This window comes from Lissotriton helveticus, chromosome 4_1, assembly GCF_964261635.1.
Source record: "Lissotriton helveticus chromosome 4_1, aLisHel1.1, whole genome shotgun sequence".
Lineage (NCBI taxonomy): Eukaryota > Metazoa > Chordata > Amphibia > Caudata > Salamandridae > Lissotriton > Lissotriton helveticus.
This window is the reverse complement of record NC_136063.1, coordinates 1,347,770,905-1,347,842,993: the sequence shown is the minus strand read 5'-3', so window position 1 is coordinate 1,347,842,993 and position 72,089 is coordinate 1,347,770,905.

Below are 72,089 nucleotides of genomic sequence, written 5' to 3'. Positions count from 1 at the left end.
GCTGCTGCGGCGGTAGCCCTCAGACAACTTGGTAGGGCTTTAGCCACAGGGTCTAGAGTTGCCGAAAAATACGCGCATGGGCGCTGTCTGTCCCCAAAATGTTGTGTTAAAACTGATAATGCACAACCTTCCTTCTCATGGACATATAATGTAAAAGGCTTACTGTAGTTGGGGTTTCCCAACACAGGAGCCGAACACAATGCATCACGCAACTCGTGGAAACTCGTCTGGCAATCTTCAGACCAAGGCATAGGATTTGGCGTGTCTTTGCAGAGTAGTGCCAGCAAGGGTTTAGCTAGTAGTGAGAAGTTCGGTATCCATTGCCTACAGTACGATGTTATGCCCAAGAAAGCTCGAACATCTCTTTGTGTTCTTGGGGTACTCAGTTCTGCAATTGCCTGTATTCTTTCTGGTGTCAGTCTCCTTCCCTCCTTCGACAAGATGTGACCTAGGTAGGTTACTTCTTGTCGGCAAAATTGTAGTTTGGAGAGAGAGACTTTGTGCTTTATATCACATAAGTGATGCAATAATGATAACGTAGCTTTCTTGCAAATCTCTTCAGTGTCTCCAGCGATCAGCAGATCGTCTACGTACTGAATCAGAGTTGAACCATTCGGTAGAACAATCGTGTCTAGTTGTGTTTTCAGGGCCTGACTGAATATTGAAGGGCTTTCGCAGTAGCCTTGAGGAGCGCACTTGAAGCGGAAGCTTCGTCCTCCTAAATTAAATCCGAAAATATCTCTACTCTCCTCAGCAATCGGGATGCTGAAGAAAGCGTTCTTCAGGTCGATCACCGAAAACCAATTTGCTGAAGCTGGAACCATCGTCAATAAAGCAGTAATGTCGGGGACAACTGGAAACTGTGGGATAACTATCTTGTTCACTTCTCTGAGGTCGATCACGAACCTGTACACAGGTGGCTGTGAAGGATCGGTACGCTTTAAAACCGGTAAGACTGGACTGGTACAAACATTTCCTGTTGTTTCTTCGATGACGTCTTTATCAATCAGGTCATAAACAATCGTCAATAACGCCCTTTCACATTCGCTGGATATTTTATATTGGGCAATACGTGGCAACCTAACGTTGGCTTTCAACGTTATGACATACGGTGCTATCTCCAAACGACCTACATCATTAGAACCATTAGCCCAGAGTACATCAGGAAGACACGACAATTCAGTTGCAATATTTTCTTTTGACACATACATTGGAGAAACGACTTTCTTACCTAAAGTAAGCTGTACTCCCAAGGGAGAACAGTACAAAGTCGCATACAACCTCTTTAGTAAATCCAAACCTAACAAATTTTCACCGCAACCTGTTGTAAGAATGAGGGGTGCTTCTAATTCGCATGGGCCAACAGAAAGGGACATGGGACTAGAGATCGGGTTTCTAACAGGGGCGCCAGAGAAACCTACTGAGACATTCATTTCGCCAGACAAAGGTGCGCCAGGAAGTTTCGAGTGCATGATAGAACTTTTTGTAGCACCAGTATCCAGCAGAAATGGCTCTGACACTCCTGAGGCAATCACCTCGACATAAGGTCCATTCTGATCTACTGGAACTGAAACAACTCCCTCTCTTTGTCCATAGCTGTCCTAGCAATCATTACCCTCATTTTCGTGTTCTGTGTAATAGTCGTCAGCATAGTACTGAGCTGACCTAGATGATGCATTATTCTGCTGGTCAAAGCAGTTCATCGAATTCTGAGGCGGAAAAGAAGTGGTATTCTGGGTGACATTTCCACGGTCCCTACCTCTAGGGGCCTGTTGAACACCTCTTCCCCTTACACCTGAAGCACCGCTCAGACGTCGCGCAAGAGCCGGACAATTACTTTTAAAGTGACCCTCTTCCTTGCAATACGCACATTGATTCGGGCCATACGCAATACGCTGATGGGAAAACTCGTTTCCTTGCGCGTTTTTCGAATACTGCTGTTGTTGTTGATAATTGGGCTGACTAGCCGTACGAGGCGGATAAGCTTGCTGGAGAAGAACTTTAGTTTTTAAATCTTTTGTCTTTTTGTCGACTTTGTCTAGATCGTCTTTGCGCCTATTTTCATAGTACTGGGCTGTAGCTAAAATTTGAGCTGACGTAGAGACAGCCCAAGCACTCTCTGAATCTTTCAGTTTTGTACACAGTTCAGGAATTAAATTATGTACGAATTTGTCTACAAACAATCTTTGACCACCCTCGGTAGCCATATCCTGACCACTATGATCGGTGAAAGTCTCCTCAAATCTTGTGAAAAAGTCAGACACATTCTCATCTTTCTTCTGCTTGCACGCAGATAGCTTGTCCCAGTTTACGCGTACCTCGGGCATTATCGTTTTCATGTACGCGATAATTCTACCAGGAAGTTCAGCTATTAACGGCTCAGGTTTAGAACCACCAATTTGTCTAGCATCTATGGCGGCAATGTTCGCCCATGAGTCACCTAGTTCTTGGTCATGGTTCGTATGACAGATTTTGCTCCATAAAGGATGTGGAACAACGTTCCCGAACAACATGTCTATATCCACTAAATTCATTATACATGAGCTTGCAGTTTGCGATAACTCCTTATAATACCCAGTCGGGTTTTTACGAGGATCAGGCACTGTTTGTTTGAGTGCTAAGACTTCAGAACGTTTCCAGGGGACATGTACCCATACACGCTGGAAATTAGGCAGAATTGGCGGTACTACATTCGCGTCGCCTTCCCTCCAAACCGGAGGAACCTCTCTCATGGGGTACTGTCTCGCTCTTTTCCCGCCTGGTGCATCGTCTTCGTGACATGATCTAGAGACGTTTCCCTTACTCCTATAAGAGAGCAATAACTCTATTGCTTTCTCAACATCTGCACCTACAATCATACCTTCATAGAACTTAAAGCGTGTACGCCATAGTTCGTTCATTGTGTATGTGGGATCATTTGTCTTCACATCTTCGCCCAGATATACACACATTTCTTCGAATACGTATCTCTGAGTGGGTGCATTCCATTGACAGAAAACTTCCATAACAGACTGAACATCATATCTAACAGTATCCGTAATCCATTTACGGGCTAGTTCATTCAGCACTTTTCTTTCCTCGTAATCAGGCAGTTGACTATGCAACTGTCTATGTTCTGTTTTAGGGGTCGTTTTAGGCGACCCGAAGAAAGGTGAAAGCAGACCAGTGACGGTACCTGTCACTCTTTGTCTAATAGAAGGAGAACCTTGCGGAGGAGCAAGTGCATCGGAAAAAACAGGCTGAGGCAAAGAAGAAATGGAGGCCATGCCGAAGAAGTTGAAACAGTGACAGACGTAGTATCATAGGGAACAGTTGGAGCTGTAGGCAAAGTGGTAGAAGTAGATGGAGTATGTAGCAAAGATGGCGGCCTTTGAGAAGGCTGCGCCGGAGAAGTAGAAACCAGCTGAAGAGGAGCTGGTGTTCGTGCAAGAGCTGTGTTACGTGCGCCGGGGCGCGGTATAGTAAAATGCTTTGGTGGTGCGGTAGCGTCTAACGCATACGGTGGAGGTGAGCTTAATAAGTGGGACATTAATGGATCTTTCTCGGATCTCTCCTCTTGATCTTGTCCCTTATTTGGTAACATCGGGTAGCATTTATCTACTGCTAGTTTCTTGCTCCTAAGCAATTGTTCGCTTTCTTGCTCTTCCTCGTTATCCCTGTATGCAACGGCAGCTTGCACCATTGACATACCTCTTTTATTCCTTTTTGCTAATTTTATTTCTTTCTGTTTGGCTTCTTTGCGCCATAAGCGGAAAGAGTCAAACATCGCCGGCCGGGCTTTTCTCTTAAGTAATTTGACCGCTAAGTTATCTAATATTTCTGAGTCGAAACTACCATATTGGGGCCATTTTAAAACACCATCCTTGCGGGTGTATTTTATCCACACTTCATTATATGTGGTAGGACCTACTCCGTGCTTTACATAGAGCTCGTATGTTGGAGTTCCAATCGGAGGAACCGGACAGGAATCCTCTAATCGGGAGTCCTTACTACAACCAAGACAAAACAAGTTTCCAAGTCTGCTAAAACCAGGCATCTTTGCTCACTAGTCTAGCTTCAAACTTCAAAGGATTATCTGTTACGATATTTCTCGTGAATACACAAGTCCTTCGGCTTTGGGGCTTGCAAGTACCAAATCAAAGCGTATCTCAAGGATACCAAAAACTAAGGACAAACTAAGGACTGGGAGACGCTCCACTTATACTTAACTGAAGTATTTGAAGATCGGTGACGTCGCTAGAAGACTCGTCTATCGTTTCGCTCTACCAAGGATCACTGGGTCCAAAACAAGGCGATAGTCAGGGCAGCAGTCCTTCGTAGCCGTCGGGATGCGGGGAACCTCGCAGCAAAGACCTTCGGAACCACGTCGACATACAGGGGTCGCTGAAGTGGCTGGCCGTCCTCCGGAATTTTCACACGAAGCTCCTCACGAACATCTGGCTTGGACCGTCGCCGCTTGATACCGCCCCGAGTTGGGCGCCAACTGAGGTTCCGGGTTTTTAGGAACCCGGTGGTGCCAGGGGATAACACCCGAAGACCTCTGAGTTCTCCCTTGTTCCGGACCACAGAAACACTGAGTCTTCTAGTCGCAGTCAGAGATCAAGTTTTATTGGCAGCTACCAAGTAACAGGTGTCCTAGAAGCACGACAAGCACGGGTCATGTGTTCTCAGGAGACTGTTCGTTTTTACAGAACCAGCCTTCTCCTTATATACAAAAATAATAGCTGCAAGCAAGAATTCTTGAGTTTATGATATGGCTATACACATATTTCTACAATAATACAAAAGAGCGAAGTCATGTAGGCAAGCCCGTATTTTAGATGTCCAATTCGTGATAGATTACCTAGCCAGGCCCGGAACTCCCATCAGATATCGGTGAAACCCCAATAAAAGAAGGCACCTCCTAGTCATAAAACTGGCCATAAACAGGGCGCGTGTACAGGTGTGTATGTGTGTAGAAAACATGATCTGTAAGGGGTGAATGGTTTGTGGTATGTTGTGCATTGATGCTATCGTGTTTGGCCACTGGGCGAGGAGCTGCCCAAACAGGTTTGGCTGGAGGCAAGGGAGTCAGTTGGGACAGGTCAGGGGGAAGTCAGGGAAGGTGGACGTGTCCTTTTAGATCAAGCTCGACCTTTAATTGACTTATCATGAGGGCAAGACACAAGATGGATACCGTTTACAAAATGGAGTCTGAGGGGTCGGGACGGAAACTACGATTCGGGGGTGTTAGCATGTCTCGATCATGATGCAAATGCATAGGAATGATGTCCTAATCATTATCGGTTCGTCGATACCAAATTCGTCATGGTACGTTGATGTTTCGGGATACGGGTATCGGACCTCGATACCGGGACAACAGTAGGGTCCAGAATTTCAGAACCACACATGGCAGACAAACAAACATTGGACTTTCTTGACATCACCATCTATGCACGAACAATGCCCTCCAGACGAAAACCTATTTTAAACCAACTACAAAAAACAGTCTACTCTCATACGAGAGTTTCCATCCCCGTCCCTTAAGGGAAAATCTTCCCCACAGCCAATTCCTTAGATTGCGCAGAAATGGTAGCAAAACACAGGAATATAAGAAACAAGCGGCTGAACTTTGTGAAAAACTTAAGGATCGGAATTACCCACAAAGAGTGATCAACAAGTGCAGGAAGAGAGCGAGAAATCAGAATAGGGACAGCCTTTTGGAAACAGTACAAAAACCTCCTGAACCGGACCTCATGACATGCGTCACTACTTACAATACTGCTTCAAACAACATCAAGAAAATAATCAATAAAAACTGGAGAATTTTAACTTCTGCAAATATAAATTGGCCAAAGCCTTGACTTACGAATAAGAGAACTCGCAACCTTAAAGACATTTTGGTCCACACAAGACCGCCACCCACAAAACAGAGATCAGAAGTTCCCCGCCTGTGGGACCATCCCCCAGTAACCAGACACTTCCCTTGTGGCTCTTGTTCTGTATGTCCATTGACCAAACCAGTTAAAGAAGTACAATTACTTACAGACTTCAAGTGGACAATAAGAAGCCACACCAATTGCAACACGAGTCATGTGATTTACATGATAACCTGTCCTTGTGGGAAGCGCTATATAGGGATGACATGCAGAAAAGTAAAACAACGAATCGCAGCAATGTGAAGTGTAAAAAAAGCACCACAAAAATGTCCAGACACTATATAGAAGCAGGTCATGGAACAGGAGATCTGAACTGGATCATACTCAAAACCATAAGCAATAAGAATCAGAATGCTGAAAGAAACCTTTTCGAAAAAGAACAAAGATGGGTACATAGACTTAAAACTGATTCGGAGGGATTGAATGACAATATCCCTTGGCTGAGCTTGAATAATTAGATGCCAAAAAACCTGTTATGTATAGCCACCTTCTTTCTATCCAAACCTCCTCCTCCTGTACCTTTGGACTTTTTGAATCAACTGATTTTTTGAACCAACTGGTTAAGAACCTTCATAAAAGGAAGATATGATTGACTAAAATAGACAAGTTTCCCTGTCATCTTATTTTTGATTTTTGTCTTCCGTTTGACTAGCCAAAAATACACCAGGTGGGCTTCCATCCCTCTTGAAGTTTACTGTTAACCATGCTCAGGCAAACGGCTTGACTAAAACATTACGTTTTTACAATAACTTTGATTAGATCGAACTTTTATTTTTATTTTTATTTTTATTCTGTCATTGATGTACCATGTACAAAAAAACGGAGGACAATAAAACAAAAGATATCCCTGAGGTATTTCTTCGCTGTTTATTATACATCGAGAGCACAAAATAAAAAGGGACCCGGAAACAACTTTCTTTTACCTGGGTCCCGCTAAGAAGAGTCAGCACAAGTCGTGTTTTGGAGTCCTCAGGTAGCAGAAGGATATGTCGACCTAACGCTGCTACAAAACTGTAATGTATATCTGTGCCCTTTCTAAAAATCCTTATGAATTATTTTAGCAGATCTCCCCGACTCTCAATGGGGACCCGTTGAGGCACAATTTGCAACATGAAAATGTATGTGCACAATTGCGCGGTTTTGAACGTCTTGGGCACATAGTTAGGAACCACTCTCGATCACGGCCCCATACCTATCGTTTAAAAAGAACCCATCCAGATTCTATGTAGGATCGGATCGAGAATGAGTGTGAAAAATGTATATGTTTGGCATCGATAACAACTGAGTGATGTTATAACGAAACAACGTACGATAGTTTCCCACGATTGTTTCCTAATGATTAAATTAAGGTGGATAGCTGAATACCAAGGCTGTGATATCCCCTAAACATTACCAAATGCAGATATGTGAGTACATCATAAACATGAGAAATGGGTGTCACTTGCTGAATAATACAGTGCAAGGGCTATTTACATATATGCGTTCTCAAAACGAAGCATTTAGAAGATAACAAAATGAGTAGAGAAATTTTGCCAGAAGTTTACGATGAATCTAACACATAAGTATAGTATCATAGAATGAGTGAGGCACTCCTACCATGGAGGTGCGTGTTATTGAGAAGTATTGCCATTTTCTAGTTGCTTTACAGTTTGTTTTAAATCAAAAACAGAAAATCTCTGTTTACAAATCCTAAATAATTCCCCACTACCCTTCCCTTGGTGTTGTTTGTCATTTCTTTCTACAGGCACATTGACCTTGATAAGACGGATTAATACATCCATCTTTTGCACATTCTTCATATGAACGGCCAATACTGTTCATATACCACCACACTCACAGAGACGCCCTAGGTCTCTACACCCTTCACTTGGTCCTGAAGAAAGCCCACCTGACCCTACCTGGCAATTGAGGGCTGAAACATGTCGACCTATTTTTCCAACAATTAAAGTGTGTGAGATTCCTAACCGCTCTCTTATACACACTAAACAATTTTTTAACTGAACATACTCGAATCCAGACTCATTAAAGAAACACATCTGGCTGTACGAGTTTTTTTAATAAGGACATACTCCACATATTCCTGATCACTACTGTTTTAACTAAGGGTAAACCTCCGGCTGGAGGATGCATAACTACTAACCCTGTGATTATGCGAACACGTGTTAAAGCAGCGGAGAACCAAGATATACCGCTCTTACGCAAGACCCAACATATGTGTGAGGGTTTTTAATTTGGGACGAATTGGTACGTGACCTGCATACCCTAGTAATGCAGGACAAGTGATCCTTCCCCTTTTGATTGAGGGAGTCTCCCCAGTGCCATGGACACTGGCCCTGTTGCTCTGCTGTTTCGGAGTCTCCCCTGTGCAGCCTCTCATGTACTTGCTGTGCCACCTGCCCTTGACACTGGCCCTGTTGCTCTGCTGTGTTGTACTCTCACCTGTGCCATGGACACTGGCCCTGTTGCTCTGCTGTGCTGGAGTCCTCCCTGTGCCATGGACACTGGCCCTGTTGCTCTGCTGTGTTGTACTCTCACCTGTGCTGTGCCATGGATACTGGCCCTGTTGCTCTGCTGTGTTGGAGTCTCCCCTGTGCCATGGACACTGGCCCTGTTGCTCTGCTGTGTTGAAGTCTCCCCTGTCCAGCCTCTCATGTACTTGCTGTGCCATCTGCCCTGGACACTGGCCCTGTTGCTCTGCTGTGTTGGACTTCTCCTGTGCCATGGACACTGGCCCTGTTCCTCTGCTGTGTTGGAGTCTCCCCTGTGCAGCCTCTCATGGACTTGCTGTACAACCTGCCCTGGACACTGGCCCTGTTGCTCTGCTGTGTTGGAGTCTCCCCTGTACCATGCCCACTGGCCCTGTTGCTCTGCTGTTTTGTACTCTCACCTGTGCCATGGTCCCTGGCCCTGTTGCTCTGCTGTGTTGGAGTCTCCCCTGTGCAGCCTCTCATGTACTTGCTGTGCCACCTGCCCTGGACACTGGCCCTGTTGCTCTGCTGTGTTGTACTCTCACCTGTGCCATGGACACTGGCCCTGTTGCTCTGCTGTGTTGGAGTCTCCTTTGTGCAGCCTCTCATGTACTTGCTGTGCCACCTGCCCTGGGCACTGGCCCTGTTGCTCTGCTGTGTTGGACTCTCCCCGGTGCCATGCCCACTGGCCTTCCTGTTTGTAGTTTTCCTGGGCAGATTATCTTGCATTTGATCAGCATTGTGTGCCTTGCTCTTGTGTACTGTTGTTCTACTGTCACATCTGTGCAATATGTGAATAAAGACATTCTTCTGTTGTGTGTTTTGTCAGTGTCCTTGCTGATTAAAGTTATTTTGGTGTGTGCATTTGGTTGTCTGTGCCCCATACTTTATGTGTCACTTGAACATTGCCATCCTCTTTGGCTGCATCACATTTTTATACAGGGGGGACAGGGTCTTCAGTACATTCAGGCACTGATACTTGTGTTATCTGTGTTGGCTCTTTAACCTGTCATGTAGTTCTCTTTTTGTGGTTTGCTATTGTTGGCTACGTTGTTGCCATGTCAGGTTGGGGTACACTGCCAGCACAGGGTGTGATGCTGTGCACAGGTTTGCATGCAGGCTGGGCAATGTCATGATATATGCGTGTTATTCCTTTATGTGTGCCCAGCTGTGTATGTGTATGATCATCTTGTGTTGTCCCTTAGTCCTGGTCCCATGGTCTACATGAGATGTGTGCTCTTGGGTGGTGAGGAGGTGTGCAGTGTGAAGGGTGTGACTTTGTAGCGGGTGTGGATGTGTGTGTGTGCCCCAGGTTTGTGATAGACACACATGTGTCACCCAGGAGTTGTGTGCCTGTTGTTTGGATTGTCCTGCCCTGTGTAAATGATTGTATGCACTTGTGTGAGTTGACTGTTGTGCACTGTGCAGTGTCTTGGTGTGTCCATGCAGTTCTGTGTAAAACCTCCTTGTTGTTTTGGTCACTTATGAGTGTACAAAGTGTGTGACTTACACATTAGTGTTGTGTTTGTTTGATCATCTATGTGTGTTGTGTGTGTTTGTGTAGACTGTGTGGCCCTGCTGCTCCTCACTGGCATTGTGTTTGACTTTTTCATGCAAAGCAGGCACATGGTGCCTTTTCTCCTCCTGTATGGCATGGTGTGTGGTGTAATGCCATCCCCTATGTGTGCCACTTGTGCCTAGCCATTGTGGGTCTGGACTCCCTCTATTTGTGTATGGTACACCCCTTACATGTCTGCTACAAACATGCAAGTCGGTTGACTTTGATGTCTGATGTCCCCTTTGTTTACAAGGGTATGTGCCTCCAAATCACTTCATTTGTGAGACTGTGCCTTGTGGTGCAGTTCTTGGGCCAAGAGTGATGTACCACTCTGGACATGGCCCCATTGGTTTATGTGTGATGTTCTAGTGCTATTCATCAGTGTGGATTGCCCTTGTGCACTTGCACTGTGTGTGCTGCCCAGTGCTCTGGTGTAGCTGGTTGTGCTCTTGTATCCCAGAGTGGTGCATCCTGTTGTTGTTGTGTTGAATGTCTGTGTGTTGGCTGTGGTGTTGCTTCACTTCCTGGGTGTGCTGTTGCTTTTGTGCTGTGCTGATTTGTGGTGTGTGTGTTGAGGTTGTGTCAGTCATGTATGTGTGTAGCTGTTGTGATTGTTGTGCACACAATGCTTGTTGTGCATACAGTGCTGTGGGTATGTGGGCTTGGCATTGCCTGATGTGCATCCCCTGATGTCCTGTGGTGTTTGTTGATTTGTGCTTTAATGTGCATGTGTGGTTTGTTTGATGTGGCAGTGTAGTTCTGTGCAGGTGCAATTCTTGTGTGATTTGTGGTATGTTGTGTGTGTGTGTTTTGTTCGTGAGTGATGATGTTGTGCAGTCATGTTGTGTTTGTACTCCCATTGCCTATCCACAGTTTGGCTGGCAGCGTATGTCTGCTTCTGTTGGGGTTGTGTGTGTGTGTTCCTGTGGTGTTTGTGTGTAGTTTTGGGTAGTCATCTGTTCAGACTACCCTATGTGGGTGTTCTGTTTGTGACTACACCCAGGGTGTGTGTTTGTTTGTGTGTGTATGTGCTGGGAAGTATTGACAGCCTTGAGTGTGTGTAGCACTGGTGTTGTGTGTTCCTTGGCAGCCACTCCTGCAGTGGCTGCCTCCCTGGCTGTCTGTTGTGTGGTGCAGGGTGTATATTGTGCGTGCTTGTTCCTATGCTTGTTGCTGTGCATGGGGGTGCACAGTATGGGCACCTGGCCTGTGACTTGCTTGTGTGTGTTGATGTGTGGTTGGGGGTGGTGTGTCCCTGTGGTCTCTGTGCCCTGCCCATGTCTTGTTGTGGCCCTGCATTCTGCATTGTGCGCATGTGTTGACCGCTGCGGTGACGTAAACAGGAGCTGGACGTTGCTGCTAGTTCGCGGTCGATGTGTGTCCTGGATGCAGAGGGGTGACTTGTTGGCAGGTGGATGATGTAGGGGTGCCCTTGTGGATGTGTTGTGACCCCCAGCAGGGTATGTGGTGGAATTGGACCCTGTGTCAATCCGTGTGTTGTGTGTTGAATTGTGTATTTGCGTACCTGCGGCGGCATCCGCGGTGGCCCATTTGATGGTAGTGCAGTAGCAGGTACATGACCGGATGCATATGTAGGACTGGGTCCATGGGGTTCATGACCGGGTGGAGAGGACCGGGTCTCTGCTATGGCGCTCCGCTGTCGAGTTTCCGCCGTGTCTGGTTGGGCGGTGTCTCCACTGCGGTGCGTCTGCCTGTTTGGGCCAATCTAATTTGTGGAGCGGGGCGGACGTCATTCCACACGGCGGTGAGTCTCCATTGGCTCCCACCACCGTGGTGTCGGGCGCACTTTGATGGCGGTGCGTGTCGCTCTGCGACGTACATGAAATTACCTATGTTTTGCTATACTAATATGGCGGACGTGAGTACCGCTGGTCGCAGGCGGAAAAGGGGATTTTTCCGCCCCACCAGCACTGCGGTGGTGCCATCACCCGACATCCTAATGAACCCCCAAGTATCATGGTGTGAAGGGCTGAGTGCCCCTTGGTTTTCACAGTGTCACCACCACCCTATGGATTGCATATCCGTTCTTTCAAAGTTTAAAAATCTGTTCTATTCATTGTTCAATGGTATCAATATAACTTCACATTAATTTGTAGTGTACATTTTGAGTTCAGCCTACACCTTACTGGTATCGTTCATAATACATCAAGGATAGTTAGCAAAGCGATTCAGTGTCCTTTACGACCCATAGTACTGTATTTTGAATGTATTGCGGAATTACAGATCTTTACAGTTCATGTTGTTTTCAAAGATGAACATGCATCTCCTCATCCCAGGGGTCTTCAACCTTTTGTGTAGTCAGAGCTACTTCTGGCCTGTGAAAATCGTCGTGAGCTACTGAAACCGAAGCAACTCGTGCATTTTTCTGAGAGACCCCCACGCCCAGTTTCATTAACTTTAAGCCTAATTTCATCAGAGCACATACTGTGGTTTGAACCTAATACCCAAGACAGGCCTGACTTAAGAGTTCCCTAGAACACCAAAAGGAATGACTTTGGATTTGTGACGCTTCAAGACATTTCAATTAACAGGTCTAAAATTAAGGTCCAAAATTAAGACCTCGTTTTTTGTGCCCTTCTGCCCTCTGTTCCACTCGTTTTTTGTGCCTTTCTGCCCTCTGTTCCACTCGTTTTGTGTGCCTTTCTGCCCTCTGCTCCACTCGTTTTTGCTTCATTTTTTGTGCCCTTCTGCCCTCTGTTCCACTCGTTTTTGTGCCCTTCTGCCCTCTTTTATCCACTCGTTTTTTGTGCCTTTCTGCCCTCTGTTACACCAGCGCTCTCTGACGCCTTGTCAGCCATCCCTCCCACGGGATCCCTAATTCCACCATTGAGCTTACCTGCGGTGGAAGGCACGTCTCCTGGCATTGGAAGGCGCGTCTCCTGGCTGCTTCTGGCGGTGAAAGTCACGTCTCCTACTGCTCCACGCTGGCACCCGTCGCACAATGGCAGACAGTGCGATGTCAGCGCGTTTTCAGTACACAATGACGTCACAAGAGTCAGACTCTCACGAGAGGAGTCTGCAGCTCCAGGAGAGGAGCGTCATCCTCTTTGCCCGCCCCCACCCCAGCTAAGCTCCAATCCGAGCGGCTGGTTTGGGTGAGGGCAGGCAAATGGAGCCTGGAAGGCTAATATCCCAAAATACCACCAAATACTACTGAAGGGCTACACGAGCTACTCCTGGGGTCTCCGCGAGCTACCGGTAGCTCGCGATCGACCGGTTGGAGACCCCGGCCTCATCCTCATTAAGTCCTCGGGGGTATTTTGTTTTGAACCTCATTATCAGTTTTGACTCTAACCGTCGCAATTTCAAGTTTGATTGCCACCTCGCCCATTCAGGGGGATCGTTGCCAGGCCCGAATATTTGATGTCTAACCATGTTTTTCCAAAGTGTAGATTCATATGTTTAGCTATGGCGTATGTTTGGTCGCTATTCTGTATGGCTCGAGTATGTTCTAGGATCTGCTTTTTTGATTGGCTAATAGTGCTTCCTATGTATTGTTTTCCGCAGAAGCACTTTAGTATATATACTGCATAGGTTGATTCACAGGTTATAGTCTCTCTGATTTCAAAGTTTTTGCCTGAGGGATCTTTTAGGTTTTTGATGTTTTTACCTATTCTACATGCTTTGCATGTCATGCATTTTGTAAATCCTTTTGATTTTGCTTCAAGCCATGTCTCTGGTTTATTGATTTCAAAATGTCTTTTCACCAGATGATCCGATAAATTTGGTGCTCTTCTGTAGGAGACTATTGGACGGTCCCCTATCTTGTTTCCTATATCAAGATCTTTTTTCAGTACATTCCAGTACTTTTCTAGAGTCTTCTGAATTTTATGACTCTCTTTGGTGTAGGTGATCATTGGTCGTGGCTGATCATTGTCTGATTGGGTTGTTTTGCCTGCTTCACATTGGTCTTGATTACCGTTTTCACTCGTTTTATCTCTTCCTTCATTTCTTTTACTGGTTATCAATGTTTCCGCCCTTGTCTTTGTTCTGGCTTTGATTTCTCCTCTTTTGACATCCGCATGTTTATATCCCCATTGCATGAACCTTTTTTTTTGTATCCAGGAATTTGCCTTCCATTTCTTGGTCTTCGGAGCGGTTTCTCTTCATCCACAACAGTTCTCCATATGGAATGCTCTTTTTTAGCGTTTGTGGATGGAAGCTCAGTCCACGTAAAATGCTTTTGGTAGCTGTCTTTTTTCTATGCACAGTTGTATGCATGCGGTTATCTTTGATGTAAACCTTTGTATCTAGAAACTCTACTTCCCTAGAGCTCATAGTGTAAGTGAATCTTAGGCCACATCATTTTCATTGAGGATTTCCGTAAAGGTTTGAAATTCACTCTCTGTCCCCTTACATAGTATGAATAAATCATCGATGAAACGTAGCCAAAGGGCTACGTTCATCATGTGATGGTCGTTTTCTTCTCTCCAAGCTATGTTCCTCTCCAACCACCCCATCATGAGATTCGCATAGCTTGGAAAGAAGGAAACTCCCATTGCGGTAGCGCAGCATTGGGCATAGATTTTCTTATTGAAGAGAAAAATGTTGTTATAAAGACACATGGTTATCATCTCAATGATAATTTTTGAATGTTCCAGTTCATTGATTGGTCTTTGGTTCAAAAAGTACTGTATCGCTTGTAATCCTTTCTCATGATCGATAGAGGTGTATAGCGACACCACATCAATTGTAGCCAAAAAATATGTTGGTTGCCAAGGTGTATCCATAATTATACGCAGGAAATCCCCAGTGTCCTAGATGTAGGAACAGAGTGTTGGTACTATTGGGGGCCGAAAATGGTCCACATAGGTTGATACATTTTCATATAAGCTCCCACAACTTTAAATTATTGGCCGTCCAGGAGGCCTGTTCAATGTTTTGCGAACTTTCGGAAGAAAGTAAATTGTTGGTGTAATTGGATTGTCTACCATCAGGAATTTCCTCTCCTCATCTGTTAATAGGCCCTTGCCTTGCCATGTATCCAGTTTTTTGTTTAGATCTATCATTAGCTCTTGTGTGGGATTCTTCTGTAATACTTTGTAATACTTTTCTCGTTTAGCTGGCGCGTTGCTTCCTCTACGTAGTGTTCTTTTTCCATTATTACAATATTTCCGCCTTTATCGGCTGGCTTGATTTCAATTGCGTTATTGTTTTTTACTGTTCTCATTGCATTGCGCTCCTCCTTGGTTTAGTTCTCCTTGATGTTTCTATTCGAGATGTTTTGCATGGTTTCTAGTTCTTCCAATACAAGATCATGGAATATATCAATTTTATTCCCAGGATGGAGAGCAGGGCAACATTTTGACTTGTTTTTAAAAGGGGTGGGTTTTCGCTTGTTCGTTTGCATCCCCATTTCTTCCAGTACTTGAATGTCCGTTATCTGGGAGTCATTTGTTTCATTTGCCAGCTCATATGCAGTTCTCAAGTAAGGCATCTCTGCAATGTTATATGTTTCCAAGTTCTCCATCTGCGTGGCTTGATCTTGATCACTCGCTGTTCTGCATGCTCTCCTTGAAAAGAATTTTTTCAACTTAAATTTTCTCACATATTTATAGAGCTCTATTCTTGTTTCAATCAAGTCCTGATGTATTTCCGGACAAAAGGACAGTCCCTTATTCAATAGATCACTTTCCGCTTTTGATAGATTGTATCTGGATAAGTTTATGACCAGATCTGGAGTCTTCAGACCATGCAGTTTAATTTCCTCATCACTTGGCGGTTTCTTAGATTGTACCTTCCGCCTTTGCTGTTTGCTTCTTCTGGTTTTCCTTCTTGGTCTCTTGAGGGAAAGGATCCCTCCCCCTCGCTCTTGTTCTTCCCGTGCCTCGACCTCTTGGTTTCTCTCTTGGTGTCTGCTGCTCCTGGTAGAGCAGCTTCATCTCTTCTAAAAAAGAGAATTTACGCAGTCCAGTTGGTCTCTGTTCACCCTCACTAAGGTCAGATTCTGATTCACTGGTTATTTGACCTGTGTTGGGATCGATGTTTGTCTTATTATGTTTCCCATTGTTTCTTGAAAATTTCAAATTTATTTGCAAATGTGAGGATGGTACCAAATTCGTAGTCGTCTTCATCCCTACAAAATGTACGTTGCTTCCTCTCCTGTACCTCATCCTCATGTTTATCCAAGTTCCGTTCCATGTCCGCACGCAGTTTTTGGATATCCTCACTTTCTTCATTGGTTTCTTTAATTTGGATTTCAATGTCAGCTATTTTTTGATGGAGTTCGTCTACATCCTTTCTTGCATATTTTATTACAATGAGCATCATGTTTCTTGAACATTCCATGTTGTTCTTGCCCCATTCCTCAAGCATTATCGGCTTAGTGTCAGGATGGTTCGGGAGGGTAAATATGCGAAGTCCTCTTGGTACCATCCCACGTTCTACATATTTTTCGAGGGTGATAATTTCCCATCGTCTAGATATTTCTTTATGCATAGGCTTTTCCAATTGTATGAACAATTGTTTTGTGGTGCTGACTTGAGGCCGTGATGTTGTTCTCCCATTGTTGGCATTTTTGTAACGTTGATGCACCTCGTTGGAACATGTTTTCTGCTTCCGATGCTCTTTTTGCAGCTCTTTCCTTCATTTTGATAGTGGTGGTTGTTTATTTGTATATTGTGCAAGACTCTTTTGTATATTGATCTCCTTGATCTGTGTTGCCCACTCGTGTTGTATTGATTTTTGCACTATTTAAGATACATTTTCCTGAGACAGTGTTCAGACCTAGATGGTTCTGTTTGTAGAGCTGGGTACTTGTTTTTTTAATAAAATATGCCCTCACGTATGGTCTCCGTGCAATTTACCCCAACCAAGAGAAGCTATCCAGAAGCAAAGTGTTGTGTTGCCCCCGTGGGTGCGTGGCTCAAGCGTAGCCAGTCAAATGCACAATTAGCTTTCCTGCAGCATGCGCAGCATTAAGCCGCAAAGCCTGCCGTTCTCTTACCTGGGAAACGCCCGATCGCGTCGGCGTCCTCCGACTCCGCACGTCGGCGCTCTACCAGGTGTTTGCGGCAAAGTGGTGGGGCGGGTGAGGGGGAGCACGGGACGAAGCGCAGGAGGGAACGCCGTAGGGGGTGCGGAGAGAGTGTGGGGGACATGATGAGAATAAGAATATTAAAACATTTTAAAAAGTAAAATTTAACTGCTACCGGTCACCTTCAGCATCACGCCTTGGTGCTGGGACTTCCTTGTCCCAGCAGACACTGCAGGCTAGTCACAGACTCCCTGTCCAATCCCTGCACTGCAGAGCAGTGCGGGCATTTGCCTGAGCAGTCTAGAAAGACTCCCTGCTCAGATCCGGGCGTCTGTGAGGTTTCTCTAACTCGGCTGTTCAATACAGCAGTGTTAGAGAAACCTAAGTGTGCATGTGAGTTTTGGTCAACCTGAGACGGACAGCCAAACACACATGAGCACTTAGGGAATGTACTAGCACTCCTCCTCCTCCTCTCATGCCTCAGCCCTGCCCCTCCTTGCACATGCTGTTGGCACCAGTGGCTTAAAAATAAAACAATGCTGAAATATCCCTTAACGTTTTTGCTGCTGACGCTGAGCCAGTGGGGCAACGCTCCTCCGCCATTGCGGAGGAGCCACCCCTAGTTAATATCAACTCTCAGTTGTATCATCCTTAACCACCTATCATCTTTCTTCCTTTGCTGTATCAGATTGCAAGCATACTGTGGTAAGGGCTTTGATAGAAAGTATTGTGTATTACACTCACACTTGGATTTTGTGAATAAGAAAAATTTGTAAACTTTGGGCCAGATGTATCAAGATACCCTTTTGCGATTCTCAAATAGCGATTTTTAAGGAAACACTATTTGAGAATTGCAAAATGGTATGTATGTAGAAATTCGCTATTTTTTAGCGATTTCTTACAATTCCTTAATTGCGATTAGCAAATTGCTAATCGCAATTAAGGAATAATTTCCCATTCATTTCTTTGCGATTCGCAATTTGCTAATCACAAATTGAGAATAATTTCAAGGGTGCAAGGGTGTCTTAAGGACATCCTGCTGCACCCCTGAAATTGACATGTGTGCGCTTGTGGCGTACATACATGCCCTCAGAGCATGTATGAGCGTCACATGCCACCTTTACAAATTGCAAAAAGTGCATTTGTAAAAGAATTCGCAAATTACCACCAACTACAAGTTGGTGGTAATTTGCGATTTCTTAGTGTGAAATCGCAAACCTTTCTTCTTTCTTACATACCATTTAAGGAATCGCTTTTTGCGATTCCTTAAATGGTAGCGCAAAATTAAGGAATCTCAAATTTTGCGATGCGATTTTTTCATACATCGCAATTCCTGTTTTTTTTGTCGCAAACGCTGCTATTTTGCGATTCGCAGCGCTTGCGAGCAAAAAAAAAAACGTTTGATACATCTGGCCCTTACTCAAAAGTGTAAGTTACCTTTCTGGATCAGGTCCCAAAAAGCTGATGGGAACTTTACTGTTTCTGCTGCTTGACATTAAAATACACTCCCTGTTTGCTCACGACTAGAGATCACCAGCCAGTTTGCTTTGCACCCACCTCAAAACATGGCTTTTTCTTCAAGCTTCCTCTGTTTAGACTAATATATTATGTCCTTTCAGAAAGTTGGTGCTTTTCAGTTAGGCTCTTAAAGACAGTTGGTGATGGTGCTTTCTATAAATCATATTTAACATAACATAATGGAATCCACCTGTGCGGATGTGTACCACAAGTATTGCCTTTCCAGTAATGTGTGCACTAGTCCCTAATGTGCTTCTTTTGATATGCACTCTAAGGCCACCGCTGTCTGTACAGACTTAAAAGGTAAAATGGTTGTGATAGGGAACTTTCTCAGATATTAGCAGGTAGGAGGGTCTCTTAGCTCTGATACATAAGTAGGGCTCCCACTTTTCCGTTTTTATTGATTTTTACCGATAAATACAGACAGAAAACAATGCGTTTCCTGTCGTTATTTAAGCCAATTAGCATAAATAGTAGACATTGATAAACACCATCTCCAGTAAGACTCCTTTGTACAGTAACAATTGTGCATAGCAGAGTGTATTCCACAAGAGTCTAGCGAGGTCCTTACATGTTTTTTAAATAGGAATGAACTATTTACTCATCACAGTGTTTATCTGTTACACACTTTTTCTCAAAAACATGGACCACAATATGCATTTCTACTAATCGAGTGTATTGAGAACTCATCTACTTCAGGATCACGTGAGAGTCCCACGAGATCATAAAAAATAGTTCAAAACAATATACATTAATAATCTTCATAGTAGTTATCCCGTAGACACATCCCCTCTAAATCTAGAGGGACAGCATGCCCTTCTGCTGCCCCTTATATAGTTTTTTACCTCCATTTTCACAATAAACTGTAATGACGGCCATTTCATTTTTAACATTCCAAAGGCCAGCCAATCAGAGCGCTCGCACTCATGGGACTCGCAGGAGCCTCTTGCTCCCATGAGAGTCACGGGATAAATAGACCTATAGACCAACCACCGGGCTCTATTTTTGATTTCATGCTCTCTTGGGAGGTGCCCAAGACTCTTGTGGGAGTCTTGCTAGCCTAAATGCCAAAATATATGATTATTTTTTTACCATTGATTTCCCAGAACTATTGACCACGTTTACATCAAACCACAAAAAGCACAATGTGCGGGCCAAGATCTAGCTTCCTGCCAAATTTGGTGTTATTCTGTTCAGCAGTTTTTGCTGAAATCTGTCTTAAAGAAGTCTATGGAAAATGCATGAGGATTTTTTTTGCTCATTATTTAAAGATTTTTTCTAAAGATGATGTACTCCAAATGCCTAAGGATAAAATGATCACTATAATAGATAGTAAAATAGCCCCAGGAAACTTTACTGAAATAAGTACAGTGGCCAGAGCCATTTTTAAGTCCCCTGCAGGCAAGGTGCCCTGTCCATATGGGGTGCCGATAAATATTTATAGAAAGAACTTTACATTTTGTGCTCCTTTGTTAACAAATATTTTCTGGACTGTAATTATAGGAGAAATTCCAAACTCTTTGAAGGAGTCCACCATCGTACCCATATTCAAAAAGGGGGGCGGAAGTCAACCAACTTGCTATCGACCTATCTCTATTTTTGACTCATCAGTAAAGATATTAAACAACATCAACAACTGGAAGACTAGGCAGAGGCAAACAATTTTCTCTCTGATGAGCAATACGGTTTTCGCCCGGGGGTTGGAACAATTGAGCAAACTTAGAACTTGCACCTGCTATCAGGAAAATATGTTAAATCAAAGGGAGGCATGCTCTCCATATGGCATTCATGGCCCTCTCAAGCATGTTTGACTTAGTCGATGTGGGCAAACTTTTGGACATGATGGGCATGGCTGGGTTTGACAATTCTTTGATGGATCTTTTGAAGTGCCTGCATTGGGCACAACCGCATTGGTACATAATGGCCAATACAGAGAATGTACCCCCCATTTAGATGTAGTAGTGGGATCAGGCAGTGCTACATTTTAGCTCCTTTTTTATTCCTTTTTTACATAAATTCTTTGGATTTAGTGTTGACCAAAAAAGAAAAAGATTTAACAATGGTATGAAGCCAACCAGACCCCATCGTACTCTCTGTGGATGATACAGTTTTACTTGCCCGCACCGCAAATGATTAGCAATTGCTGTTAGATTGTTTTAGCAAATTTATGGTGGATCTTAGATTGAAAGTCAATCAACAAAAATCATCTATTATGACTTGTGGGCCAAAAAAACACTCTCCCGAAATGAAAATATAGGTAGAACCCCAATTTTCTAAGGTCAAGAACTTCAATTATCTTGGCATTTTGTTGGAGGAAAATATGAGATGGGACAAGCTCTTGACTGTGATCTTGTAAATTTGCAGGGACAGTTGATGCAATTTTTAGATTCTCAATGAAACTTGGCCATAAACTTATAAAATAATTAATGTCCTTGTATAAAAGCAAATGCCTTTCCCTGGGTACATACAGTGCTGGCATTTTGAGATAGATCATCCGGGCAAAACTGCAAACTATAGTAAACAAATTTTTCAGCAGATCTCTTGCTACTCCCAAGAGCTCTGCCAGCCTTGTTGTTCATTATGAAACTTGCATAGCTTTTTTGGAGGATATAGTGAGGGTTGCAGCCCCTCTTTTATGGCTTAAAATGTGGCTTCCTCCCCATACTAAATTCTCCAAACTAGTTCTCTAAGACTGCATCAGGTTAGAATATATGGATTCCATCCCCTGGGTATTTTATGTTAAGCGAATATTCACCAATCTTGGTATCTCAAATTCGTTTCATTTCCCACATAAGATGGATAATTATTCGAATAGATTGATGAAAACTCTCTATTACAAATTTAGAAATTAAGGGGCCGATTAGGATGGCGGACGGACTTGCATCCGTCCGCCATCCCAGAGGTGGAGGGACGTCCGCATGGGCTGCGGCGGTCCCTCCGTGCAAATTAGGATGTGACCGCCACCCTGGCGGTCACATCCTGGATATTTAACATTGCGGCGGGTGCTGCTTCAAGCAGCACCCGCCGCAATGTTAAAAGTGCATGTTTTACATTTACATGCACAAAGCGGCAGGCACCGCGCGGTGCCTGCCGCTTTGTGCATGTAAATACTGGGGGGTACCATAGGTACCCCCCATGTGCACCCCCCACCCGCCTACACCCTGGGGGCCCGCAACGGGCCCCCAAAATCAAAAGTACACATGCTTTTCCACGGCGGAAAAACCGCCGCGGAAAAGCATGTTTAAAAATGCATCCTAATTTGGCTGGCGGTGTCTGATAGACACTGCCAGCCAAATGAGAGCTTTTCCGCCGCGGTTGTAATCCGACCGCGGCGGAAAAGCAGCAGGCAGAAACCAAGACCCACCAGCCATCGTAATGCGGCGGTGGGTCTTTGGTGACTCCGCAGAGGATTTTCCGCCTCCTCCGGGCCGGAGGTGGCTTCCACCGGCCCGGAGGAGGCGCAAAATCCTCCATCCTAATCGGCCCCTATGTTAGGTTTGCAAATAGTTAATCTATGAATTCAGTCTGCTGATACCTCAAGATTAAACCTAAGGAGGGAATGGAACCATCTCTACTATGGGTAATAAACCATCAACATAGGTTTTTATCTAACCTGTTTTAGAATTGGCACTTTGCGCTTTCTGGTAGCCTTCTGGCAACAGGGTAACTGGTTTTCTACATTACCCCGCTGTTCATGTGATAACAATCCAAAACAATCCCTTGCACATTTAGGGGCTCATTAGGATTGCGGACGGAAGAGCCACCGCGGCCCTGGAGTAGGCGGAAAAACCCTTTTCCGTGTCCGCCTGCCGCGGATACTCCGTCCGCCATATCAGGATAGGAAAACGTGTCAAATTTCCGTTCACGACGGGAAAGCACGCACCGCCGTCGAACTACACACGACCACGCGGCGAACGGAACACATCCGGAGGCTCCGCCGTACGTACTGACGTCTAAGACCGTCCCCCAAATCAAGTTGGCGGAAAATACGCATAAAACCACTGCGGAAAAACAACCTGTCTGAACACGGCGGAATCCCCACAGCGAACATAGGCGACATAGCAGAGATACCCACCGCAAGCTGATCACCACCATGGACCCAGCGCTACACGCTTTCCCGATGCTCTTCGCGATCCACCACGTCCTAGTCATGGCCCACCATCGACGCCGACGCAGGTAAGGCACAAACCATTGGCTGCATGGAGGGGAATACCAGCAAGGGTCGTGACGTAGGGAGGGGGAGTGACATGTTACCGAAACCACTGATGAGAAGCAAATAGAAATACACATTTGTAGTACGCAAGCAGGAATGACAACGACAAACCACGACACATGATTGACTACCTTTATTGCACATAATAGGGGTATAATCACAGTGTATGCGTGAGCATGGGCAAAGTGGGCACCAGAGCAGCTACATCAGAGGCAGCATGTGAGAGGGCAGAATGCAGTATCAGAGCATCAACAGGGCATTGTGCCCAACAGAGCAGGTACATCATTGGCAGTAACCGAGAGGGCAGAATGCAGTATCAGAACAGCAACAGGGCATTGTGGAGTACAGAGCAGGTACATCATTGGCAGTAAACGAGAGGGCAGAATGCAGTATCAGAACAGCAACAGTGCATTGTGGACAACAGAGCAGGTACATCAGAGTCAGCACATCAGAGGGCAGAATGCAGTATCAGAGCATCAACAGGGCAATGTGGACAACAGAGCAGGTACATCATTGGCAGCACATCAGAGGGCAGAATGCAGTATCAGAGCATCAACAGGGCAATGTGCCCAACAGAGCAGGTACATCAGAGGCAGTAAACGAGAGGGCAGAATGCAGTATCAGAACAGCAACAGGGCATTGTGGAGTACAGAGCAGGTACATCATTGGCAGTAAACGAGAGGGCAGAATGCAGTATCAGAGCATCAACAGGGCAATGTGGACAACAGAGCAGGTACATCATTGGCAGCACATCAGAGGGCAGAATGCAGTATCAGAGCATCAACAGGGCAATGTGGACAACAGAGCAGGTACATCATTGGCAGCACATCAGAGGGCAGAATGCAGTATCAGAGCATCAACAGGGCAATGTGCCCAACAGAGCAGGTACATCAGAGGCAGTAAACGAGAGGGCAGAATGCAGTATCAGAGCATCAACAGGGCATTGTGCCCAACAGAGCAGGTACATCATTGGCAGTACACGAGAGGGCAGAATGCAGTATCAGAACAGCAACAGGGCATTGTGGAGTACAGAGCAGGTACATCATTGGCAGTAAACGAGAGGGTAGAATGCAGTATCAGAGCATCAACAGGGCAATGTGGACAACAGAGCAGGTACATCATTGGCAGCACATCAGAGGGCAGAATGCAGTATCAGAGCATCAACAGGGCAATGTGGACAACAGAGCAGGTACATCATTGGCAGCACATTAGAGGGCAGAATGCAGTATCAGAGCATCAACAGGGCAATGTGCCCAACAGAGCAGGTACATCAGAGGCAGTAAACGAGAGGGCAGAATGCAGTATCAGAGCATCAACAGGGCATTGTGCCCAACAGAGCAGGTACATCATTGGCAGTAAACGAGAGGGCAGAATGCAGTATCAGAACAGCAACAGGGCATTGTGGAGTACCGAGCAGGTACATCATTGGCAGTAAACGAGAGGGCAGAATGCAGTATCAGAACAGCAACAGGGCATTGTGCCCAACAGAGCAGGTACATCATTGGCAGTAAACGAGAGGGCAGAATGCAGTATCAGAACAGCAACAGGGCATTGTGGAGTACAGAGCAGCTACATCAGAGGCAGCACAAGTACGTGTCCCTACCAACCCGTCACAGGGACCACAAGAGTGCCACGCAGTTCTCAATGGACACACCATGTGAAATAACATTTGAGTGAAGTGTTCAGCACCTCACATCACAGAATCAGGGGGACTGCGTGAACTACCTGCCTCGGACACACTGCCAGCACCAGCAACAGGAGTGTGAGACACAGCCACAGCCCGAGTAACACACACATGGGCCATGGACCCAGACACACTGGCAGCACCAGCAACAGGAGTGTGAGACACAGCCACAGCCCGAGTGACACACACATGGGCCACGGACCCAGACACACTGGCAGCACCAGCAACAGGAGTGTGAGACACAGCCACAGCCCGAGTGACACACACATGGGCTACGGACCCAGACACACTGGCAGCACCAGCAACAGGAGTGTGAGACACAGCCACAGCCCGAGTGACAGACACATGGGCCACACACCCAGACACACTGCCAGCACCAGCAACAGGAATGTGAGACACAGCCACAGATGTAGTCACTGACACGTGACCCACTGACCCAGACAGACTGCCAGCACCAGAAACAGGAGTGTGCAACACAGCCACAGATCTTCTAACTGACACGTGAGCCATAGACCCAGATACACTGCCAGGACCTGCAACAGGAGAGGGCACAACAGAGACTGTGCCACTACATGATGCATGACAGCCAACAACAGACACAGTGCCACCATCTGATACATGAGAGTCAACTGCACCTGCGCCACTGGGACAACTGAAATGATGAGCCACAGGGCTGTATGGGCCAGGAGGCAGGGTGGGCCTGGGAGCTGGGGATAGCTGACCTTGAGCCACATCGGGGTTGGCAGGTGTCAATGGTGTGTGTCTGCGTTTCTTAGGGATGTGTGAGTGCACCCTGGACAGGACAGGACTGCCAAGTGGTGGGGACTCTAAAGAATCACCACCCACCATAGGTGGAGCATCTGCAGCCGGGGATCGGGTTTCTGGGGACGTGCTGGAGCCTGCTTGTCGTTTGCTGTGTGCCTGCCACCTGGACTCAGAGTCATGTGTAATGGGGGATGCACCAACAGGGGACACCCTCCTCTGCTTCTGACTGGCCTGGATGGGAGTGATGAGTTCAGGCCTCAGCAAGGCCCAAAGGTACCGAAAGGGTTCGCCCTTCTGTGTACAAAGTCCTTAGACTTACAAATGAAGTTGGCAAGGAAACTGGAAATACAAAAACATAGTTTAATAAACCTTTAAAGGTGGTGATACAACCTCCACAACACTTCTACAGTATTGTACAGAGTAGCACACTGAATACAAGCACATGGCCCCTTTTATACACAGTGGAAGGGGTTCAGCTTACAGCTTAGACAGAGGTTACAACCACGTAAGGACATTTCCAAATATATCAGTGGGTGGAGCTAACAGTATTTCTAGAACATGGAGGGCTATGCTAATAAGGAACAACTGTTACTTCTGCTGAGCATGCGCTACACTCTCAAGAAGGACTAATAATAACTGTTGCTAGGTAGAATCCACAGTGTAACTGGCAGAGAGGTAGGACAATCAGAACATTGAGCACATGGCAATGTAGGGCATGAAAATGGTGGACTCGAAATACAAAATGAAATCCCTATACTAGATATTTGGACTGATGCATTATGGCTTCAGCTAATGCTTAATAATACCGCTGTTTTATTTACAACAGACGACCCTTTCAGCGTTAGCTGAAGCCATTCCATTTTATAGGGTAGTCATCAAACTCATCTTGAATGTCAATGCTCATAATGTTAGAAATCTCTTTAGTTAGACTCTTTTGATAAGCAGCTTCGGAAACAGCTTTCTTATTGGGTATACAAAAGGTAATGCAAAGAGAACATATCATAGGACCACATTGAATACACATACAGCAAGTAAAACGAATTACTACTATTATACAAAGGCCAGTGAGGATCTTCCAACCCCATGTAGTAAATAAGGTCCAAAACCAACTAGAGAAGGTCCATGTACCATTATCTACATGTATGTCAGCAGCTATTTTATGCAGTTTATTTATGGCATTATAAACAGAAGGCGAGTTGTCTGGGATGAAGACACAACAGCTACTTCCAATAAGTCTACAAGCTCCTCCTTTTTCTGCTAATATGACATCTAACACCATTCTGTTTTGCAGGGCAACAATTCTAGTAATTTGCAACTCTTCAGTTACGTTTCCTAGTGCTGCAGCAGTTTGGTTGGTCACTGCCTCTACAACTCTAGTTAATCTTCTTATCTTTCTACTGTTTAGGGCAGCTCCAACAAAAAAGAATAACCCTAGGTTAAAATCTACATATTGCTGCAAACTAGTGTCAATCTGGTCCACATCATCGATAGATAAAGTACGTTTGTATCTATTCACAGTGGCATTATTCAACAATTTCAAGTCTTTATGATAAGTGGCAGGTGCTAAAAACACTGGTGGTAATAAAAACGATACATAGCATACTCCTGACCAGCCAGCTGGTAATCGATAATATCCTCTATTACCGCATACAAAATATGTATTATGGGATGCTAAAAATGTGCTATTATTCAGACCATCTATATTTAAGACTTTAATACAATCACTAACACCTACAGGGATGTACCCAACACTTTGTACGCATAAGTCCGCTTGTGCTTGTGCAACTGAGATCACAAATTTTTCACTTTCGACAGTGTCTCTAGTGTTCGTAAAAATGTAGGGAGTAGACTCATTGTCCGGTCGATATTCTTCCCACTCCCATATAGTTCCATTGGCTTGTGGATAGCCTTCTTTATTCTGGTGACATTCTTTGTTTAGTCTAAAAAGTAATCTTCCAACAGCAGGCTTTCTTGTGGCAAATAGAAGAGTATACCAGGCACGACAAGAACCATTATGAGAGAAAGGGAGAGGTATAAACGGTGTTCCCCCTTCTTCTGGTACGCTGGCATCATACCACATATCCAGCAATTTGTTTCATTTGTAGCAGTGTGGGTATGATGTAGCATCTGAATGAAGGTGTTATTTACAAAGGACAAGCGGTGTTTTGATTCCTGATAGGGGAGCGTATAAAAGATATGCTCCTCTGGCACCGGTGTAGAAACCATATATAGATCACGGGCAGGAATTACATCCTCAACAAACCACGTGATAATGGCAACAACTGCCACACTAGCAATAAATCCGAAGGCGCAGATCACTTTCTTTCTCTCCATGTTGAACAAATGTCTCGCAAATCTTCCTGAAACTAAAAAAAAGGCTGTCAGAACTCTTCCCCCAAGGCGGCTGTTGTTTTCTTCACCAACGGGCCAAGACGGGTGTCACTACTCTAATGCAAGGCTGATCCCCCCCCTTGCCTCATCGGCTCTCCGTTGCACCAACCAAGAGGCCGTTCTGACAGCAGTCTAAACAGCAGAAAACTTCTTCCTGGGTCGAAGGTTGTATTTTCTTACTCCAGAAGTCGTCGGGTCCGGGAAGAACTCCTCTTGCTCATCAGGTACCACAGCAGGGCCTTTCTCTGTAGTCAGGATTTCTCGATGGTCAGTCAACACGGCAGGCTCCACCAATCCGGGTTGCACTCTGCGACAATGAAGGGAGTGAATCCAGTTCTTCCGGTTGGTCACTCGGACGGCCGTTCTTGTTGCGAGCAGAACCTGCTCGGGACCGCACCATCGGGGCTCCAGGCCACTCGTCCTCTCGAACGCCTTGATGAGGACGAAGTCACCGGGTCGGAGACTATGACCCTCACCTATGGACCGGTCAGGGAGTGCTTCTCGAACCTGTTGATGAATAGAAACCAAGTTATCAGTTAATTGTGCCAGATAGTCATTCATCAATACACAAGGTACATCATATACGGAACTTGGTTTGGGCACTCCCCAAATATTCATGGGACGACCAAACACCACTTCATACGGTGTAAGGCCGGTTCGGGAGTGTGGTACTGATCTTATTGACAACAATGCCAAAGGCAAAGCGTCGGGCCAAGTCAGAGAAGTGGAAGCCTGGATCTTTGCTAGTTTAAGCTTCAGTGTTCCATTGTAGCGTTCCACCAAGCCAGCCGACTGTGGATGGAACACTGCATGAAACTTCTGTTTTATCCCCAGACCTCTCAGAACGTACTTGATAACGTCTGCTATAAAATGAGGCCCGTTATCACTCCATAATAGTCTACAAACACCATACCTAGGGAAGAACTCCTTCAGTAGCACCTTTGCTGTAGTCATTGCAGTATTGTCCTTAGTAGGGTAGGCTTCAATCCATTTACTGAAAGCACACACCACCACCAAGACGTACTTTAGATTATTACAGCGTTCAAGTTGGATATAGTCCATTTGCAGGACTTCAAAAGGTGCAGTAGGTATTTCAAATCCTCCTGCTGGAGTCCGTGTTCCTTTCCCTGGGTTGTATTTAAGACAGATCATACAGGTCTGTACCACTCTCTTGGCCGTGCTAGCAATCTCTGGATGCTCCCAAACTTGCACAAGCAATTTCACAATCGCTGAAGCTCCAACATGTGCTAGCCCATGTGCCATTTGAACCATAGGTTGGACAAAAGCTGTGGGCAACTTCCACCTATCCATTTGTTTGTTGCGCCAACAACCTTCATCATCCAGTTCTCCATTTTCAGACCATTGCTCTCGTTCTTTATCAGAAGCAACTCTCTGTATTTCCCTCACTTCTTTCCTAGCATCATGCCATCGTTCTGCTTGTGACTTCACAACATACATTGAAGTGGAGTCAGGTCTCATTGCAGTTTCTCGTGCTACTTGGTCAGCGAAAGCATTTCCTTGCCCTACTTTGTCAATAACTTTCTTATGTGCACTGCATTTCACTATAGCTATCTTCTTAGGAAATGTCAGGGCAGTCAAAAGATTGTGCACCAGTTCTCCATACATAATTTGTGTTCCGTGTGATGTCAGAAAACCTCTTTCCTTCCAGAGCAGGCCAAAGTCGTGCGCTACTCCGAAAGCATAGCGGCTATCTGTATAAATATTCACACACAACTCTGCACTAAGCTCACATGCTCGTGTCAATGCTATCAGCTCCGCTGCCTGGGCTGATTTCTGTGGTATGCGCGCTGTTTCCACGATAGTATACAAAGTAGTGATGGCATATGCTGCCGAAGTCGTACCATCCGGTAGCTTCAGGCAGGAGCCATCCACCCATAATTCTCCATCTACATCTGAGAAAGGCGTATCCTGGAGATCGATACGACCCTTTGTCTGTTCCTCAGTCACAAAAATACAATCATGTGCTTCTTGTGCCTCAGGCTGAGTCGTCAGGAATGGTAACAATGTTGCTGGATTTAACGTAGCACATCTCCTCAATGTGATATGGGGAGCCAGCAACGTTAGTTCATATCCGGTCAGACGGGCACTTGTTAAATGCTGCGTCTTTGTTTGATTCAAAAGGGCGTCAACAGCATGGGAAACCAACACTAACAGCTTGTGAGATAACACTATTCCTTCACTCTGACGTATTGACACAGCTGTCGCTGCGACCGAACGAAAACACCCCGGCAATGCCCGAGCGACAGGATCGAGCAATGCCGAGAAATATGCACACGGACGCTGCCTGTCCCCGTGCATCTGTACTAACACAGATGACGCACATCCATCTCTCTCATGTACATATAATGTGAAAAGTTTCGTGTAATGAGGAGTGCCTAACACTGGTGCTGAACAAAGGGCCTGACGTAACTGTTGGAAAGCGTTTTCACATTCATCTGTCCAAGGAAGGGGAATTGGAGTGTCTTTTGTCAATAGCGCTAACAGTGGTTTGACTATATGTGAAAACCCCAGTATCCACTGCCTACAAAAGGACGTAAGACCCAAAAATGCTCGAACATCTTTCTGTGTAGAAGGTGTTGGTGTGTCCAGGATGGCTTGGATACGATCTGATGTAAGTGCACGCCCCTCCTTAGACAAAAGGTGGCCTAGGTAGGTCACCTTAGGTCTACAGAATTGCAATTTCTTCTTAGATACCTTATGATTGTGAGAAGCCAAAAAGGAAAGCAAAGACAACGTACAAGTCTCACATTGCTCAGGGGTGTCAGCAGCCAACAAAATATCGTCGACATATTGAATAAGCACTACCCCCTCAAGCAAGACAAAGGAATCCAACTGTCTTTTCAATGCCTGACTGTAGATACTAGGGCTCTCAGTATAGCCCTGTGGAATTCTACAAAATCTATACGATCGATTATTCAAAGCGAAGCCGAAAAGGTAACGGCTATCAGGGTGAATAGGGATCGAAAAGAAGGCGTTCTTCAGGTCGACAACCGAGAATGTTGTCGCTGTTGGTGGGACCAAGGTAAGGAGTGTCGTGATGTCAGAAACAACAGGGTATTGGGGCACCACTATCTTGTTCACCTCCCTCAAATCAATAATAAATCGATATACCCTAGTATCAGTGTCTTTCTTCAAGATTGGTAAAATAGGACTGTTACAAACATTGTATGGGACTTCTTCCACCACCCCCACTCGAATGAGATCCTGCACAATCTGTATGAGCGCCTCCTCACCCTCCTGTGAAATCCTATATTGAGGCAGGCGTGGCAACACAGCTCCCTCCTTTACACTAATGCGAACCGGGGGAATGACCATCTGTCCCACATCAGTGTCTGAAGTAGCCCACAACGTGTGAGGTAAAGAGGCTAATGCAGCACTTTCAGCGACCATACACACTCTCTCTTTTGCAGGGTAATTGTCATTTAAAATCACGCGTACTCCTTCAGGGGAGCAGCGGATTGTGGCTCTAAAATGTTTCAGCATGTCTAGACCCACAATGTTGTCAGGCGTGTTTGAGGAAAGCAAGAATGGACATGGTGCTGTAAATTTGTCGACATGAAATGCAAGGGGTTGGGATAATGGGCTAAGAGAAGGTGTTCCATCGAACCCTACAGATGTGATCGTTAAGCCAGACAGGGGAGCCCTCGGAACCAATTGTTTAGACAAAGCGCTACGAGTAGCCCCTGTATCAACCAGAAACTGATCAGTAGAACCCAAAACATGTGCTGTAACATAAGGACCCCTCTGATCTACTGGTACTTCAACTGATTCCTCCCCCCATCCTACGCAATCCTATGCATATTGGGAATCATGACTTTCGGGGTGCACATAGTCAGACATCTGATACTGATTTCGTCTATCAAAGGTATTAGACCCTCCTTGTTGTTGCTCCCTAGATTCGAATCTAGCCCTGTCATTTAGGTTACCTCGTGGTCCAGAAAAACCCCCATGATTTCTCCCAAAACCTCTACCCCGTCCCATAGCCCTGTGTTCTCGCGCTAAAGGACACTCATTGGCCCAGTGGCCTCGTTGCTTACAATATGCACATTGATCTTTAGCCAAGTCTGTGCGGTTATATGTAGAATCATAAAAACCCCGACCACCTCTATTATTTCCTCTCTGGGGTGGTCCATACACTTGTGCTAACATAACTTTTGTTTTCAAATCCTTAGATTTCGTATCTTCATTACTTTTTGCTTCTAGTTCCTGACGCTCGTAATACTGAGCCATTGTCAGGAGGGATGCCGGAGTCGAAGTCGTCCAGGAGCTTTCACTTGCTTTCAACCGAGCTGCTACTCCCGGTAATAAATTCAAAACATATTTGTCTACAAACAGATGTCGACCCGTGTCATCCGTCAGAGACTGACCACTGAAATCGTGAAAAGTTTCTTCAAATCGCGTAAAGAAGTCAGAAACTGATTCATCTATCTTTTGCTTGCAAGATGCTAACATAGTCCAGTCAATCTTTTTAGGGGGAATAATCGTCTTTAATTTAATCAAAATAGCAGCAGGGAGGTCTAGAATGAGCTGGGGTGGTTTCTGCGCAGGTTTCCTAGCTCTATCCTTCTCCTCAATGTCTTCCCATTTAGCTTTAAACGTCACTAAATCATCAATTTTCCGTACTGATCTCCACATGTCAGGGGGTAATATAAGACCAAAGAATAAATCAATGTCAGCTAATGTCATAGTACAAGAATTCAAAGCCCCCTCAACTTCCTCATAAAAGGCAGCAGGATTTTTCCGTGGGTCAGGTAACGCTTTCTTTAAGGCCATAACATCCGCTCTATTCCAAGGAGTATATACCCAATTATAGATAAAATACCCTCGGGCATCAGCTGAATCTTTATCTGAACTAGTACCCGCTCCTTTAGGAGGAACATACAGAGGCGCTGCCTCTCGCATAGGTTTAACATGCACAATATCGACCTTATCTGAAGAAAAGATAGGTGATTGTTTCCCGTCGCCACTCAAACCCGTCTCTTTGTCGTCCACCGTCTTTTGTCGCTTTTCTTCTCGTAACCGAGACGCCTCATCCCGCAATACGAATAACCGTCGAACTGCATCAGCTGCCTGGGAAGGAGAAAAGAGACCTTTACGCAAATCTTTCTTATCTTGTATTATGTCATCAGGTTCAAGAACAGGAGAATATTTTCGAAAAGCCCCGACTACTTCATCAGAAAAGGTTTCAAGAAAATAAATTTTTTCCCTGTCCGGCCATTTTTCAAGAGACAACAATATTTCAGCAAGAGGAATTGTACCCTTAAGAATACGATAAGAAATTTGTCGGAGCTCCGCCATATGATCAGATGTTAGCTTAGACCGCGTGTCTACCTTATCTTTAAATGATCCAGAATCCTCATCTTCCCCTTTCGGAGCAGACGGGCCAGCATACGGAGGCGGAGAACGATCTAGTAATGAAAAATCATCATCAGCATTATTAAGGACAGGATAAAGAGGCCGACGAATGGGATATTGGCCAGATATCTGCAATCTACGTTCCTTTTCCCGTTTTTCTTCCGCATCTTTTTGTTCACGTTGTCTCATTTCTTGCGCCTTCTCACGCACATTCTTCCTCTGCTCTTTCTCAATCAGCGCATGTTCACGTTTCTCACGCTCACGTACTTCTTTCACCCACATTCGCACACTCTCAAACATATCTTGTCTTGCTCGGCGCTTACACAGGCACTGTTCCACATACTCAATTTTGCGCACATCAAACGAACCATACAAAGGCCATCTCAACTCAGGATCCTTCTTGGTATACTTCCTCCACAATGTGCTGTACATTATAGGGGAAAGACCAAACTTAATATACATGTCCCTATTCGGCGTCCCTTCTGGGGGAGCCGGCTGCGATTCTTCAAGACTTAACCGGTTTCCACAGCAGCACCACTTACGTAGTGCGCTAAAAGCAGGCATGCTAGAAATAGTGCGAAATACACAATATTATACAGAAAAATGGCACTTAATCGTTGCGCCGCTCACAACCATATGTTGGAGAAAAATCTCCACATTGCCTACCTATATGTGTTGCAACGCATATATACCCATATTCATAATCATAATATGATCGATCATCCAAACATCTCCATATCCATATCCATATCCATAAGCCACAGCAAGCGTATCCTAAAACTGCCTTGCTAATCACTGGCTACCATAAACACTCACAGTAATTACCATACATTGGTCCTTACCAAGCACGAGCGTCCAGATTCCACTTGCCAAGTTCCACAATTTGCTCAAACAGCTTATCCACAGCAAACCGACAGAAGAGGTCTCAGTCGAAGACCGGCGCCACCCAGATGGTCAGATCGGAAGGAAGGAAGAAATACCTCAGGATGCCAGGACTAAAGACGCCGCTGGCAGTGATCACTTCCCCGGCAGAGTTCCACTCCTTCGTCACGACCAGTCCTTCGAGCCTCCGAGTCGCCGATGAGCCCCACGTGATGGGCGCCAATTGATGAGTTCAGGCCTCAGCAAGGCCCAAAGGTACCGAAAGGGTTCGCCCTTCTGTGTACAAAGTCCTTAGACTTACAAATGAAGTTGGCAAGGAAACTGGAAATACAAAAACATAGTTTAATAAACCTTTAAAGGTGGTGATACAACCTCCGCAACACTTCTACAGTATTGTACAGAATAGCACACTGAATACAAGCACATGGCCCCTTTTATACACAGTGGAAGGGGTTCAGCTTACAGCTTAGACAGAGGTTACAACCACGTAAGGACATTTCCAAATATATCAGTGGGTGGAGCTAACAGTATTTCTAGAACATGGGAGGGCTATGCTAATAAGGAACAACTGTTACTTCTGCTGAGCATGCGCTACACTCTCAAGAAGGACTAATAATAACTGTTGCTAGGTAGAATCCACAGTGTAACTGGCAGAGAGGTAGGACAATCAGAACATTGAGCACATGGCAATGTAGGGCATGAAAATGGTGGACTCGAAATACAAAATGAAATCCCTATACTAGATATTTGGACTGATGCATTATGGCTTCAGCTAATGCTTAATAATACCGCTGTTTTATTTACAACAGGAGTGGAGGTATGGGGGGACTCCGCCGCGGAGACATCTGTTTGGCGTTCAGTAGAAAACATCAGCCTCAGTGCAGCCAGGGGTGAAGTATGCCTGTCCTTGATTGCGCCATTGTCCATGCTAGAAGCCTTGTCCGTAGGATGTGCCTTATCCTTAGGTGGAGTGTTGTCTCTGGATGTAGCCTGTGCCCTGGTCGCCGCCCTGTTCCTGCCAGCAGACTTGTCGTCTGTGGTGCACCTGTCTCCAGTAGACACCTGCTCTCTGTGTGTGTCCCTGCCCTTGGGAGATGGACCTTGCTCTGTTGTGTGCCTGCCCTTGGGAGTCTCCCTGCTCTTAGGAGGTGCCTTAGTCTTTTCACTGTCCTTGGGAGGGTCCCTTTCCTCTGTTGTGGGCCTGCCCTTGGGAGTCTCCCTGCTCTTAGGAGGTGCCTTAGTCTTTTCACTGTCCTTGGGAGGGTCCCTTTCCTCTGTTGTGGTCCTGCCCTTGGGAGTCTCCCTGCTCTTAGGAGGTGCCTTAGTCTTTTCACTGTGCTTGGGAGGGTCCCTTTCCTCTGTTGTGGTCCTGCCCTTGGGAGTCTCCCTGCTCTTAGGAGGTGCCTTTGTCTTCTGACTGGCCTTGTCCAAGGTACAGTCCATGGACATGTGAGTATCCCTTGCCTTGGGAGTACCTTTTGTGTTGAATGCCTGTGTAGCTCCTGAAGGCATGTCCCCAACAACACTTGTGGATCGTGTGTGTGTACTCCAGTGTATCTGACGTTGTCTACATGAACAGATTTAGCTGATCTAGGGGATGGGGTCTGTGCCCTGCGTGCCCTGACGTGCTGTCTGACGCTGCTTCTAGTGCAATAACCTGTATTTGAGTCCTGCTCAGAATACTCACTACCCCCTGAGACATCCAGTGGTGTAGATGGGGAAACAGAAGTAGCACCCTGTCCATGCGACTGTACTATTGCAGACGACACACTGCTTGCCAATGACTGCACTGTCCTGTGTAGACCTGCAAGATCGCCATGCATCCCTTCCATGAATGCCACCACCTGCCCCAACTTCCTATCATGGTCCTGGAAAGCATTTGTCATATTGGTCTGCTCCACACACAGCTGTCGCAGCAGATCAACGGCCTCAGCACACAGTGCATTTTGGCTCACCGTGGCAGGGGCAGCGGTGCCTGCACCGAACGCCACTCTGCTCCCCCTACTCCTGCGGCCACGAACAGTACATGGTGCAGTTGGCGGAAGTGTGGGCCCTGTGTGCTGTCTTCTGACAGAAGTGATGATTGCCCACACCCAGTCTGTGACAACAGTGCAGGCTCACCAAGAGTTTCCGACGAGGAGGACGATGGTTTCTCCACATGCGAGTCCTCAGGGACGGTCCTGTCCCCCTCTCCGGCGCTGGCCTCCTCTGTGTCAGTCTGCGTGTGTGCGAAGTCTGAGCCGGACTCATTTCCTCGACTAATCTCCACCGTCTGTGGCTGAGTGTCCTCTGTCATAGCTGAAATGCACATAAAAGAGGTGTAAGTCATGGGCACACTGACGTACAGAAGGACCAGGATTGCCAAATTCCATAGCTGACAAAGATTTTGTAGCCCCCATCCTGCACACGGCCCACCTCTACCAGTCATCCTCACATTTCATGAGCGTTGGTGGCCGTGACACATGTACAGCATGCGGACAGGGCAGGAGCACGTACATCTGCACACATTTCCTGCCATGGGGCCATGGACCACTAGGGGATGTGCTTCAACACTCAACTACTAAGCAAGTGGCGTGTCAACATGGCGGACCTGTATGTCAAATGACAACCACCCAATGGGACCAACATGGCATCACAGAAATACATAAACAACACGGAACTCAATACTGTGTCTGTGCACCAATACATGCATAGCACTCACAGGTTTCCTACACAGACAGTATGCTCACCGCTAGTTTGCTGTTGATCGACACTCAGACGTTCGGCCAGTTCAGGATGCGTCACTGCAATGATACGGTGCATGAGAGGGGTCATGGAGCATCGGGCCAGACGGGGCGTCCTTGGAATCATGCCCAGTGTTACTTCCGCTACAATCTTGCTCAGCCTGGAAATGCCGTCCCAGCGTTTGTGGCAGTGTGTATGTCGTCTGTTGCACACCCCCAATGCCCGTACTTCCCGTGCTATGCTCCTCCACAGGTCCTTGCGAAGGTGCAGCTTGACCTACCATGATGGGAGACAAAAGGGTTTAAGTCAGTGGACAGTTGGCCTGTCACACACATAGGGGCAAGACGTAACTGTCAGCAGCCATGCACAATCAGGAACATATGTCTAGCCCACACTACACAGCTAAGATTGCAATAGGCCTGATTATTTGGCCCCCTCATGCACACCAACATGTCCCACACTGCACTTACCACCCGTCCTGGTGCGCCGTAGAGGCGTCCATAGTTGCGGAGCACACCGTCCACGAGGACATCAAGCTCCGCGGCGGTGAAGGGTCGAGACCGGATCTCTTTGCCTCTCGACATGGCAAGATCACGGAGTATGGCACTAGAGCAGCAGTCGGTGGTCAGCTCAGCAGCAGCAGCAGGTCGAGGTGATGGTCACAGGCAGCAGTCGGTGGTCAGCTCAGCAGCAGCAGCAGGTCGAGGTGATGGTCACAGGCAGCAGTCGGTGGTCAGCTCAGCAGCAGCAGCAGGTCGAGGTGAACAGGCAGCACTGGTCCCCAGGGTAGGAAGTGTCATTTTGGCCAACACACATATATAGGGCCCTCAGCACGTGTCAGTGGCATACGTCGCCAGCAATTGGTCAGCCCTGGAAGCGTGTTCGTGAAATGGGCCAATGACTGGCCCTGTTGTTGCGGTGCACTGCTTCCGCTACTTGCGATTGGCCATATGTGGCCAGCGTCCCTCTTCCCATTGGCTGCATGTGCACGGACCGTCACGGGCACACATCGGCAACCGCACGTGCAAGCTTCAGGCACGGATGCTTCAGTTGCAACAATGTTCTATCACTGGCGCCACCATGGCGGTGCACATACTCAGCGGGGGAGGTGCAGGCCTATACACCCTTTAGATGTACTCAATGGACATGCCAGTTCATGTCCCCTCTTACAGTCACATTGCATCATCCACCGTACACCGGCCAGAGCGGCCGGGCCAAGGACGGCCGTGCCGGCCATGTACACAACCGCCGTGCCCGGCCATGTACACAACCGCCGTGCCCGGCCATGTACACAACCGCCGTGCCAAGCCCGGCCTGGCACGGCGATTGTGGACATGGCCGGCACGGCCGTCCTAGGCCCGGCCTGGCACGGCGGTTGTGTACATGGCCGGGCACGGGGGTTGTGTACATGACCGGGCACGGCGGTTGTGTACATGGCCGGGCACGGTGGTTGTGTACATGGCCGGCACGGCCGTCCTTGGCCCGGCCGCTCCGGCCGGTGTACGGTGGATGATGCAATGTGACTGTAAGAGGGGACATGAACTGGCATGTCCATTGAGTACACCTAAAGGGTGTATAGGCCTGCACCTCCCCCACTGAGTACGTGCACCGCCATGGTGGCGCCAGTGATAGAACATTGTTGCAACTGAAGCATCCGTGCCTGAAGCTTGCACGTGTGGTTGCCGATGTGTGCCCGTGACGGTCCGTGCACATGCAGCCAATGGGAAGAGGGACGCTGGCCGCGTATGGCCTTTGGGAAGTAGCGGAAGTTGTGCACCGCCATGGCGGCACCAATTATGTTATCTTGTCAGACGCTGCACCGTGATGTGTTGTGTGCAGTTGCGTCATGAGGGTTGTGAGCGTGATAGGGAAAGGTCATATGTCATACAATATAGCATGTGTGCCCATACTATGCCCATCGGTCGGCACACAATGGGCAACAGATGTGCATTTGGACGTGTTGACGTCGGGTGTGACCCTACAGACGTTATTACATCTTCACAACTACACAGTACATCACGGCTGTATGGCCAAATTATGCATCTGTTGTCAGTGTGTGGTTCTGGCGAGGTGACTACAGTGGTGGTGGTACACATGCATTCCGTGTATGTGTTTTGGACGTTGTGTCACCATGCATGTAATTACCGTATGCACAACATTATTGGTGTTGGCATTGGTGCTTGATGACATGGCGTGTGTATCATTATCGTTTGTGTGCATGCAGTTGCATGTGTGTCTGTGATGTGGCTACTAAACATTAGGGTGAAGACAGACGTTTTGTCAGTAAGGTTCACATGTGATGGAGTTGTACACGTATGCGTCGTTTGTAAGTTGACCTAAGTTACATCTCTCTCCCACACAGGAGGGCTCCAAATGTGCATCGGCCATACACTGTGCTGGAGGATATGGTTGACGAGGAGGTGATTAGGAAATTCCGGCTGGATCGACGTCGGTTGCTGGAGCTTGTTGCTCAATTGTCTCCTCATCTGCAGCCACGTAGGACGTATCCTGGTTCGATTACACCCACTGCAAAGGTCATGGCGGTACTACATTTCTTTGCTACTGGCACCTTTCAGTACACAGTTGGACATGCCCGGGGGATGTCACAGTCCATGTTCAGCACGGTTCTTCGGGATGTCTTAACAGCTATGATGCTGTACAAGAATGACTACATACATTTCCCACGGCCGGAAGAGTTGGCAGCAGTCAAAGCTGACTTCTATGCACTGGGCCACATACCTCACGTTGTGGGTTCAATTGATGGCACACACATCGCTATCATTCCACCACGGGCACGTGAGCAAGTGTTTAGGAATCGCAAACACTTCCATTCGCTGAACGTGCAGGTGGTGTGCCTGGCAAACAACATCATCTCCCATGTGTGTGCAAGATTTCCTGGCTCCGCACATGACGCCCACATCATGCGGAGCAGCATTGTCCCACGACTAATGGCAAATCTGCGACCCGGTCAAGCGTGGCTTGTTGGTGAGTGTGCAGTGGGGACTCTTGTGATCTCTGTGTGGCATGGGGTACCCACCATATCTTGTTGTGATGTTTGTGTCTCTCATCCCCCTACATAGGCGACTCGGCGTACCCAAACCGGCCCTGGCTCCTCAGTCCCCTACGTAATCCTACAACAGCGGGTGAAATGCGGTACAATGATGCACATGGAAGGACACGGAGAGTCATCGAACGTACCTTTGGACTGCTAAAGTCTAGGTTTCGGTGCCTCGATAAGACCGGAGGGGCCCTGCCTTACTCACCAGGAAAAGTATGCAGGATCGTGATTGCCTGCTGCATGCTCCACAACCTGGCAGTACGCAATGACATTGAACTGCTCTTGGACCCTGAAGACGGAGAAGTTCCTCGGCCTCCCATCCCACCCATGTCGACTGATGAGGATAGTGGTGAGGAGGAAGGTGTGGACCAGAGGCGCCAGCTCATTGATCGCTACTTCCCTTGAATGTGAGTAACTACCTCTAGTGGTGGTTGACAATGCCTCATGTATGTTTACTGGTGTTGTGTGGATGTGGGGTGCATCAGCTGTGTGTTGTTTGTGATGGTTGCATATGTGTGTCTTCATTTCTTTGGACATACAAGTCTCCATGATGTGTGTGCTCTCATCCCATGCTTTTGTGATGATTGTAGTTTGTGTAATGTTGCTGTGCATTGTGTTGTGATGTGTGTCAATCTGTTTCCTGACGTGTGTTTGCTGTCTCTGATTTTCCCTAGGTCACTCCCACAGCGCCATGATCATGTACGACTATGATCCCTGAACCTGTTTACGTCTGTTTCTGAAGGCAATCATGTGAATAAACATGGAGGCAAAACATCATTGTGTGTGTAAGTGAAATTTATTTACAGGTTGTGCTTTTGTGCTGGTGAATATTTACAAGTAAGTGGGGTGGAGGGAGTTGGAGTTGAAGGTAATGGCAGATGAAATGTCCGTGCTGACACCACATTGGGGGTGTCAGGCTAGTCCAGCAGACCAGTGGGAATGATTGTCTATGTGGGACAGGATACTTAGCAGGGTGAATGTCTGGCACAGGCAGTGACATTGTCATTGGCGGCCCCTCTTGGAGCGTGTGGATGGCGCTCCAACACTGCTCTCAGCCACTTCCAGCCTCGGCCGGCCCCTCCGTCTCTGAGGTGGAACAGAGGCAGCTGGGGGGGCAGGTTGTTGATGGGCCACATCCGTCGCCAGAGGCACAGGTGGTGGTGGCGGCGGTGGAGGCGGAGGTGACGGTGGCGGTGGAGGCGGAGGTGACGGTGGCGGTGAAGGTGGAGGTGACGGTGGCGGTGGCGCTACGACAATTGGTGGAGGGGGGGGGTTGTTCCGGCCAACCCATTCCCTCCACATTGTTGCCTGCTGGCCCATGATGTGCACTATCTGGCCAAGGAACCCAGAGATTTCGCGCAACATGTTGGTGTTGTCCACTGAGTCCTGGTGTGCACGATCTGCATTTGCCTAGGACCGGTCGTATGACACCTGGCAAGGGCTTGTAGGGACTCTGCCACTGGATGGGGTAGCTGTCCTTCCTCTGTACGGCGGTGTGTGGGTCGCCTGATTGGTTGATGTCCCCTTGCCTCTCTTTGTGGCCCACTCACCCTGCTTGGGTGTGAGGCCGATGGACCAGCGTCGTGCGCTGGGTTAGGCTGGGTGGCACAGGCAGGAGTCGTGGTACTGGTGGTACTGGTGGTACTGGTGGTACTGGTGGTACTGGTGGTGGTGGGGACTCTGCAGATCACAGAGGCAGGTGTCGCTGGAGTCACACATGCGACGGTGGTCGGTCCCGGGAGTCCCTGTGAGCCAGATGGCCCTGGCTGTGTGCTAGGTCCCGCTACATCCTCCGCACCGGAGCTGCCTGTGTCCTCGTCACCAGAGAGTCCTGTATGTGTGGGAGGCGAGGCTGGCGGCCGGGTACTGGTTTCCCCAGTCAGTTCACGATCACCTGAGGGACAAGATAGAGCTGGTCAGTAATGTGGACATTACATGTTCATATAGATTTGTAGACATTTCTGTTTCCTGTCGCACACACCCCACACACCCCACCCTCCACCACCACCACCCTCCCCGTGAACATGGGGGCCTGTTGGGAGTTGTAGTTTGGACCTCTCACACACACCACCCTCCACCACCACCACCCTCCCCGTGAACATGGGGGCCTGTTGGGAGTTGTAGTTTGGACCTCTCACACACACCACCCTCCACCACCACCACCCTCCCCGTGAACATGGAGGCCTGTTGGGAGTTGTAGTTTGGACCTCTCACACACACCACCCTCCACCACCACCACCCTCCCCGTGAACATGGGGGCCTGTTGGGAGTTGTAGTTTGGACCTCTCACACACACCACCCTCCACCACCACCACCCTCACCGTGAACATGGGGGCCTGTTGGGAGTTGTAGTTTGGACCTCTCACACACACCACCCTCCACCACCACCACCCTCCCCGTGAAGATGGGGGCCTGTTGGGAGTTGTAGTTTGGACCTCTCACACACACCACCCTCCACCACCACCCTCCCCGTGAACATAGGGGCCTGTTGGGAGTTGTAGTTTGGACCTCTCACACACACCACCCTCCACCACCACCACCATCCCCGTGAACATGGGGGCCTGTTGGGAGTTGTAGTTTGGACCTCTCACACACACCACCCTCCACCACCACCACCCTCCCCGTGAACATGGGGGCCTGTTGGGAGTTGTAGTTTGGACCTCTCACACACACCACCCTCCACCACCACCACCCTCCCCTTGAACATGGAGGCCTGTTGGGAGTTGTAGTTTGGACCTCTCACACACACCACCCTCCACCACCACCACCCTCCCCGTGAACATGGGGGCCTGTTGGGAGTTGTAGTTTGGACCTCTAACACACACCACCCTCCACCACCACCACCCTCCCCGTGAACATGGGGGCCTGTTGGGAGTTGTAGTTTGGACCTCTCACACACACCACCCTCCACCACCACCACCCTCCCCATGAAGATGGGGGCCTGTTGGGAGTTGTAGTTTGGACCTCTCACACACACCACCCTCCACCACCACCCTCCCCGTGAACATAGGGGCCTGTTGGGAGTTGTAGTTTGGACCTCTCACACACACCACCCTCCACCACCACCACCATCCCCGTGAACATGGGGGCCTGTTGGGAGTTGTAGTTTGGACCTCTCACACACACCACCCTCCACCACCACCACCCTCCCCGTGAACATGGGGGCCTGTTGGGAGTTGTAGTTTGGACCTCTCACACGCACCACCCTCCACCACCACCACCCTCCCCGTGAACATGGGGGCCTGTTGGGAGTTGTAGTTTGGACCTCTCACACACACCACCCTCCACCACCACCACCCTCCCCGTGAACATGGGGGCCTGTTGGGAGTTGTAGTTTGGACCTCTCACACACACCACCCTCCACCACCACCACCCTCCCCGTGAACATGGGGGCCTGTTGGGAGTTGTAGTTTGGACCTCTCACACACACCACCCTCCACCACCACCACCCTCCCCGTGAACATGGGGGCCTGTTGGGAGCCATGAACATGTTTGTGAGTTGGTGTCCAACGTGCATGGGTTGGGGCGTAGGAGATGTTTCTTCTCAGTTGTGTGAGCCTGACCATGTTGTGCTGATCGTGGTGCTTGGTTTGTACTTACCAGCCTCTTCTCCTTCGTCAAGTCCGTCTAGGCTCTCTGGGTGTAGTATCACCAGCACCTTCTGCTCCCAATCGGTGTAGGGTATGGGCTCCGGGGGTGTTCCACCGCCAGTAAGAATGGCTCTTGCATTGTTTTTCGCTCGGATGCCCTTCACCCTGGTCTTCAGGTCATGCCACCGCCTCTGAATTTCATGCTTCGTCCTCGGCACAGTCCCCGACGCATTCACCCGAGTGACGATCCTGTCCCACATGTGGTTCTTTTGCGCCACGGACGTCTGCTGGACTTGGGCCCCGAAGATGTGGGGCTCAACACGGATTATTTCATCTACCATTACCTTCAACTCGGTCTCCGTGAATTTAGGTTTTTTTTTGGGTGCCATGGTGTGTGGTGCTCAGTGTGTGAGTTGAGTGAGTTGGGGGGTGCAGGTGTGTGGTGTGTGATGTGTAGGAATTGTGTGGTGGGTGTTTGTGTGGTGGGTGTGGTAGGGTGGTGGTTGTGTGTCTTCTATGTGAGTTAGCAGTATCTCGATTTGGGCCTCTTGCTAGCAGCAATGCTGTGATGCAAAGGATTGTGGTAGTGTGTGGGTGTCATTTTATAGTCGTGTCTCAATGGTTGTTGGCAGTCAGGTGGTAGGTGGGCGTGTTGACTAGTGTGCATTATTGGATACTTGGGACGTGTCATGGTGGCTTGTGCTTGGTGTTGGTGTATGGGGGGGCGTTGTCAATGTTTGTATGTTTGCTTTGGACTTGCGGTACACTTTCTAACATTTGTTTGACGCTAGGGATGTTGTGCGTGTTGGCCTTCCGCAGTGATGCAGTGTTTATCGTTGCATTCTTTCCGCCGCGGACGTGGATGGCTGTGCGTTCAGTGGTACGGGCGGATTTATCCTAATTGCGGCCACGGAGTATTCACAGGTATGGCGGTACATGTGTTATTTTCCGCGGTCATTTCCGTCCGCGGCGGTGGTTGTTCATTGGACTCCGTCCGCCGCGGACGGAGTTGGATGTGATCCGTCCACCGTGGACGGTGTTGGTTATGATCTGTCTGCCGCGGTCGGAGTTTTGTGACATGATTATCCTAATCCCAACCGCGGAATCTCCGCGGCGCTGCCGGGAGTTAAATTTCCACAACCATGGCGGACAGTACCCATTTCCGTCCGCCATCCTAATCGACCCCTAAATGTTTATTTGTGGATTTTATATTAAACGCAACATCAGTTTTTACAACCTATTTTGCGTTTAACTAGCAATAGAACTTATGGATCAAGTTTGCAATACCTACAGTGTCTTGATGCACAGTTTATCTACCACACTGTTATAAGTTATATCCAATAAGCTCTTAGGATGAGAAGTGGCAAACATTATTTAACTTTGTAGAGCTTACGATCTTTTAGCCCCATATTACTTGGCAGTTCTTGTTCTTGTTTTTACTGCTTATATTTCATGTATATTGGTACTTTTGATATATGTATGTTCCATGTCTTTTCTTTATGATTGTTGACAGTTTAAATGTGCATTTTTTGCTGTGTCTATGTTGTGTTTTTTATCTAACTGACTGCCATGATGGGGACTTTGCATTTTGGGACTCCCCTTTTTTCTTGGCTTCTACTTGATGGATAGCCCAGAAACTTTCCAGGAAGCAGCTGAGTTGAATGAACTTTAAATAAAAGTAGGTTTTGTGAAGATTCGTCAAACAAAAAAATGCCCATCTATAGAAAAGCAAACATAACCATAACTACCTACTTTTGAGCGGGATGGTCGTGCCGCTGAGGCTGCAGCACCAGTGAAAGCGCCAAACTGCCTAAGAGGATTACCAAGGATCTCTGTGCATAACGTTATGAGGCAATGGCTGCCTCTTCAGATTGACCAAGGTATCAGTCTGTGCAGCTTTGAAAATGGGAATGCAATGGAACAAATACTGGCAGCATAAAGACAAACTGGAATATATACGGAAAGAGAATGGCATTGCCCAGGGCTGTAAATGAAATGTTAATAACCCCACGTTTCAGAATGCATCTTACCTGTATCCACTGAGGAGGTTCAATGGGGTCCATCATTATATAGCAGGCAAATGAACGAAGGGTTGCTATCATGTGAACTGCTAGACTTTACTTTGAGAAAGGTCACATTGACTGCAACACGTCAAGACTGCAGTCAGTGTTGAAAATAAATATTTTATGTAGCCAGATTTGGGAGTGGGACTCTTTCTTTCATGAAGAAGGAGCTTGGTTGATTGATATGAATATATATATATATATATATATATATATATATATATATATATATATATATATATTACCTACTGGCGGTCGCCAGTAGGTATATATAGTTAGGATTTTTTCTCTATGGGTTTTTTGCAAATTCTATGTCTAATAACTTTGGCGTTTGTGGACGGAATTGGCTGAAATTTTCAGGAAAATGGCACATTTTGTTTCTGAGCAGCCCTTGAAAATTTGGGGGGGGGTTCGTCCAGTGGGGGCCGAGAAAAAAGGGGGGTCCCAAAACGTGTTTTTAACATTGAGTTTTCCATAGGGCGGTTGGCCTCACTTTTAGCCCGAACGGCTGAATGGATTTGCACGAAACTTGGCAAAATTGTAGGGACTGGTAGCCCGATGTGCCTTTTGTAGGTCTCAATATATGTGCTCCAGTGGATTTTGAGAAATTAACGTTTAAAAAAAGATATATATCTGTAACAGCGGACCGGGCAGCGCTCTGGTTCGCGGACTTTTCGCGCAACGGAGCTTTGTGAAGCGAAGCTGATTGGTTCTCCGGCGTCTGTCAACATTCCAAACAGTCCGTAGCGGCCGCCATCTTGTCTCTCGGTAGGATCGAGAGACAAGAGGAGGTCAAAACAAAGGGGGAAATAACTATAAGGGGGCATAGTAGATCCTCGCTGACCCCCTAGGTTTGATGTGGAGGTTTTAAAAGGGCCCCGCGGGGCAAAAAAAAATAATAATAATAATAATTGAACGGCTGAATGGATTTGCACGAAACTTGGCAAAATATTAGGGACTGGTAGCCCGATGTGCCTTTGCTAGGTCTCAATATATGTGCTCCAGTGGATTTTGAGAAATTAACGTTCAAAAAAAGATATATATCTGTAACAGCGCTCCGCTTCGCGTAACGGAGGTTTGCGAAGCTGATTGGTCATTCTGTCACTGGGCTATAGTTGGGCTACCTCTGGCTGATATTTGGGCTACATTTGTTTTTTTGTGTGTCTGGCGGCCATCTTTGGGCTACATTGGGCTACATTGGGCTTCATTGGGCTACATTCGGCTAATTAGCAAATAGCTCATCGCAAACTAGGAATGGTAAAGAATCGCTATTTATTCCTTAAAGTTCGCTATTTAGGAAATGCAAAAAACTTTGATGATATATATGGCGGTTCATCTCTAACAAGATAAGAAGCATAGGGATACATTTATGATGACTGGCGCATCACCAGGGATGTGTTAGTCATTCTGTGCCGCTGTTCCGTCACCTATGGTGTGCTGCATTTACAATGCGGCGCATCATGGGGCAAAAACAGCACAGATGCGTGATGTATCTGTGCCGTAAAGGTGGCGCATTGCTGGAGTTGTATCGCAAGTGTGATGAAGCTCCAGCAAGGGTCGGGGGTGCCCCTGTCGCAGGGTTTCTGTTCTCACACAGAACTGTGGACAGAGGATTGGAACCTCGGCGAATTAGGGTGTCCCAAAACTCACGTTAGTAATCAAAAACTCCTTAGCAAGCTAGGTACAGTGTCACATTGGATATAACAAACTCTCAATGTTTAGACAATCCAGAATATGAACTTATAGTACCTCAGGATACGTGGAACTCATGAACAGTCGGTCGTTATAGATTTCTTAGAAACCAGAACATGGAGTTAAGAAGAACAGATGTGTATTTGAAATGTTTATTTACTAATGCCGTCTTCTCAGGCGTAGTACCTTAGATAATAAAAGTACACATATTATCAGTAGCAAAATTACCAGCATAGTTACTAGTACATAAAAAGTGAATGGTGATAGTATGTTAACATGCTGTAAATGAATAAGAGTTAGCAACACTTATAAGCAGCCGCGGGCCGTGGAGGGAGTTACGGTGAGGCAGGGAGGCGGGGAGGGGGAGAAGCAGGGTGGAGAATACAAGTACACATATTATCAGTAGCAAAATTACCAGCATAGTTACTAGTACATAAAAAGCGAATGGTGACAGTATGTTAACATGCTGTAAATGAATAAGAGTTAGCAACACTTATAAGCAGCCGCGGGCCGTGGAGGGAGTTACGGTGGGGCAGGGAGGCGGGGAGGGGGAGGGGCAAGGTAGAGAGGGCTCCACCCTGCTTCTCCCCCTCCCCGCCTCCCTGCCCCATCGTAACTCCCTCCACGGCCCGCGGCTGCTTATATCTCACCCTCCCTAATACACATATTATATTATTTGCTAAGAAGGTCTCTTTGTGTTGGTTTAGGGCGTGCCCATACTTTAGTGTCTTAGATTTGAAGGAATCACATCAGCATACACCAGCTCTCTCTTCATGTGAACCGCATCAACTGTTGTGTATGTGTGTTCGGCAAAGCAATATAAAACCCGCCTCATGCCCAGAATTGGCAGAAGTTGCACTTATGTTATGAGTATGAAGTCGTGGAGATCAGACCTCATAACAATTCTGTATCGTGTTGTTCTTGAAACTTTAGCACTCGCTGTACAGATATAGTTTAACAAGTAAAGCAGATAGTAGACCAATAACATATTATTCTCATGTAAACCACGATGAACTACTAGGTGGAAAGCTAAAGCAACAACTAAGTGTCGTGTGCAGAAGTTGCAAAAAAGGAAAAATGGCGTTTAAACCGGTAATGAGCCCATGCTAACTTAACACGGTGTAAAGATATCCAGGACCTAGATGACACCTCCTCATGATCCGGAAACGAACTGAATAAGATAATAGAAGTGCCATCTCATGAGAGCAGATTGCAAGTTTATATGTGGACGGTCCGCAAGGTAAAGCATTAAAAACTAGGAAAATTTAATGCTAAAGAAAAATAAAACAGCCAAGTACTTTATCGAGTCTTAAGCCAATAGGCAAGGTAAATAATAAAAACTTGACAAATAAGTCAATGAATTGTCAATGAAATGCTAGTACTCAGCATATCAAACATGAAAAAGGTCTATGACATAACTGTGTATGCAAAATAAGCTGCAACAGCCTCCAATAGGAAGTCACCGTCTTCATCCGAAAACAGTTCAGCCATCCAATTTAAAAGCGGAAAAGAACATACGTGCTCTCCCAGCACCGGATCCTCTATCACCATCAGAGGACAGCTCGGTGGGTTTTCAAGAAAGCTCTCTTCCAAGAAAGACTGTGCTGCCGCCAGTAAATTCCAGGGACCAAGTAGTCCATGCATCAATGCCACAGCCATAATCCTTTCGCCAGGACAAACCAACTCGTGAGTAATGATAGGAGTCATCAGCTGATTAAAGTCGACGTCAGGAGAAACCGGTCCGCAGAGACACAAATCAATGGCCCAATCGAAATCACAGGTCAGGCAGTGAAATACAGGCTGGACACAGGTGAAGTAGGAGAACCGAAAAGATAATCCATATGCCGTGCTTAATATCGCCAACGGCATTGTGCCATAATATTCTAGCATGCGATTGCGGAACAGTGTCAGCAGCTGCAGGGTCGGAGGTTGCATAGGAGGGACATCCATATTTAAAAATGGAAAAAAGCACAAGAGCGTCCGCTGGTAATGCAAGTAAAAATGCCAATCCACGAACCAGAGTGCAGAAAATACAATGAAAGGAAGCAGGGATGACTCCAAAGATTTTCTCAAATGAAGTCACGAGACCACTGGTAACAACTTTAAAAAAGTGCACCAGGGACTTTGTGGAGGATGCGTTAAAGATAGTCGGAAACATGTTGCTGAAATTGAAAGGCAAATGTTAATTGAAAAAGGTTTTGCACCTCTGTATGGGTGTTCGCTATGTGAAGTACGAAAGTTTCACGGGCCGAACTCAAGGCCACCTCTCTCTGAGACAAAAGAGCTCTTAATCTTGCCATGCCGTTGAAACGTGTCTCAAGGTTGGTATTTGTGGCCAGATTGAAAACTCCCTATGTTCATGTGTGGGAGGAAATAGAACATTTCTGCAGCAAATAACCCGTTCACTTACTGTTACGATAAAAGGAATACTTTTAATTAACTCAGAACAATCTTCATTATTGAGCATCAAATAACTACCATTTTCCAACAACTTGAACGTGGGGATGATAGCAGGAACTGGCGTGCCTTGCAACACGCAAGCCATATTTGGTCGGTGTTTGTTGCATGAACCGTGTAACTGTATGTGCCTACACATTAGTGAATGATCTGGCGTCTCAGTGCATTCCTCTCCATTCAGATAAACTTCTTGATCATCTTTGAAACATCTGTATGTGTATGGAAGCGACCAGACCTCATGAAGAAAAGCACTACCTAAAGGTTCATAACGACCTATTGGTATATATTTCATACAATTTGAAAACTTATATAAAGCAAAAGGCAGCGTTATTAAACCGTGGATAAGGCATGTTGCCAAAAAACCCGCAATCCTCTGCTGATGATGTCACTGAGCATGTCATGAATGATGTAATATGTGACATCATCAGCAGTGGATTACGGGTAATGGTATCTCTAGTTTACTCCCTTATAGCTGTCTTTCTTTTAACATAAGTGTCTGTTTCCTTCCCTTATACTTACTGTTTTTGGGTCGCTTCCGGTTCGCGTACCCGCGAGCGAACTGGGAAGCGAACTAAGAGAAATAGAGGTTGGCACAGTTCCAAATATTGTACCAATTTTTTAATAACGGGGAGGTAGTTCTGAAAAGAACTTTTTTTTTTATTTTTCTGAACATTTTTTTACTGTTTTTGAATTTTTCGGAACAGTTTTATATTTTTTTGGGTTTTTCTTGGAGGGGGCAATGAAAACGATTCATTGTAAAGGGCTCAACAGGAGCAACAAAACAAAAAAAAGAAGTATTTATTATTTTGGGCGTTTCGGACAAACTTGCATATGATAGTCAATAGCTCTGTTGATCAGAGTGATGCTTTTTTCTCCGTAGGAAATGAATCCATCGCAAAATGCGCAGATGTGTTTTACATCACCAAATCTCATTTGTATATTTGGCACCATCTCCCTGCTCTCTGGTCCCGTTACTTCCGGTACAACAGATCTTCTGGCCATAATAGGGAGATTATCTAGGTCGTTCCGAAACTGTGCAGCACTGTAGTTGTTAGGATGCCACCTAGTCATATGGCGATGCATTGTGTAGTTTCCGAAACTGTATTTTTTGTCGGTCCCTCTGGACAGTCTATCTTGACATATAAGGCAAGTTACGTATCTTGCATTTACTTTTTTCTGACCTTTGGGAATTTTAAAAAATTGCCAAATGAAGTTTTCTTTCCGGTGAGACGTCCTGGGCTGCTCAGGCAAAAACTGCCTCTCTTCGTGCTCGTCCTCCTGTTCCTCTTCTTCTTCTTCTTGTTGAATTACAACTTGAGCAGGTGGTCCACTCTTCCTTGGATGTGGTGGAGGTGGTGGGGAAGCACCAGCTGAAGCTACTAAAGAAGCCATTGCTCAGTGATCACAAAGGGTCTTTCTCTCACAATGATGAAAGTCAGAGTGAGGAAAGAAGGAGGGATTTTCATCATTTGGGAAAAACAAGAGTTCTCAACCAATCAAAAGTGTTCATTTTAGATTATATGACCTAGTCTTACATCATTAGGAAACCAAAAGTGAAATGAACCAATGAAAAGTGTTATTACCAAGTCACATGACTTGCTGTGTTTACGTTAAGCGCTTTGCAGGGCCTCCCGGTTTGCTTCCAGAAACCTGCGCTTTGCGACTCGCTTCGCGTACCAGTTCGCTAACGTAGCACGTCATATGACGTATCACGCGACAACGTGAAACGTCATGCGGACGGGAGGCGTCACGATGTTGTTTTCTAACGCGGCACTTGCGGTAAAGAAACGTTTACCGGCTCGCGGTCTATTTCGCGGCATCAAGGTCAGCTAACGGGAAGCTTCCCGATTCGCGAAGCGGGAACGAAGAAAAAAAAATATTTAAAAAAAAATTATTCATAAACATATAAAATATATTTTTGGATTTAAAGAAGAATACATTTTACAGCTACAGATATTAGCTGTTAAAAAACCAATGAAATTCACAGAAAAAACCATAGGTTATAGACCATATATAGTTAGGAATTAGCATTTACAAAACCTTGAAAATTCACTGAAAAAACCATAGGTTATAGACCATATATAGTTAGGAATTAGCATTTAGAAAACCTTATTTTACTCACACAAAACCATTGAAATTCCATATATAGTTAGTTGCACTAACTATATATCGCGCACCCGCAATCCACTGCTGATGATGTCACATATTACATCATTCATGACATGGTCAGTGACATCACTGATGACATCACTGATGACATCTCAAATGACATCACTGATGACAACATCCAGTGACTGTATGTTTCTGTAAAGTTAAAATATGTCTTAGATATTGAAGAATGAGTGGATGTATAAGTGTCTGGATGAAGGATTTAGTAGGTGCGTGACTGACTGTATGAGTGAGTGATTAAATGTGTCTCACTGAATGCATGGGTTAGTGACTAAACTGTCTTAATTTGTGCATCATTATGTCTGTTGTGATGTAAACTGCTGCATGTGTTGATCATTAGCTATACGAGAGGCTATATGTGTTATTAATTGGTTGCCCAAGTATTTCTATGGGAGATTGAGTTTGTGTGGGGGTGACTGGAAGGTGTGTGACTCTGTGCATAGATGTGTGAGCAGTTTATTCACTAGGTGTATGAGTTCAAGAGTGCATGTGGAAACAGCTACATGGGCAGTTGACTGTGTGCATGAGTGTATTGATGAGTGAATGGATATCTCAATGCTACATGTCATAGTAAGTACATATGTAAAACACAGTACATGTGAGAGTTGGCATATATAAATAACTGTGCATGAGAGCCACTGAGTGAGTGGTTGTATCGATCATTGTGAACTTGTATCAGGGATTGTATAAGAGAGTAAATATGTGTTAGTATATGTTTCAATAAGTAAGGTGTGTATAACTGTATAGTTGAAGAAATGGAGGTGAGATTGTTTCTTTGCATGACTGACTGGGTGTGTGAGTAACTCCATGGATGAGTGGCAGTGTGTGAGTGTCTGTATACACTGAGTGTATCTAAGGTTATATTAGAGTCTGAAGAGGTTTATCGTATTAGCACAAGAATGAATCCAAATGAGACGTCATCAGTGATGTCATCAGTGATGTCATTTGAGATGTCATCAGTGATGTCATCAGTGATGTCACTGACCATGTCATGAATGATGTAATATGTGACATCATCAGCAGTGGATTGCCGGTGCGCGATATATAGTTAGTGCAACTAACTATATATGGAATTTCAATGGTTTTGTGTGAGTAAAATAAGGTTTTCTAAATGCTAATTCCTAACTATATATGGTCTATAACCTATGGTTTTTTCAGTGAATTTTCAAGGTTTTGTAAATGCTAATTCCTAACTATATATGGTCTATAACCTATGTTTTTTTTTGTGAATATATATATATATATATATATATATATATCTGCAAGTTTTGTCCAAAGAATTGAGGACGCGCTCAACAACAGGCAGCTTGGACAAAAGCTCTTTATTAATGCATGAATCTTGCCGTCATGTCCGGATTAGTTGCGATGCCTGACGCATTTCGGGTCAACCTCGACCCTTGTTCACAGGCTATGGCTTGAACCGCTCACCGCCCCGCCGCAGCAACAACAGGGAAGGAGCTTGCCAATTATGTCGGGGGCCCACTGGAGGGCATTGCATCAAGAATTTCCACTGAAATAAATTCTTGGAATCGCCAGGAAATCAAGTACACGCCTCCATACTGCATATCCCAGCATGCTGTTTGAATAACGGACTCACCTGTGAGAGCTCAATGAAGGGCATAAATGCAAATGTATGCTAGTGTTGTAGTGATTGTGAAGCTGCCGGCCTTTTTTTTAAATTGTATTTTTATTTTTTGGGAGGGTGGCCGCGCGACCCCCCTCCCGGGCCACTTCTGGCCCCGGGCACCCCATCCCCCGGGGCCTGGCCCTCCTCGTTGTGGGCTTTGGGGGGTCACCAAGCTCTCCACAGTCCCTGCCGGCTCCCCGCATCCAGCGGGAGGCGGCATTGCTTTTCTGTATGGGAAGCAGCTAACATGCTGCTCCCCGTACAGAAAAGCAATCGGCTTTGATTTTTGAAAGAGAGAGCAGCTTTCCTGCTCTCTCTTTCAAAAATTAAACCAGTTTGCTGTGGTAGGGTGGGAGCCGTGAAGCTCCCGCCCTACAACAGCAAACAGCAGTGCACCCCCGGGACACTGCAGGAGCCGGCCCTGGGGGTCCCCTGGGCCATCAAGGGCTCCAGGAGAGGGGCCACGCGGCCCACCTCCCAACATGTACGAAGCTCCGGGGGGATGGTGGTCCCCGGGGCTGGGGACTCTGTCACGGACCCCCCTATCTGCATATTAGTGCCCCGGGGAGGTGGTGGTCCCCCTGAGCAGGCCTAGGGGGTCAGGAACCTCCAGTATGCGCCAGGGGGCTGCCTTGCAGAGAGGTGTAAAAAGGGGGCCTGGCCTCTTTACACCTCTCTGCAACGCAGCCTCCTGGCGCATACTGGAGGTTGCTGGTGGGCTAGTTGGCCCCCAGGGACCCCCAGTAAGCAAGGGGAATTGGTCCCCCCTCTGAAAAAGCGCCAGGGGGCTGCGTTGCAGAGAGGTGTAAAAGGGGGTGTGGCCTCTTTACACCTGTCTGCAACGCAGCCCCCTGGCACCTCTCTGCAACGCAGCCCTCTGGCGCATACTGGAGGTTCCTGGTGGGCTAGTTGGCCCCCAGGGACCCCCAGTATGCAAGGGGACTTAATCCCCCAACTTAGAACGCGTCACGGGGCATGTTTGCTCAGTGGTGAAGGTAGGGGACGGGGCTTGAGGTGACATGTGTGCAAACACGCCCTACGGCGCGTTTTAGCTTGGGGAATATATTCCTCTTCAATCCAGAGGTCCCCTAGGGGCCAACTAGTCCAACGGGTACCTCTAGTAAGTGCCACGGAGCTGCGTTGCTGAGTGTTGTAAAAAGGGGTCGTGCCCTCTGAACACCTCTCTGCAACGCAGCTCCCTGGTGCAAACTGGAGGTACCTGATGGGCTAGTTGGCTTACAGAAGACCTCAGGACTGAAGAGGAATATATTCCCCAACCTAAAACGCACCACAGGGCGTGTTTGCACACATGCCTACTCAGGCCCCACCCCCTTCCTTCACTATTGAGCGAAATATTCCTCTAAAATCAGCCGAAGTACGAATTCCGATTTACTCACCTTTTATCAGGAGAGACCTCATTGCTGCATCTTTCAGCCCACTACTGATCCTGAAAAGTAATTGTAACCATACTTACAGTAACTTGAATTTCTTTCCATAGGCTAACATTGACTGGTTTCACTTGAAAAATGTTTTAAGTGTGGAGTTTTGGAACTTTAAAAAATTCCTCAAAAACCAGCCGGACTACGAATTCCGATTTACTCACCTGTTATCAGGAGAGACCTCAGTGTTGCATCTTTCAGCCCACTATTGATCCTGAAAAGTAATTCTAATCGTAGTTACAGTAAATTGAATTTCCTTTCAGAGGCTAACATTGACATGTTTTACTTGAAAATTCTTCTATGTGTGGAGTTTTGTAACTTAAAAAAATTCCTCAAAAAATAGGTGAACTCCGAATTCCGATTTACTCACCTGTTATCAGGAGAGACCTCATTGCTGCATCTTTCAGCCCACTACTGATCATGAAAAGTAATTGTAACCATACTTACAGTAACTTGAATTTCCTTCCATAGGCTAACATTGACATGTTTTACTTGGAATTTCTTCTAAGTGTGGAGTTTTGGAACTTTAAAATATTCCGTAAAAATCAGCTGAACTACGAATTCCGATTTACTCACCTGTTATCAGGAGAGACCTCAGTGCTGCATCTCTCAGCCCACTATTGATCCTGAAAAGTAATTCTAACCGTAGTTACAGTAACTTGAATTTCCTTTCATAGGATATCATTGTCTGCTATATAAAATACATATAAATTAAAAATATATATATATATTACAATTTCAATATTTTTAAAAACATGTATTTTTCAATTTATATAAAAATATGTAATGTAATAAAAAAAAAAATATCTTAGAAATAAATCATTTAAAATAATGTAGTAAATCAGTATAAAGAAAATATAACAATTAATACATTTAAAAATTATCATTTACAAAACCTTTGAAATTCACTGAAAAAACCATAGGTTTTACCTACGTTATAGTTAAAAATTAGCATTTAAAAAAACCTTATAAATGCACTTAAAAAACCATAGGTTTCGCACATGTTATAGTTAAAAATTAGCATTTAAAAAACCTTAGAAATTCACTGAAAAAAATCATAGGTTTCACACACGTTATAGTTAAAAATTAGCATTTAAAAAACCTTTGAAATTCACTGAAAGAACCATTGTGTATCAAAGGTTACATTAAGCTGAGAGGAGGTCTGCCACTCTGTCACAAGGATGATGTCATCAGTGATGTCATTTGAGGTGTCATGAGTGATGTCATGAATGATGTCACTGACCATGTCTTGAGTGATGTAATATGTGACGTCATCAACAGTGCATTGCGGGTGCGCGAGTTATAGTTAACCATAACGGGGAATTTCAATGGTTTTGTATGAGTGAAATGTCCAGCTAACTATAACATGTGTGAAACCTATGTTTTTTTCAGTGAATTTCAAAGGTTTTTTTAAATGCTAATTTTTAACTATAAAGTTTGTGAAACCTATGGTTTTTTCAGTGAATTTCTAAAGTTTTTTTAAATGCTAATTTTTAACTATAACGTGTGTGAAACCTATGTTTTTTTCAGTGAATTTCTAAGGTTTTTGTGTACCTCTCAAGTGAGCGCGCCTCTTTAATGTCAAAATAAAATAAAATAAATTTGATAACGGCCGGTCCCGGTCATGAAGATTGGCCCACCGCCGCAGTGCGGGTCTCGCCAAGCCCCTACTACGAGGTTTTGGATGCGAGGAGGAAGCCGGGTAGACGCCACTGCAGAGTGGTGTTGGCCCTTTCACGATGACAGTAAAGAAGCGGGGCAGGTGACTGTTTGGTGCCCCCATCAAACCCACTTGGGACTATCAACATGTTTTATTTTAGACATTGAAGAGGTGCGCTCACTTGAGAGGTACACAGTGCACCACAACAACCAAAATGCCGTGCGGCAGGCCACGCCCACCTCGGCAGGTGTTTCTACTTATGGTGCATAGTGGAACAGCGCTTTCAATCGTCCTCAACAGCACGCCATTGAAGAAGGGAGGCAGAGACTCTCGAAACGAGTCTGGCGTTAGGATTTCCTGATGTGTGCTCCTTCCTGTCGCCTGCTTGTATACTGCCATTCAATAAAGTGATTACTTCGATCCTTCCTGTGGCCAACTTTAAATGGGTTTCCTGCATGCGTTGGATTTGATAACGGCCGGTTCCGGTCGTGAAGATTGGCCCACCGCCGCAGTGCGGGTCTCGCCAAGCCCCTACTACGAGGTTTGGGATGCTAGGAGGAAGCCGGGTAGACGCCACTGCAGGGTGGTGTTGGCCCTTTCACGATGACAGTAAAGAAGCGGGGCAGGTGACTGTTTGGTGCCCCCATCAAACCCACTTGGGACTATCAACATGTTTTATGTTGGACATTGAAGAGGCGCGCTCACTTGAGAGGTACACAGTGCACCACAACAACCAAAATGCCGTGCGGCAGGCCACGCCCACCTCGGCAGGTGTTTCTACTTATGGTGCATAGTGGAACAGCGCTTTCAGTCGTCCTCAACAGCACGCCATTGAAGAAGGGAGGCAGAGACTCTCGAAACGCGTCTGGCGTTAGGATTTCCTGATGTGTTCTCCTTCCTGTCGCCTGCTTGTATACTGCCATTCAATAAAGTGATTACTTCGATCCTTCGTGTGGCCGTCTTTAAGTGGGTTTCCTGTATGCGTTGGATATATATATATATATATATTCCAGCACACTTGACTCGGTTGAGTCAAAAAACGGCAAGCACTCAGGTATCCATTTACCAATTCTTTATTGCAAACCCCTCACCCCCGACAGACGCGTTTCGCTTTGCAACTTTAAAATATTCTTATAAAATCAGCAGAGCTACGAATTCCGATTTACTCACTTGTTATCAGGAGAGACCTCAGTGCTGCATCTTTGAGCCCAGTACTGATCCTCAAAAGTAATTCTAACAATACTTACCAGTAACTTGAATTTCCTTCCATAGGCTAACATTGACAGGTTTCACTTGGAAATTCTTCTAAGTGTGGAGTTTTGGAACTTTTAAATATTCACCTAAAATCATCTGAACAACGAATTCCAATTTACTCACCTGTTATCAGGAGAGAACCTGGTGCTGCATCTTTTAGCCTAGCACTGACCCTGAAAAGTAATTCTAACCGTACTTACAGTAAGTTGTATTTCCTTCCATAAGCATCCATTGTCGAGTTTTCGCCAGAAAAGTTTCTAAGTGTCTATTTTCACAAACTAAAAATATTCCTTAAAAATCGCCTGTATGACTTAAACGCATTATTTCAACTTTTAACAGGAGATGCACCAGTGCTGGATCCAGGATGCACCACTGAGTAAGAAAAAGTGACGATAGCACTACTTACCTGCTAAAGGATTTTCCTGCTATAGGATAACATTGCTGATTCTATGTGAAAACATTTCTAAGTGTCAACTTTTAAAATACCACAATATTCCTTAAAAATCACTACTGTAACTAAAAGACTTTTACTCAAACTTTTTACTGGAGATGTCCAAGGAATGAATCTAGGATCCAGTCCTGTGGTTAGAAAAGTAATCCATAAAGGAACTAATTGCATTTAACTAGAAATTCACATTGAGGTCAATGTTGCATTGTGTTTGAAATTGTGTTGCCCATTGCAACAACTGTAACCACTGTACTTAAAAGTCTATTGCCTATTTGCAAAGTATTTAAACTAAAGTAATTCATTCTGAGAAAGTATATTTTGTAATGTAATTATAATGTAATGTAAAAAATAAAATACCAAAAAATAAATAGTTTAAAATATGTAGTAAATCAGTATAAAAAAAATATAACAATTAATACATTTAAAAATTGTCATTTACAAAACTTCAAAATTCACTGAAAAAAAACATAGGTTTCAGGCCTGATATAGTTAAGAAAAACAGTGATCAAACTAGAAAGAAGGGGATTGAGGCTACTATGCCCGCACTGGTAATAAAGTCCGTATAAGTTGAGAATATGAAGGTGCTGGTGATCTGGGACACAATCCCCTGAATCCCAATAATAGAGAGCCAAGAAACTTGGTTTTCCGAACAAATTGAACAAAAGTGACCCCGCACCCTTCAAATGTTAATACAGTATCAATGCAATTTCAGCAATATGTATTCACAAACTTCAATTATTCTTCTGGTTGTTCTACCAAGAATTCCAAAGTCAAATTTCTTCGTCAAAAAAGATTCTTTATTCACAAATGATGATTAAAATCAATAGCCAGCGCGTTTCGTCCGAAACCGGACTTCTTCAGGGCTATATAAAAAATACAAGACATAAAATATTTACATATAAGAAGTTGCAACCAATTTACAAACAATCTATATACATATCAACTCATATTTATATGAGCAATAGAAAAACCAGACAAAAGATCTAATAACAATTTATCCATATCAGTAATAAGTATTGCACACCTATTCAGGGGATAACAAACTGAGAAAACTAATGTGGTCATCATTTAAACACTTATTCAGTGTCAACAACAAATATATAGCAATGTTGCATTTGTAGGTATATTGACATTTCCTGCAGTTAAAAAATTAATCAAGATAATTCCAATGCAATTTATATGTGTTGTATGCTTTACATCTACCTTGTCATAATTCTTAAAAGAGGGCAAACATGCTAATACAAATCTAATTACATTTTTGTATACTGAACAGATACCTTGATCAAAATTCTTTATAGAGCAAAGCTTCTTGTTAATCTTCACACATGAAGGTTCAGGTAATCTGTAAGTAAATGATGTATGTTTGACACTCAGTATATATGATTTGAAAATAAAAATATAACATTTACATCAAGAGCCGCAAATATATGCTTCCTTTATTCGTACTGATGTATTAGCTAAACAAGTTCTCGAATGTGTATTGTATCTATATCACCAACTATTAATCCCATGTTAGAGTAACAGAACACGGGATCTAAAATTCTGTTTAAAATGATTTTATATCTCGTTTAAGTAAGTCTGTCACACGTTACCGAATCTTTGAGCCAAACATATCCTTTTTATTACTTACTTCATGGAACGAAGAAATCGTCATGGTTCCATTGTACGAATAGTTCAAGTTTTGATAGTTTATAGAAAGTAAAAAGCCTAAAAAGGAGAAAAAGAAAAAGAAAAAGAAAAAAGGATAAAGTTATAAGTGCATTTAACCTAAATGTATATAAAAAAAAAAAAATATATATATATATATATATATATATATATATATATATATATAAATGTTGCGCGTTCACTCCAATTAATGAATCAGATTAATTTATGTAGATAGCATAAACCACCATCTACTACCTTTAAAATCAGTCAAATAAGCATCATGTTTAGGTAGGATCAGTATTCAGAACACTCAACTAGTCAGGTCTCTCAAATTTGATACGTCTAATTATGCAACAACTTGGAGGCCATCTTGGTCTAGTCAACATACTTTCAAGAAGATAACATTCTATCGCAAGTTAATGTCTGCGACAATATTATTAAATTAGACAATCTATATGGGTATATTCAATGATCAAGGGTCAAAACATACGTGAATCCCCGAGCATGATGTACCCTTTTCTAAAAAAACACACAATCACTAATCATAGCGAGATTATAGAGTATACGTCAATAGAAAAACACGACGTCTGTTGTTGCAGCAAAATGGGAATGAAAAAAGAGAGATTAATCTTCCCAATGACCATATTGTTAATCCAGATGGACTCACAAACCAAGTGTCCATGATCATGTAGATAAATGTAGCCATAGACAGTCATAGTTTTCGCTAGAGTTCAAAAACTCGCAAGAATGGCAGCCATCTTACGTTATTCATAAGTGCTGCCGAACAGTCTTACAATTTAGGAGTTCAGAGCAGTATATTTCTATATTTAATGGTTTAATAAATATACAAAGATATTGCTAAGTACAAAAGACTTCCCAGACCAGAATAAAAGTCCATTTCTAACGACTGCTAACTGCAAGAGAGTGTCGACGTGTAGTAAGGCGTCTGGTCATCTGGTTCAAAAAGACGTTCTAAACGAGGTGTTTATATACCCCACAGAACAATTACTAACCGCCAATTATCAAATAAATTAGTCAATTAACCTCGATATTAGTCGACCCGTAATGACGTATATGGTCTACGGACAAGAGCCGCCATCTTTGAATGGTCAAAAAGGAATAAAGATATTTATGGAAATCAAACTCAGTGTGTCAAAGACACATTTGTGATATCGAATTACCAATGTCGCATTAACAACTGGTAAAAAGTAAATAATTTGAATAATTTTCGGCCCCCGCCTACGAAGATCTCGTTCAGATATAAAACATATGTTATTTTTAAACACGGACCGCCATCTTGGATCGATCTAATGCTCTCAATGCAAAATCATTGACATAGGCCGTTTCTAACATCTCGCTCCGATATGGAACAATTATTATCATCAAAAAGCGGATCGTCATCTCAGAGCGATCGAATGAATGATGGTTTCATAATAATCGCCCCAGACAAACCTCCAGCTAACCTTATAGTTAGCTGGACATTTCACTCGGACAAAACCATTGAAATTCCTCCGATATAGTTAGTTGTACTAACTGTATCTCGCGCGCCCGCAATCCACTGCTGATGATGTCACATATTACATCATTCATGACATGGTCAGTGACATCACTGAGGACATCTCAAATGACATCACTGATGACATCATCCACGTGACAATCAGATACACCTCATAATACACTAGTATAACCTTTCATCACTCACTGTAAAATACATCGTACCATATTTAAATCCATTGACACACCAATACAAGTTTCTAAAAACCCACTTAGTGATTCCTAGATCTATACACACATCTAATCACTTACCTACAGATTCACTCATACATGCAGTCAATGATCAATAGAACTGACAAATGCATTTCCCCTCCTGAGGCGGAAGCCGGGAGGTCTCTACTGCCGATCTCTGGCATTCTTTTTAATTGTACTTTGCACGTTTTTAATTACCAGAACTTTCGGCCCGACTGAAGAGGTTTGAGAGACTTTCTGTTGTTACCTTGGAGCCCCCTATTTGTTTTCCCCACTCCCTCCGCCCGCGGACCGCTCTCGGCTGAGTATTGACGACGAGAGTCGGTCTCCCGGGTTTGGCGGCCATATTGAGTGTGGTGCCGGGCGGGTGACGCGCTCTAGTAGCGCTCATAAGGAGCCTGTTTCATCGGCATGAGTGCTAACTGACAAATGCATTTCCCCTCCTGAGGCGGAAGCCGGGAGGTCTCTACTGCCGATCTCTGGCATTCTTTTTAATTGTACTTTGCACGTTTTTAATTACCAGAACTTTCGGCCCGAACGAAGAGGTTTGAGAGACTTTCTGTTGTTCCCTTGGAGCCCCCTATTTGTTTTCCCCACTCCCTCCACCCGCGGACCGCTCTCGGCTGAGTATTGACGCCGAGAGTCGGTCTCCCGGGTTTGGCGGCCATATTGAGTGTGGGCCGGGCGGGTGACACGCTCTAGTAGCGCTCATAAAGGAAAGGCCATGTCTCCACACAGCGGACGCGTACAGCGGACGCGCCGGACCTGTGCCGGAGTCGTGCCAGAGTCCTGCCCATCTGTGCCCGTCCGTGCACGACCGGGCCCAGGGACCAGGCCTCCTGGTAGGCGGTTGCTATATTCTACTGAAGACCTACTCTCACTTGATTCAGGTGAGCAGCTCCCAAGCCCTATGACGTTGTCTATATTAAAGGAAACTAACATCTTACGATCCTCCTGTTGTAAGGATCTGCCTCACCTGCCCCTCCTAAAGCTCGCTAGTCTGAATACAAGGTCACTTCAGAAACATCACCTCGAAATTTATACTCTCCTCCAGGATGAATCTATTGACATATTAACCCTTACTGAAACGTGGGTAGGCGACAATTCCTCCCCCGACATCATAGCCGCCCTCCCAAACAGCTATGATATGACCCGGCACAACCGTCCAGATAATGCCCGAGGTGGGGGAGTAGCAATTATTTTCAAAAAACATCTAACAGCGCTTAAAATTTTTGAAGAAACAATAAATTCAGCCGACATACTTGGTGTAAAATTCACTCTAAACAATTTATGTCTTATTGTCCTTGCTGTCTATCGTCCACCACATTGTACTTCAGTGTTTTATGAACTCTTTTCCCCTATTGTATCTGATATCTGTAGATCCATTAACTCGCCAGCTGCAGACTTCTATGACCTAGTTGGGTTTAGAACAACTTGTGGAAGCCCCAACACACATAAAGGGTCATACCCTTGATCTAATCTGGACTTCTATTTCTGAGGTAGCCCTTACGAGCATTGTACCCTGTATCTGGTCCGACCATTATTTACTTTGGTTTGATATTCCTTTGGATACCGCCTTGATTAAACCATCCTTAAAAACTAAAAAAGTGCGTTCTTGGAAAAAATTCAATTCAAAAACTCTAACAGATGTCCTTCCTAAACACACTCAATTATTGAACACATATGGTGATCTAGATCAGGACTATAATTCTATAGTGGTGAGCCTCAAACAAGCTATCGATCAGATAGCTCCGGAAAAGGTACAGAAAATAAAGGATGCTGGGAAAACGGCCCCTTGGTCCACCCCGCTCCTGAGGGACCAAAAAAGAAAACTCCGCCATCTTGAGAGATGTTGGAGGAAGACAAAATATAGCACAGATCGAGAACTCTATAAAACATCGTTGAATGTTTATAAAAAACTTATAATATCAGCAAAAGGGGACCATTATGAAACTCGTATAAACAATGCAGCCAACATACAGAAAGAGACATTTAAAATTCTAAAAGAACTGAGCAAGAAAGATGAAAAGGTGGAAATAATGATAGACTGTAATACCTTTCAAGAATATTTTCTGGAGAAAGTAGCAACTATTTTGTCAGACATTAAGAAGAACAGTCCTAATATTTTCTCTACACCTCAGGTCTCCCTAGTCCCTCCAAAATCTACCATAACTAGGTTTCCAGCATTAGACTCTATAACTCTTGGTCAGCTCATGAATACAACTAAGTCAGGCTCCCCTGCAGACCCCTGTCCCCCTGGAATCTTCCGTCTGGCGCTTCCTGTGCTAGAGGATCATATCCTCTGCCTTTTAAACAACTCGCTAGACACAGGCCTTTTACCAGCTAGCTTCAAAGAGGCCCTTGTCAAGCCCTTGATAAAAAAGCCGGGGGCGGACCCGGCCTGTTTGAAAAATTATAGGCCAATATCCCAGCTGCCTTTTCTGTCCAAGATTTTGGAACAACATGTGCTAAAATCCCTGTCTTCATTCCTGGAGTCACATCATCTTCTCCAGGAGCGTCAAGCAGGGTTTCGCACACATCACTGCACCGAGTTAGTAATGCTCTCGGTGCTGGACGAGCTAAGATGCATGGCTGACAGTAAAAAACCAAGTGCCCTGATACTTTTAGATCTTTCAGCGGCATTTGATACTGTCAGCCATGCCCTGCTCTTGGACAGACTGGCTGCCTTTGGGATTGAGGACGTGGCCTTTCATTGGCTGAAATCTTTTTTGTCAGGGAGGACCCAGAGAACTCAATTAGTGGATTGTATATCGGAAGTAGGTGTTCTTGAGTGTGGAGTCCCGCAGGGGTCGGCACTATCACCACTTCTTTTTAACCTTTACCTACAACCACTAATAGACTCCCTGGTAAACATGGGCTGCAGAGTTTTTAACTATGCTGACGACACTCAGCTGTTGCTGAGTATAGATAATACGACCTCGGCTCAGACCCAGGCCCAGAACATACTCAGGTTTACTGTGAGCTGGATGACAGCAAATCTGCTCAAAATAAACCCTGAAAAGACTGAGATCCTGGTGGTATCGACTGCCAGTTCACCTTGGAGCGATTTGTTCTGGCCCAAAGAACTTGGCCCCACTCCAAAACCATGCCCCAATGTAAAGAGCCTTGGTATAAAAATCGACCATGAGCTGACGATGGTTAGCCAAGTTTCATCTGTTGTTGGAATCTGTATTAATTTGATCAGGCAATTGCGCAAGCTCGTTCCCTTACTTTCCTTGAATATGCTCCGAACCATTGTTTCAGCAACAATGATCTCAAGGATTGACTACGGAAATGCATTATACCTAGGTCTGCCAAAAAACCTGATCAACCGTCTGCAGGTTGTCTTGAACGATGCAGCACGGCTAATCTTCAGATCACCTAGACAGACCCGTGCCTCCCCATTGTTACATAGATTACACTGGCTCCCTATAAAGCAAAGGGTTGAATTTAAAAGCTTATGTATCGCCCATAAGGCAATATATGGGAACGCGCCTGTTTACATAAAGGAACGACTTAACATCTATAATCCGACAAGGGTACTGAGATCCTCCAATTCCCAACTGTTGTCGTGCCCGCGTTTTAAAATGGCAACAAAGGGTGGGAGATCCCTTTCTGTCCAACTACCACAGATGTGGAATAAATTGCCGGAGCCTCTTTGCAGAGAAACCAATCTTCTTTCCTTTAGGAAATCATTGAAAACGCTCTTATTTAGGGAAGCCTTCTGTTCCATCTAAGCCGGTGCTATGCCGATATCTTCTGCCTATATATTCATTTGTTATTCTGTATTTGTTAGAAGCGCCTAGAGACCTGCCGGTGATTTGGCGCTATATAAAATCCAAATAACAATAACAATAACAACACTATCAAATATACTTATACACCTATATCGACATTACACACCAGCACACATCCTATTCACTTATGAAGTCATCCTATTCACTTATGCAAACAATGGATCATACTTACATTTACTTAGCTATACACTTATACAAACACCACTTCATGTATTCATATAGATAGTAACTTATACTTTGTGTGTTATAAAATCACTATTACAAGTATACAGTTGTCCATACAGTCACGCATACATCACTGAGTATTATGTATACTTATTTATAAACAACAACTGACACATACACTGCCTTTTATGTTTCTACTTTGTTGGACATGTACCATTGTGAGAGATATTTGCTCATCACCACACCCATAAAGATTTTCACTCACCCAAACAACTGTTACAACATGTAGTTTTAACTTCATATACCTACTGAATCAACTATTCACACATCTTTGGGCTGTCACACACTAAAGACAAGATTTCACTGCCTGGACCGGACCGAAGGAGCTCTCCGATATGCACCACAAAAGGTGTGCAAAATCCTCATAATATGTTGCATGCTACACATCCGGGCAAGGAGAATGGGGCAATCTCTCATCCAAGATGACGGAGACCAACTGCCTCCAGCAGGGGAGGATACAGGCCTGGGGCACGTTGCCAGTGAGGAGGAGGTGGAGGAAGAGGATGTTAAAAGACAGCTCATTAACAACTTTTTTACATGAGTGTAAGTATTCTAAGATCTGCCTTTTTTAACATGATATGTGTATGTTGCAGGGTATGTTTAGATAAGTGTGAGTGCATGCAACTTGACCTGACCATTGCTTTTGGACAGTGTATGTTGAGTCATGATGGTCACCAGTGCGGTGTTAACATTACTCCTAGCTGTTGTAGAGATTTTACTTTGAATAATAGCGTAACACTTATTGCCGATGGCTTAAACTGGATGTTGTATTCAAGAGTGTTCTATTTCTCTCCTTCTCAGGCTCCTTTGGCAGTTGTGTGGATACGTGTGAGCTTGGAGACACACAATGCAGTTGCAATATTGTAAATTCATTTGGATCATGAATCAATGATACACACTCTGTTCTGTAATTTCCTTTTCCAGATTATTTTGGTTCAACGTGATCATTGACACTGTCATCTTCTTTGGCTTGTGTTGTAGGCAACTGCTTGTGGCTGTGCAATAAACCTGTGAGCCGCATAGAGGTGTGCCTTGTCTGTTTCCACACAACCAACATGAATTTCTAACCAGTATATATGCCCTGATGTTAATTCCATGAGCCAATTATTGGTGTTTGTGCAGTTCAATTGTTCAATCTTACAACAGTGGAGGTAATGAATATATGTGGAAGGTACTAGGTGTGTTGTGTTTACCTTGTCGTGTTTATCCCTTATATGAGTCATGTTACATTTTCATTAGTAGACGGTAGCTAAATGTCTGCTGTCCATTTGTTGACAATGCCGTATGATACTGATTATCAGTCGGATTGACTTGACATTTCAGAATTGACCAATGATTCACGTATTGTGTGAATATTCATTTATTGAAGTGCATGTGATGAATGTTACAATCAAGGGTAAGTACTGTACAAATTAGTAATCCAAAGTTCACACATGAATTGGTATGTTGTGATAGATGAGTAGTCTCAGAGCAAAGTCCACAGTCATTTTAGAATATTGTCCAGATTGGACCCTTCAACCCATGTGGGGGAGTCCAGTGAATGTCAACAGAGTGTATGCTTTGCACACAGAGGAGGATATCGGTTGCATTTCTCTCCTTCCTGGGGGGATACATAGCCATCACTGTCTCTTGTTCCTCTTCCACGGATGTTCCCTCTTTGGAGGAGGAGGGGGACCCTCAGTTGCAGGCTGCTGCATTGAAGGGTGCTCATCGCCAGTGCGCTCAGCCTTCAGTGGTAGTCAGGGGTGATGTTGCCTGCCAACTCCGGGGTGGCCTGTGTTGATGTTCTTCGAGGGTTTGATGGTCTTGGTGTGTCTATGCAGGTCCTGGGAATCTGGATGGTCACAGATGTTGCATGAGTGGTTGTTGGGTCTGCGGTTGTTACTTGTACTGGTGCTGCATGCTGACCCACACAGGAGATGCCAGATTGTTCGTCATCATCCGAGGAGGACGTCGAGACAGACACACTGGAGGCCTTAGTGTCATCGGTAGCCTGGGCCTCGGATTCTTGTTCTGTATCTGGACTCACATCAGGAGGCACATTGTTAGTATTGTATTTACACATGTCAATGTATCATACACAGAAATGAGAGATGTAGTACATTGAGTGGAATTTTAAAACATTTTGTACTCATCAATTGTCACAGACACTAGACTATTTGTTCATGTTACATTGTGACTTAGTGAAGATGTGATTTTCAGAGCATGTACAGCTCTGTGCATGTATGTGCATGTGTTACCTTGACTATACATAGACATTGACGTCAAGTGACACCCTGTGCATGACACCGGTGTATTGTAATGTCATACATCTGTGTATTTACAATGACAAATGTACTATTCAAATTCAGATGTTTGCCTAGATTTGTGCATGCCTGCTTGCGTTTGTGCATGTTTACACCAGTCACATTGCTGTGGACACATACATACCCTACATACCCACTCTCCTGTATCTTTCAGCAATTACAATATTTTTCTTTGGATGTGTTGATGTGAAACAGCAATTACATCACATGCGTCATAACGCATGCGTTAGTGTGGCGTTTGTTGCAACAACCACATTGTTACATGGCAGTACATCACAACACAAGTCATTACATTGACTTGCAATGATTGAAGCACAAACATGGTGAATGGTACTATTTGATACCTATAGTCATTCCCCATTGTTGCGCACACTGGAGTTGTAATGGTGCCTTGTTTCAATACGTATTACGGCCCTGACCCTACTGCAAGTGTTTGTGATGTTTGGCATTGTGTACTGCAATGTGACTACATGATAGTTGTTTGGCTCATGTTGCAACTGCATGCTTTTTAAATGTATGCTATGTGAAGACATATTTGTGTTGGTATTCCTCATCACATTGCACACATTTGAATATCTTTCTGTGGTACTTTTTTGTTGCAGTTTAACTTTGCGCATGATCACATCATGTACATACTACTTGTCCTACATTGACAGATGGCTTACCAAAGGGTGATGACTTGCTTTTTCATGGTCAGTGCTGTGATGTACAGTGTGTCAGGTGCTTGAGTTATGCAGCGGTGACTTGTACCACTTTTCCAAAACAGACAAGCTTACTCCTCATTGACAGTGGATCATGAAAGTGCAGGGTGTGCAGTGACAAGGATGCTGATACAGCTGCATGATGTTGTTGTTGGATGAGAATTCACAACGATGTCTTGGGCACAGGACAACATGCAACAGTGTGGGCCATCTTGCTGTGGACCTTACATATACAGTCAGATGGACATTGTCCTTGAGGTCTGTTTCATTCTGTGTGGTTAGTGTTATGTGCTCTGACTGATACTTAAACCATGTAATGTCCTCCGCGCACCTCCCCAGGTTTCACAGTGAGCACACCTGTGACTGTGCTTTCCCTGTCTGTGTGTGGATATGTACTGTTAAGGTGGATGGGTGTGTGTATTTGTGTGAGGAGCCTAAGTACTGGCTGTGACTACTCACAATTACATAGATGTAACCCCTGTGTAACCATCTTGCCTGACTTTTCCTTTCCCTCTCAGGGACTGCCTAGTCACATGTGTGCAATTTGTTCTGCCTGACGAGGTGTGTTTAGGACAAGGCATAATGTTATTTGCAGTCACAACAAATTATGATGCTCCAACATGGCACAACTGGACACCCTGGGGCTATGCATTATACCCAGTGAATGGGAAGGCACAGGCTTAGTTGTTTGACAATGTTGTCTGAAGTCTGATTGTACCCAATTGCCTACAGAGCCTTGTGATCTCCACACCAGAGTACAGTGTCAGAGATTTTGCCTATGCATTGTCATTCACTGTCAGAGACAGCATAGTCACAGGTGTGATGGTTGTGGAGGGGTAGGTGTGGTACACGTTAGATATTTTGGCTGCTTGGTTAGACAAGGATGCCCATCACATGCAGGTTAAATAATGTTGTTCTGTCTTGCTGACAGTGATTTGTGTGTCTATGTCCTTGACAGTGATGGCTGTGATTGTGGATTTGCTGTCAATATTGGTTGGTTCAGTATGTACTCACCAGGCTCTGGTAGTCCAGATAATCGAGTTAGCCCCTCCACTGGTAGGATGTTCCACACCTTCTCCTCCCAGGAGGTGAAATACACAGGTTTGGCAAGAGGGCCACCGCCAGTCCGCTGGCTCAGGAAATGTTCTTTGGCAATGAGCTTCTTGACCCTCCTGCGTTCATCATAGTAAAGGGCCTGAATATCCGACTTTGTGCCCATGGCAGGTGCTTGAGCATTCACTCTGTTGACAATTCGGTCCCACATCTTGGTTCTCTGTGACTGGGTGTGCTGTTGGATCAAGCTGCCAAATAACTGGGGCTTCACCCTAAGGATTTCATCTATCATGTCTTTCAGCGCATCTGGTGTCAACTTTGGATTCTTATTTGGTGGCATCATCATGGTGATGGGTGGTGGTGGTAGTGTAGGTGGATGTGTGGGTGAAGGTGAGTGAGTGTGAGTGAGAGTGTGTTTCTGTGGTGCTAGTTGTGTAGAGTTTGTGAGGTGGATGAGTTGTGTGTGTATGTAGTAGGTAGATGAGTTGTCTTTGTAGTTGTGTGGTCTGATAGCATGTCTGTTGGATTAGCAAATGGTGATAGGAAATGTATGGTCCCTTTATATAGGTGTAGTAGTAGGTGTGTCTTGTTATTTAAATTCCAACTTTTTTTTAGATGACATTGCTTTTTAAAAAATTCTTTTGTCTGTTTCTATGATGAGGATTTTGAACTTTTTATTTCATGGCAGTTATTTTTGGCCGCACCTGATGCTTGTTTCTGTGTTCTTGGCATTGTCCGAGTCTGTTCCATCCAAGCTGAGCTATGTGGCATGGTTCGTGCACGAGTCACTGGCGTTGTATTAATGCGAGGCTATGTAGCATGGTTCGTGTACGAGTCATGCACATTGTGTTAATGTGAGGCTATTTGATATAGTTCATGTGGGAGTTGCACGCTCGCCGTGTAAATGCAAGGCTATGTGGCATGGTTTGTGTACGAGTTGATCGCGTTGTGTTAATGCGAGGCTATGCGGCATGGTTTGTGTATGATTTGCTCTCGTCGTGTTAATGCGAGGCTATGTGGCATGATTCATGTGGGATTTGCGCGTGTTGTGTAGATGCGTCGCTATGTGGCATGGTTTGTGTACAAGTCTCTCTCATCCTGTTAATGTGAGGCTATTTGGCATGGTTTGTGTATGATTCTCTCACATCTTGTTGATGTGAGGCAATGTGGCATGGTTTGTGTACGAGTCGCGAGCGTAGTGTTAATGCGAGGCTACGTGGCATGGTTCATGTGGAATTTGCACGGTACATGTAGATGCGAGGCTATGTGGCATGGTTTGTGTACGAGTCTCTCGCGTCGTGTTAATGCAAGGCTATTTGGCATGGTTTGTGTACAAGTCGCGCGCGGTGTGTAGATACAAGGCTATGTGGCATGGTTTGTATGAGATTTGCGTCCTGTTGATGCGAAGCTATCTGGAATGGTGTGTGTACGAGTCTCTTGTGTTGTGTTAATGTGAGGCTATGTGGCAAGGTTCGTGTACGAGTCGCGAGCGTAGTGTTAATGCGAGGCTACGTGGCATGATTCATTTGGGATTTGCGCGGTTCGTGTAGATGTGAGGCTATGTGACATGGATTGTGTACGAGTCTCTCGCTTCGTGTTAATGCAAGGCTATTTGGCATGGTTTGTGTACGAGTCGCGCGCGTTGTGTAGATGCAAGGCTATGTGGCATGGTTTGTGTACGAGTCTCTCGTGTCGTGTTAATGTGAGGCTATGTGGCATGGTATGTATACGATTCACTCTCATCGTGTTGATGCAAGGCTATTAGGCATGGTTTGTGTACGAGTCTCTCAGGTCGTGTTAATGCGGGGCTATGTGGCATGCTTTGTGAATCAGTCTCTTGCGTTGTGTTAATGCAAAGCCATGTGGCATGGTTCGTGCACATATCGCATGTGTTGTGTTGATGCAGGCCAATAGGGAATAATTTACGACTAAGCCCTTCGAGTCTGTCTCTTTTCCTGTGGAATCGGCTGGAATTTTGATTAAGGCCGAGTCATTTGTTAAAGACAGGCATGCAGCTGCGGCCCGTGGAGGGAGTTACGGTGGGGCAGGGAGGCGGGGAGGGGGAGGGGCAGGGTGGAGGGTGCTAAAAACCGGCATATGGATAATTGCAGGTAAGTGCACAATTTTATTAATAAAACGAAATTCATAGCACGCACAGCATCGCATTTTGCCATGCAGTGCGCGCTAAGAAATTCGTTTTATTAATTAAATTGTGTACTTACCTGCAGTTATCTATATGCCGGTGTTTAGCACCCTCCACCCTGCCCCTCCCCCTCCCCGCCTCCCTGCCCCACCATAACGACCTCCACGGGCCGCGGCTGCAGGCATGGCATCGTATTCAGTCATTTGAAAGCAGTTTATACGTTTCAGTCAGAGTTAAATCCGGATCTGTGTTGGCCGGCACAAATCCCGACCCAGATCGGAATCGATCGCAAAATGTAAACTTACTCGCAAGTGTATTGTTACCTTTGCGAATCAGCACAAGATGCAATATAGAACTAAAAAGGTGATGCACTTTTTTGTTGAATTTTTATTTCATTGTAGGAGTTCTATTCCATCATTTGTTAAGGCACTCCGTGACAAAGGATTTGGAAGCTTTTTAATGAATAGGACATTAATGTGTGACTCCAAGAAATTAGAAGATACATTTGTATTGGAAG